Genomic DNA, 72089 nt, shown 5'->3' with positions numbered 1-72089 from the left:
CACTGAACATGTTTAGACTGATCAACTAAATTTAGGTTCAGAAAAAATAAATACTGTTCTTTATTTATTATATATTTTTATTATAATAAGTCCACTTTAAATAGTAGCTCTTATTGTATTAGATGATTACCATAGATTATCATACCATCATCATAATATTTTCATGATTCCACCTTGCTAATGATTTAAGTACATGTGGCTGTACAAGGCTAAAGCAAGCATGGACAGAGTAACAGCTTGCAAAAATAGATCAGGACTGAACACTGCAAGAACTGTAGAGGGGGAACTTACATCACAGGACTGAACATGTGGTCTTTATGAACAGCAAAATGCCTTAGGTTAACTCTTACAGCACTGAATTAAAAAAAAAAAATTGTTCACAAACACAGTGAGCACCAACTGTTTGGACTTGAATGAAATCAAATCCAGCATGCAGGATTCAGTGATAATAAGCTTTTCATTTCTTTTCTTTTTAATACAACATTTGGATTCAAAGTGTTGGAATTTTCAAACTCATACATCAAGCATACATTCCAGCTCAGATTTATCATAACAACTAAGAGAATATTCACTTATTCAACCTCTAAAAGTCACACTGATGCATATACTGATCTTTTTGTTGTCATAAAAATTTTTTTAAGAGTACCATTAAGGACAGAATCCCAAACCACTTAGAAAGTAATATCTGAGAACTATTACTATTTGTTTTCTATGTAGTGTACAGACTGCTGTTTGGAACAGAGCCCCAAATCCTTTAGAAAACATGTATAATTTATTAACTTCACTTGAATTATTAAAGCCTTCACTTCAGTCTTTGCAGTGGAGAAGGACATATCATAACCCATCTTGTGAAATGTTTTGTGGGTGGAATTTCATAATCCTGCACTTTTTATAGTAGCGTCATATTTACTAGTTTCTTTATATTGCTATTACAATGTACACATGATGAACTAAATGCAACATGCTCATAAGCAAATTTTTTGACAATGTTATCAGCCCTGTGTAAACCATTTGGTTTGTGGACAAAGTATGTCCTCAAAGCAGTCAAAAAACAGTGAAATGCATTTATGCTTTATTGAATGCATTAGGAGAATTTAATCTTGGTTGCAAAATATGCCTTGGAAAGATGAATGAAGGTTTAAAGCTCAGGTGCAGTTTTAAATGGGGAGCATTTACACGTGCATTTGCCTATATGGATAAAACACCATACATGCAACATGCATGAAATATTCAAGTGTAAAACATTCCTCCTGATACTCATTTCAAATTCAGTTGCTCTGCTTTTCAGCAACACTCAATCTATGATAATGTTACAGCTTTACCGCACACTGCAGTGACTTCCTTTCTAAAGCATACCCTTCATATCAAAACTCTTCTCACGTACAGATGTCCTTTCATTTCCCCAGACATCCAATGGTCCCTCAAGAATTGGCAGGCCCAGTGCAATCCCTCGGATATTAAGCAGCTTCTGGGATTCTCCTCGCTCCAGAGCGGCACCCTGATTCTGGACATCTTGTCCTTTCACAGTTTGACCATTTCCAACACCTGCTGTCGTTCATTCATGCCAATACAGCTGTTTTCTCAGGCTTTTTTTACTATTCTGGCTGACATTCTGTAAAACACTATGTTGCCTACTCAAATTTTTTGTCCTATTATTGTTACAATCACAGTTAAGACCTTTAAAACGGGAATTAAATAGTTATAACAATAATAGAGATACGAAATACCCCAACCTATTAGTATATGTTCCTTACATAAATGCCTTGTTTTGATCCTTCAATTTGTCCTTTTAATGAACAAATAGTGCGTAGTAATTTATATGCTCTGTGCACTTAATGTCTTTAGTTAGTGTCCTGGCACTCATGAGTCTTTCGTGGTCATCTAGTCTTGCATAAGATTTCAGTAATCAGTTGTCGCGTCGTTACTTCATGCTGTTTACACCTTCAGCTTACCTCAATAGAAAAGTGCAGCCACTTTGCGTCAGTTGCGTAAACCAGCGTCCGGAAGCCGCCACGTGCCAACCGACTCTTATCCTTCACTGATCCATTAGGACAGACTGGAGAAAGTTGACCATCTGACCATCCGAGCACCCGACTGATTCCCTAGAATCCAGATCCGAACGCTGGACTTGTTCGCACACACATATACACAGAGACACACGCACGCACGCACGCACACACACACACACACACACAGCGTCTTAACGCATGAGCTCTCACATAGAACTTCCAGGAACAGGACGCAAACGTTTCTTTAAAAAAAAAGAAAAAACAAACAAAATATATAATGAAATAGGAAAAGCTTTACATTCACTTGGCAGATGATTTTCTATTTGCCACCCAGACCTGAAGAATTATTTCGTCGAAATGTGATTTTCATGGTGGAAAATGTATTTGTTTATTGAATGATTGGTTGATTGAAATAAATTTCTGCATACATGGCCATCATAATGTCCTGTGTGGAATCTATTAATTATTTACCTTTCATTAGAGAAAAAATTTCTGACTTTGTCACCAACCAAACAATGACACACCTCTTCATGTCAGTGACTCACGATGCAAGGCCAGATTATTCTGTCAGAAATCACGGGTGACTAGGTGAGGACCCAAATGCAGGATGCGACAGGGTTAAGGAAAAAACAGGCTTTAATAATTAAGACATAAACTGAGCAATGGGACAAGGCAAAAACACAGTCCAAAAACAGTCCAGGCAAACAGGGAGATGCAGGGAAGACAAAACCAAAGCCAGGGCAGGGCAAACACAAAAAGGCCAAAACCAAACAAGTCCAAACCAGGTACCAGGGAGGCAGAGCAGAGCAGGGGTCAGGAACAGGGTCAGGTACATGAGCTGGAACCAGAACTGGAACCAGAGCAGGCAGGGTGGCAAAAATATTCCCAGGGACTTTGGAAGCCGGTGAGATAATCTGGCCCTGAGTCTTGGGTGTCCTTAAATACCGGGAAGCATGGGAAAAAGGGCATAGGCTCTCGGCACATTTTCACGTTTTACATTTGTCTCAAACAAAACCACCAAAACAAAATGTGCTACTTACAAAAAGAAAAAGAACATTTATCATTAATTCTAATTATTTTGACTTCACTTTGGGATATGTATCAAGCATGCATATCACTGACAACAACAGTTTTTTGGAAGCCTTAGCAATTCAAAAGTAGTTTAACCTCAAGCAAAAATGCTGAACATGTTCTAACATAACCTGAAGGACAACAACTGGTTATATAACTTTTTTTTCCACATGAACACTTGCAAATCCTTACAAAGACAAAGACCATGGAACTAATCACTACTGAAAATATCTAGGAGAAAATAAAAATTATAACAATTATTTCTCCCAGAAGAAGAATTCTAGCTTCACAACAATAAGAATATAAGATGTTATTATTATTATTATTATTATTATTATTATTATTATTATTATTATTATTATTATTTGTATTATTATTATTATTTCTGTTGTCAATAACAGTACAAATGTGTAACTCTCTATGTTAACTGTCTGCACATGGTCTTGTCATTCTTGAATAGGGAAATGTATGGGACAAAAATAATCTTCGGCACATTTATTTGAATATCTGTTTGAATTATTATTATAATATATATATATATATATATATATATATATTACAGTACAGACCAAAAGTTTGGACACACCTTCTCATTCAAAGAGTTTTCTTTATTTTCATGACTATGACAATTGTAGAGTCATCAAAACTCTGAATTAACACATGTGGAATTATATACATAACAAAAAAGAGTGAAACAACTGAAAATATGTCATATTGTAGGTTCTTCAAAGTAGCCACCTTTTGCTTAGATTACTGCTTTGCACACTCTTGGCATTCTCTTGATGCCTACTTTGAAGAACCTACAATATGACATATTTTCAGTTCACTTTTTGTTATGTATATAATTCCACATGTGTTAATTCATAGTTTTGATGCCTTCAGTGTGACTCTACAATTTTCATAGTCTTGAAAATAAAATAAAACTCTTTGAATGAGAAGGTGTGTCCAAACTTTTGGTCTGTACTGTATATATATATATATAAACTTTTGGTCTGTACTGTATATATATATATATATATATATATATATATATATATATATATATATATATATATATATATATATATACAGACCAAAAGTTTGGACACACCTTCTCATTCAAAGAGTTTTCTTTATTTTCATGACTATGACAATTGTAGAGTCATCAAAACTCTGAATTAACACATGTGGAATTATATACATAACAAAAAGAGTGAAACAACTGAAAATATGTCATATTGTAGGTTCTTCAAAGTAGCCACCTTTGCTTAGATTACTGCTTTGCACACTCTTGGCATTCTCTTGATGCCTACTTTGAAGAACCTACAATATGACATATTTTCAGTTCACTTTTTGTTATGTATATAATTCCACATGTGTTAATTCATAGTTTTGATGCCTTCAGTGACTCTACAATTTTCATAGTCTTGAAAATAAAATAAAACTCTTTGAATGAGAAGGTGTGTCCAAACTTTTGGTCTGTACTGTATATATAACATATATAAACTTTTGGTCTGTACTGTATATATATATATATATATATATATATATATATATATATATATATATATATATATATATATATATAGTACAGACCAAAAGTTTGACACAAGGTGTGTCCAAACTTTTGGTCTGTATTGTATATACAGTGAGGAAAATAAGTATTTGAACACCCTGCTATTTTGCAAGTTCTCCCAATTAGAAATCATGGAGGGGTCTGAAATTGTCATCGTAGGTGCATGTCCACTGTGAGAGACATAATCTTAAAAAAAAAATCCAGAAATCAGAATATATGATTTTTTAACTATTTATTTGTATGATACAGCTGCAAATAAGTATTTGAACACCTGTCTATCAGCTCGAATTCTGACCCTCAAAGACCTGTTAGTCTGCCTTTAAAATGTCCACCTCCACTACATTTATTATCCTAAATTAGATGCACCTGTTAGAGGTCGTTAGCTGCATAAAGACACCTGTCCACCCCATACAATCAGAAAGAATCCAACTACTAACATGGCCAAGACCAAAGAGCTGTCAAAAGACACTAGAGACAAAATTGTACACCTCCACAAGGCTGGAAAGGGCTACGGGGAAATTGCCAAGCAGCTTGGTGAAAAAAGGTCCACTGTTGGAGCAATCATTAGAAAATGGAAGAAGCTAAACATGACTGTCAATTTGAAGTCATGACTGAAATCAGCCCAGAACTACACAGGAGGAGCTGGTCAATGACCTGAAAAGAGCTGGGACCACCATTTCCAAGGTTACTGTTGGTAATACACTAAGACGTCATGGTTTGAAATCATGCATGGCACGGAAGGTTCCCCTGCTTAAACCAGCACATGTCCAGGCACGTCTTAAGTTTGCCAATGACCATTTGCATGATCCAGAGGAGTCATGGGAGAAAGTCATGTGGTCAGATGAGACGAAAATAGAACTTTTAGGTCATAATTCCACTAAACGTGTTTGGAGGAAGAAGAATGATGAGCACCATCACAAGAACACCATCCCTACTGTGAAGCATGGGGGTGGTAGCATCATGCTTTGGGGGTGTTTTTCTGCACATGGGACAGGGCGACTGCACTGTATTAAGGAGAGGATGACCGGGGCCATGTATTGCGAGATTTTGGGGAACAACCTCCTTCCCTCAGTTAGAGCATTGTAGATGGGTCGAGGCTGGGTCTTCCAACATGACAATGACCCGAAGCACACAGCCAGGATAACCAAGGAGTGGCTCTGTAAGAAGCATATCAAGGTTCTGGCATGGCCTAGCCAGTCTCCAGACCCAAACCCAATAGAGAATCTTTGGAGGGAGCTCAAACTCCGTGTTTCTCAGCGACAGGCCAGAAACCTGACTGATATAGAGAAGATCTGTGTGGAGGAGTGGGCCAAAATCTCTCCTGCAGTGTGTGCAAACCTGGTGAAAAACTACAGGAAACGTTTGACCTCTGTAATTGCAAACAAAGGCTACTGTACCAAATATTAACATTGACTTTCTCATGTGTTCAAAAACTTATTTGCAGCTGTATCATACAAATAAATAGTTAAAAAATCATACATTGTGATTTCTGGATTTTTATGTCTCTCACAGTGGACATGCACCTACGATAACAATTTCAGACTCCTCCATGATTTCTAAGTGGGAGAACTTGCAAAATAGCAGGGTGTTCAAATACTTATTTTCCTCACTGTATATATATATATATATATATATATATATATATATATATATATATATATATATATATATATATAACATAACATAACATTTTTTATCAAAATCCAAATAAATATAAAGAGGCGAACCCCGAAACTCCCCCGAAAAATTATTTTTAATCACTAAACGTTTGTTTTAAGTCTCAAATTAGGCAACAAAATCTGCCATAATGGGACACCATTGAACCAGCTGATATTAATTTGCACTGCCATAGAGGCAGGGTTGCTTTTTAATCACTGATTTACTGATTATTTCAGTTGGTGCCTTGGTGCTTTTTTTTACCTCCCATTCTTCATTTCTTCATGTGTTCATTAGTTTATATATATATATATATATATATATATATATATATATATATATATATATATATATATATATATTTATTTAACAAGTTATTTAAACAAATATTTTTATCGACAGCTTGATATCGACATATCAGAGTAATATTTCATAATTTAGATGTTTTATTGCATGTTATGACTTTTCTATTTAATCTTTTTCATGGATCCTTTCCTTTTTAGCTGACTGTCAAAAATCTGACCTTTCCCAAAGAGAAACTTGTGCATGTTTTAGCTTGCTGCTCCATTACTGACATTCAGATGCTGAGAATGTGAGCCAAGAAGCCATGATGAAGCAAATGGTACAAATGTATTCATTGGTTCCACAATTGACTGTACCAGCTTGGGTACACTAAAGGTTCTTCAGTTGTCTTTCTTACAGATTTCACTCTGCAGTGGTGGACGAAATGTACAAAGCATGGAAAAGTAGAAATACAGTAGTATCCCCAGTAAAAAAAAGTGACTCCAGTAAAAGTCAAAGTGCTCCCTTTAAACGTTCACTCAGTGAAAGTACAAACGTTTTTGCCTTCAAATGAACTTAAGTATCCAAGTATATGATTTATTATGGCCCTAATGACAATGACAATGACAATTTTTATCACAAGATTCTTGCTTAATGAACTCAGTTTATTTGAAAAGACACATGAATCTATTAATAAAATTATTTTAATAAATTAAATACTGATTGATATCCAATAAATGATCATGAGCCCAAAACCTTTTTTTCAACAACTTAATCATGCAAAAAAGGACACGAGTGTTGTGGCAAGTTTGAGTCAGGAGTTTCTTCCATTATTTATTACTCCTAATATGTTCTGCTTGCTGTTGAACTGATGCTGAACTGTATGTTCTAGCTTTCTAGCTACCACGCCATGACACAGCATCTCCCCCATTGATTAGTTTCAGCTTAAAAAAGCTCCTCTCTGCTTCAGCTTCCGTCACTGGATGAGTAAGACATTTTCTCAGAGCAGTCCACAAATTTGAAGACATTTCTAAGAGCTTCATTTCATGTATAAATATCACCCTAAATGCATTTATTGCACAGTTAAATTCACACATCATTGTTCACAATTTATCAAATTCTCAGAATCAAGAACCATAAAACTCCTTGGCAAGCTGCACTGGAAATTCACCCTCACTGAACTTAGTTTAGGACCTATTCAGTACAGTCACAGAAAACCTTTACAACATTAACTCTGTTAAAGGTAACCAAATTAGTTTAACTACAGTCCAACTAGACTAGTTAGGTTGTAATTGTTTTGTTGCAAGCTACACAAATAATTATATACCATGTACTATAAATTATAATGTTTTGCAATCTAAAAGAAATATTGTTGCTTTGCATAAAAGCATTGCAGGCAACACTGCATAACCTTAGTGATATACAGTTATTAGCCTATTTCATTAAATCCATTAGTTTTTACTATCCTTATAATGAGATGAGTGATAGAGCTGCATATACACCTTTATCTTTTGCACGTTTTCACTGTACTTCTTTTCTCTTTTTTCTGTATTGGGCTCCTGCTGGCTTTTTTTTACCATTCATAATTTTCATTTGGATTCAGATCTCCTTACTGGTGTGACGTCACTCCAGGTCTTGTCAGTTCTAATTTTTTTTTTTTTTTTTTAATGCTTTAAACAGCAAACATTAACAAATTAACCAAATAGAATCTATACAGGAAAATGATAACAATACTAATGACAATAATAACAACAATAATAGCTTACATACAAAATTAAATAATAGCTACATATACAAATACATATAAAATAATGAAATAAACAAACATGAAGTAAAATAAATCACAACCAACTACAGAGGTAAGACTTATACAGCTGTAAAGTTACAGGTATAATTATTGTAAAATTTCAGAAAGCTGACACTTTTCTTGTTTTTAATCAATCTAAGAAAATCAATAAATACGTATATTTCAATGAAGAAATGTGAAAAGGAAGGTTGCAATTTCGAGACTTTTTGTTTATGAATAAGATTTCCCAAACAAAATGGAAATGTAACAATGTAATTCACTGATATATTAGTTTGGCCTTTGTAAGAATAAATTATATCTTTTAACTGAAAGGGACTGAAACAATCAAGATGATTACCTATAAGCTATTCCAGAAGTTTAACATTGTTCTAGTCAGTTCTGCTACTTGAAACCACCAAGGCACCCAACCCCCACCTCTCCTTTCTAAGTGTATGAGTGAGGGAACTTGTGTGCACATTCCAGTCCCGATTAGGTTTACTGATCATGACATGATATAATAATTGACGCGATTGTGCAAATGAGCGGCAAAAATAAAAGATTGCCTTTTTATATTTCTTTTTTTTTGCATGGACGGCAAAGTTGCCCTTGTCGCCTAAATCCGCTACTGCCAAACGGCCATCAAAACAAGTTTAAAACAGCGTGGGCTTTTCCCTGACCAGTTACGTTTTTATCCACTCATAAATAAAAAGGAACGACTGATTTCGTGAAATGTAGTTGACTAAAAAGAAAGATATTAACTTGGAAATGTAGTGAAGTAACAAACAGGAATACTTAAATTAAAAACTGCTTAAGTACAGTAACGAATTACATTTACTTAATTAATGTCCACCAGGTCACATGACTGCACCTACAAATCTGCAGTGTGTAAAAATGTTTCCCTAACAGAAAGGGTCCCAGATAGAATATTTTCATTGTTTGCTCTATTAATTGTGGCCTCATGGATACAGGAAATAGTTATGTGTGTGTTTCACATGCAAAAGGGCACATTTTGGTTAGTAGTAGCTTTCATCATCCAGGAAGCCTGAGACCGTGAGAGAGAAGTGAAACATACTACATACTTTCCGGCATTGAGGACATGCTGAATATTGCTGCATTACTATTGCAACAAAAATGATTGGTCAATAAGCAGCTTTTTTGGAAGCATTTTTATGCATGAGTATGGCATTCTTTATAAACATTTATTGAACATTTATTGAAAAATGTAATAATTTATGCTATAGTGCTGTTGACTTCTTGAATCTAATTAGTTAGAAAGTCTTTTTATATTTTTTTAATAAATGCTGTAGAGCTGCTTGAGGTACTAAGGAAACTCTGCCGACACTGTAACCATCCTGTCATGCTACATCCTTTTATATTGGCTAATTGTCTGATTAGCAAATACTTCCACTCAAAAAAGCTGACTAAAGAAGTAAAAACCTTTGCAAATACAAAGCTATGTCTGAAAGAAGTACATTTTATAAATTACGAGGCTTACCTGTCTACCAAAGTGTATTGTAAATATTGAAACTCATTAATGGAGAAACCTAAAGTGTTGACATTTTGGCTTTTTTTTATTGCATGCAATCACAGCAGTTTCTTCAGAATTGTATGGCGTTAGAGTCAGTTGTATGTTTTTGCATCTTACAGTAACAGTGGATTACATATTCTGACAATCCTACTGAATTTACTCTCGTAAAATCGTCCCTTGATTGTTGACTCTGTTAAGAGCTCTTATCTTCTAGAGGGATTTATCAGCTTTTTGAGAATGTACAGAATGATTCATTTGGCTACACCCCTAATCCCTCTGATGGGGCTAGTCTTAATCTTTCATCCTGGACTGAGCAGTACCTAATTAAAGTTACCAATGTACACCTATCACTCCACACCTGCCCTTTATAATGCTGGTATTTTACGATTTTAAACCCTTAACAGTGTTAAGTTGCTTTGTCTAACTGATGTGCAATGTTCCATGTGTTTAGAGTCCTGTGTCTTTAATGTATTGTTTGTGCATTGTTATAATGTTTGTTACATTGTTATCTGTCGTTAACATTGTTATTGTATTGGTATCTGCACTTTATATAGCCAGTGTATTATTATATGTAGTGCCATGATCCAAAGGAAATTAACTTTTATTCTAATGTACAGTATATAGATTATATTGATGAATGAAAATAAATGCCACTTGATTCGATTTGAAATAGCAATCAAGTATTAAACCCTTGAAACAAATTCCTTAGTACCAGTACTATCAATTAGAGAAGGTCAATCAGAAGAATTAATGTGATGGTAAAGTTTGAAGTCCAAGGGCAAGTTACTGCCAGCCAATCAGACCATTAAGAGCTGAGAGGCAACAGTGTGTTGAATATTCTGACTGGATGCTTCTATACCTTTACCAGGGGTCATTTGAGATGCTGTTAATTTGCGTAAGAATCACTTGTTAATGAAAAGAACAATGGTGGTTAGACAGAGCCCAATGATCTTCTCAGCTGCCCTCACACTTGTTCTAGGGACAGGCATTTTAAAACAAACCATACTAGACATTTAACTAGAACAGCTCCCTCCTTCCTTGTCAAAAGTGGTAATGATAGAAGGGGGAATCTCACTCTCTGCAGAAAATGTGCAGTAGATGCTGCTGCTCTTTCTTTGCTAGACAGGTGGTGTAGGGATTTTAGAAAAGGACCTCTAAGAGCTGCATTTGTAGAAACTTGGATCTTTTCATTTCATCGACAATTGTTTTATTGATGTGCAGTAGCGACTGGTGTATTCGTGCCCAATGGGTCCAAGTCAAAAAACTTTTTGATCTTATCAACAAGACCAGACTGATGTCTCTATGCCTCCCTGTATGCTGACTCATAAATGTTGCTAATCTACAACTGTATTTAAGATGTGGAAAATCTGATGATTTTAGTTGAATTGTACTTTGCTGCACAGTCATGAGTCAGCAGTAGTCAATGGACTGAGCACACAGCCCTAGGGAGTGCCGTTGTTTGCTTTGGTAATGCTAGAGGAGGTGCTAATCCTTACTGAATGGGGTCTTTTGGCCAGGAGGACCAGTATCCAGCTGCAGAGGGAGGTGGTCAAGACTAGCAGGCCCAGATTTTGTTTTGATTGTTGCTGACTGAGTGTGTTAAATGCTGAACAGAAGTTAATAACCGAAATCTTTTCATAATTTTCCTTTTGGTCCTGGTAAGTCATAGACAGTTGGAAAGCAGTAGATATGGTTTCTTCTGTTTAGTGGTCAGACTAGTAGGTGCATTTGAATGGTAACAGCATTTAAAAAAATATGGTTAATAATCAACACTTCATGATGAAAAGTCTTAGTGTGATGAGCTTGTAGTCCCTGAGGGAGTTCATAGATGATTTATTAGTGAAAAGGATGATGATGATTGTCTTAAAGCAAACAGGGACAAATGTTTCACATAGGGAGATTTTAAAGATATCTGTTAGAATATCTGCAATTTGTGGCACTTTTTCCTATTTACTCAACCAGGTATAATCTCAGGACTGGCAGTTTTCCACTAGTTAATTCTGGACATAACTGAAATGCCAGCAATCTTAAAATTAAGTCACATTTATATTGCAGATGTTGGTATATATATTTTTCATTTATATTAAAGGGACTGAGGTAGAATTCATGTACTGTATTGTGGTTATGGGCCTTGCTTAAGAGCACAATAATGGGTCACTGACATTCCTGGAATTTGAATTTACAACTTTTTACTCACTGAACCTCAATGCCAGAACTTATTATTTGCTTTAAAGTAAAATAATTCAGCCAGATGGCAGCTGAGGGTGTAAAGAAGAAATTAGAAACCATAATGGAAAGAAATAAAAATCTGGCAGCACAGTTATTAGTGTCTGGACTCTGAGACTCATAAACTAAAAGAGGCTAAGTAAGAAAATCGCATTGGGAAAAAGTCGAAATGGGCGTGTTACAGCGCACAGGGGCTTGCGTGAATAACTGTGGTGTTATTGTGGTATTGAACAGAGGTGAAAATTAATGAAGTACAAAAACTTTGTTACTGTAGTTAAGCAAGTAGTGGTATCAATACTGTAGTGGTATCAATACTTTACTTCACTATTCGGTTTTTAGACAACTTTTTACTTTCACCTATTACATTTTTTAAAACTAATATTTGTACTTTCTACTTCTTACATTTTCAATATTTTTACAATATCAATATTTTTTCTTTTCACTGCGCCAATCTACCACTGGTGTATCATTTCCTGGCTCTTACACACCACAGACTAGTTTACGAAGCTAACAAAAAGGAAGACAGAAGGCAAGAAGTATGGGGTTAACATGAATGAGACAGAGTGAGTCAGTGATGCAAACATGACTGAGAACAGAGACATTCCTGATCACCAGATCATCATCATCATCATCATCATCATCATCATCATCATCATCATCTTTGCTCTGCTTGTGTTCTATATGGTGGTTGTTCAGTCTGGAAACATTCATTAGATAATAAAATGTTAAATTATTTTGTATTATTATGTAAATATGATGTGAGGTCCAGTTACCAGCATGACAGTAAAACAGGTAGTAGTTTTTTTTTTTTTTTTTTTTTTTACTTTTTACTTAAGTACATGTCAGACCCCAAACTTCTTTACTTCAACTTGAGTGAAAAACTGTAGTCAGTACTTCAACTTTTACCAGAGTCTTTTAAAATGTGAGTATCTGCACTTCTACTTGAGTGAAGGATGTATGTACTTTTGCCATTTTTGGTATTAAATTTAAAGCTGACTCAAATTACCCATGGGTGGGTGTAACTTCATTTACTGATAATAGATAAAAAAGACCCTTATTTAATAATCGAATATGTCATTATATCATAATTGTAGTGATTGTAGACTGTGGTATGACTCGGAACTGTTGAGTTCATCCATACAGTGTATATATATATATATATATATGTAATATATAATATATATATATATATATATATATATATATATATATATATATATATATATATATATATATATATGTGTAAATACAAGGTCAGAGGCTGAGCTACAGGTTTAACTCGTGTTCTTATAGCGTTATTACATTAATACTCATTATTATCATTCATTTAACAAAATACCACAGGTAAAATAAAAATTTAGAAAATGGACTTCAGTTTGGAAAAACAATAAACAACTATCCCACCAAAGTCCCTAATCTTTTTGGGGGCCAACTGAGCGCTCTCATGATCCTAATACATTTGTAAATTTGTGTTTTATTAAAAGATGTTTCACATTAAGCTTGTCGATTAAAGTTTTAGAGACTCTCTTAGTCTCAATTATATGACATATATAATATATACTGCACTCAATTTGAGTAAGTGGCAAACATTAAGTAATCAATATTTTCCCAATCACATCTAGACTATTCTTAATGAAATTAAATGTCACACACATTTATCAGTTTGAATTGAACTGTTCCCTATTTTATTTCTATTTTCAGAGGATTTGAAGCACAGTTTGACATGCAACCAAAATGTTATTGAAATACATGTACATATATCATAGTCAGACATATGGTCACAAACCTTTGTCTATATAGTGCATTCATTCAAGTTTAATTAGAAGCACATGAATTTGATTTGCTCTATCTAAGTACTTCATTTCATTTCCCTTTTAATGTATTTTGTGTCTGATTTTGTACTTTGAAATTGTTAAGTTAAATTAAACACTGTTCAGGCCAGTATGGTACATGTGTGTTACAGCTTGATATTGTAGCCTGTCCAGTGTTCTAAGAATATGTCTGTGGAACTTGCTGCATAGCTACAATAAAACATATGCCGTAATTTCCGGACTATTAGGCGCACCCAAATATAAGCCGCACCCACTGAATTTGACAAAGATTTTTATTTTGAACATAAATAAGCCGCACTTGTCTATAAGCCGCAGTCTACACTGAAACTAATGAACTTTACACAGGCTTTAACACAGTGTCTGTTACATGGGTGAAATATGTTGTGGCTCCTTTAAGAGCAGAGCGGCATTTTTCCGCTATTACTGCATGTGTGCAAGACTTAGGATTATGTCCTTAATATTTTCTGATGCTCATTTCTAAGTTTCTTTGACTAACCCGTAACGCTGTTCCCAAGAAGAATAAAAAAGCACGAGTTTTGGAAACCTGTCTGTGCTTCTATGATTTCTGTTGCAACTGGAGTTAGCGAGCTCTCCCTTCACCCAGACTCAACGCGTTACAGCGGCTTGTATCTAAACAGTAGCCTACCAAGAAAGTCATTGTTCACTGTCTTCCTCCTTCCTTTCATAACTATTTCTCTCTCGAGTTTAACTTTTGGCATTGTCTTGCGTTTAAAAAAAAACGTTTTTTCTCTCGATGCCGTGCAGCTCACAACGCAGGTGAGGTGTGTTTTTTCGTTTCCGTTCGGAAATTTTATTGGTCTAATGTTATGGGGCGCAGTTTTTTGGCTTAAAGTTTGTGAAACCTGGAAAAACCCAGGAAAAATTAATAAATAAGCCGCTTCGTTGTTTAAGCCGCAGGGTTCAAAACGTGGGAAAAAATTAGCGGCTTATAGTCTGAAAAATATCATATATGATCATAAGATTTGTACGATTTTAAAACCTCCCATTCCACATTGACTGATTACTATTCTGCCACTAAAAACTGTAGCTAAAATTCTGCTTAGCAGATAAACAAAAACAAATAATTAGGAAATTAATTAAATCATTACAGTTGGTTAGATATGTTGATGTTGCCTATGTTTTACTGTAACAAAACAAAAAAATCCATTTATAACATGTTTAAACACTACTAGGTACTGTGCTATTAGGCAGCTTTTCAACTTTCATTCCTTAAGTATGTTTCTAATACCTTTAAATATGAATGTAGTATATGTTAAACAATTTATTTAAGGTACAGGATTGGATTTTAAGGACCTCTGATGTACCTAAGAAGGTACATTTAATATGCTTGTAAGGTTAACACAGTTAACAATGAAGGTCTATAAGGCCCTGCAACAAGGAAAGGTACTTTCAGAGAGTGAAATGACTAGTTTCAGTTGACGTATGTAACTTTCTTCATTTAGGAAATTTGAGTTTATGAGAGAGAAGTGAAACATGCTGATCTATGATAATTCTGAAATGTTTTCTAATGAAGTGCAAACAGTATTTACACCCAATTACTAGTTCACATACACAACAAAAGGATGCATTTGAAATTTTTATTGTGTACTCCATTCCCACACAGTTAAAAGTAGCAATTGCAAAACTGAATCATTTACATTTATCTTTAGACCACAAATGTGAGGGGAAAAATGAATTCCAAGCACATAGATGTGTTGAGTTCCACTAGCAGTCATGGGAATTAAACCCTTTAGTCATGGATTACCTTGACCACTGATTACCAATGCTTCAAATAATTAAATTTTTTTTTTTTGGCAGTGTCCTAAAAAAATAATAAAATTAATTAATTAATTTGTTTGTGTACAGTCATGTTAATGAATATTGGAACAAAGACAATTATAATTTTTACAATTTTATTTTTTTAGATTCCTAATTTCATTACAATTAGTTTTAATGTAATGGTAGGCATAGTTTTTCATGAATGGGACTTAGAATTTAGTTTTTAGTTTGAGGCTTACCAATAGTTTACATCTTGTGGCAAACCCTAAATTTACTCTGGTAAAGTCTTCAATTGATTGACCCAGAGACGTGAAATTTGACAGCTTTTTAGAAGCATTCAGTACAGAATGGTAGATTTGGGATAAATGTGAACGCTTACTGCACCTCAGGGTTAGTCACACCCAATAAGGTGAAAGGAGAAGATGAAAAACTATATGATAAAAATTTCAGATGGACTTTGGAACATGTGCAAGAGGCTTTTAATCCATTTGTAAAGTTGCATAGTCACTGACGTATAAGTGCAGAAAAAAATCAAAAAATCCTTTTTTTTGGGAAAATTTTTAATAGTTCAACGTTCTACATCTTACAGTAAATATTATACAATTACAAACTTGGCATAATTCTGTCAATGAGATCACTAATTGATCTTTAAAAAAAATAAAATAAACAACAAAAAAAAAGTATATAAAAACCCATAAAAATAATAAAAACAGATTTACACTTCATATCACAGGCCTGAAACAGGTCTCCTCACCTCATAAGAGCATTCAGTTCAGTTTTACAAGTGTGTGTAAAACCTGCTACAAAACAGAGAAGAGTATAATGTTCTAATGATCCAAGCGTTCTTGTACTTTGTGTTTATTTGGAAGACGCTGACTTTCCTCTTCAGTATCCGATTTTAAGAGCAAGCAAAACAAAGCAGGGTGTATTCTTATATTCAGTTGGAATAAATATAAAGCATGTTGATTCATCATAGAGGCATTGAAATATAGTAGTTTTGGGGAGGTATTTGTTCTCCCAAATTTTTTTAATTTTTAGGAAAGCGGACAAATCCGTTTCCTTGGTTGGAAATAATAATAATAATAATTAAAAAACATACAGAGCATCAGTAGGTGTCTTTTCCAGTGAAGGATGCAAGCCTATGATACTTTGAGTGAAAGTAAAACATGAAACAATAATACTATAAATCAATTTAATACCCAAGCTGTAACCATAAAGTATTGAATTTGACATTTTCAGTATAGCACAGGAGCCATTAAAGAAGGATCGGATAATTCAACAGCACCACAATTTTACTTGAAGCAGGCCGTTATAAAGACAGAAAAGCGACGGAGTAAACAAGTGGAAGAGACCTGTTTAAAGACCTGTGCTCTGAAATTTCCCTCACACGGTTACGCACCACACTCCCGATCATCTACTTAAGAATAAAAGTAACATCAATCATTAATAAAAACTTAAATAACACTTAGGGTCGAAAGCGCAGTAATTACAGGTAAGTGTGGACTCATTTACTTTTAAATCTAACCAACTTTTGTTAGTGTAAAAATATCAACAAAAACACTTCTAAAATCCTACATTTTCGAGTTATGAGGTTTCGACTTCCATCTCAGAAGCAACCTCAACCAGTGAACTGATTAATAATTTTAAAATTGCATTGATTGCATTCAGTCTTGCATTACAAATCTGATTTGTCCTAGTTTAAACCAATATTTCCCTGCCTGCCATAATACTGTTATTAAGATAGATTGACATTTGGACATTTATATTGAAAAGGAGAAAGTGACAGAAAGAAAAAACAAGCTCTGTTTAAATATTTACAGTGCCCTCCAGACATACTAGCTCTCAAAAGTTTAATAATAATTAAATAATAATATAATAATTAATATTACAGAATAAATGTCTATGTGACAAATAATAGAAGAAAGTAGGTATTGTGGCTCTATCAAAATAACACCATAGAACCCTCAATGAATGTTTTTAAATAAATGCAAATGTTATTTTTAATGGGGAAAAAACCCTTGACCACTAGATCTCTTATCTCGCCAACTTTATTGGCTTTATTTAACTATATCTTATGTGTTGGGGTGCCCAAAATGTTGTCATTTTGCATCACTAATTAATGTTGTGTTAAAATGATGATTTTGTGTTGCACCACTCTGCGGCGCAAAAAATCCTGGAGGGCACTGTATACATGAAGTACCAGGACAACATATAGAATGCTAGTAATTTGTTTTGGAAAAGAATAGCATTCAAATTAACAAGAAAAAAAAGTTATTTTCCCTATACCTTACCAATACGTAAATAATATGCAAACCAAATACCTCTTGTTTATTTACCATCTCAACCTCTCAGTTAGTCATGATAGCATTAGCATCTGCCTGTAGTCTATCTCGTATCTTAGCAAGGCAAGTTCAGCACCTGTTTGTAATATCACAACAGCATGAACAAACAACTTGACCACTACAAACAGAAACCCTGCTTGCCTGATATTCAGCTGTACTTTCTACAAATTGAGAAATGGATTTTATATGCTGTAATTAGGTATCATTGTCGTTTTTCCTGTCTGTGGTGGCGAACGGGTTTAATGTCATTTAGGGATGTGATACAAAGAAATAATCAACTGTAATGAAACAAAGTTTTCATTTTTCAGACCACTCTGACATTTGTGGAAAAGAGAAAATCTCACTGGATGAAAAAACATCATCCAAAGTGGCAATGCTTGTAATATGCTCCCTTACATGAGTGTTTACTTTCAACTAGGGCCGAATGGGACAATAAACCTAAAGTCTAAAGTCAAAACTACAGTGGAATGGTTCAAAATTAGGAACCTGGATGTGTTAAACCAAAGTCAAAGAATTTGGTCGGAGACTTCACTAATGGTAACCGATCCAATCTGACCAAGCAAGGCTTCCCACCACAGCTCTGAATCTGAAGGTTTTGCAGTGGGCATTTGGTTTATTTATCAGTAGATTAGATTAATAGTTATAATTAGATATTTGTAATGAGAATTTTTTAAATGTTACGGCAGAGAGGACTGTCTATTGGTTATATAATAAACCCCAGAGTTTCATTTTCATAGCATATCAATCATTACAGCTGTGACAGATTCATATCATAAGTAAAACAGGAAATGATAATGTGGTATATGTTTTCTTTTCCTCCACAAATTGGTGGTGTAAAAGATGAAAAAAATGCAGCCTCTACAGAATTCCAGAACCAGGACCTTGGACCGTAAAGTAAGGTATAGTTTATGAACAGTGTGTTTATTTACACATCCCAGATGTTCTATATGCAACCAGAGGTGTTTTTACTAAGTATTGACCCACGGCATGAATAATCATGCAACCAACAAATACCTGCATTTTTGTTAAATTAACTTTTGTGATACATATTGTGTACATCATAAACATCTCAATTATGTCCATTTTCAATTCTAGGTTTTAATACTACAATACATGGTAAAATGCAACAGGGGTAAATACTTATGCAAGGCATTACTTCCTTCGCATATAAATGAAAGTAGAGACAGAAATGCTTATATGTGGGCGTCCACATCCTTCTATTTGTCATTTATTTATATCCGGCATTTGCTTGCTAGCACCCTCAGTCTAAAGCATTTGCCGAGTACTGACAATCGTTAACTTGCTTAGCATAGCCTCTATTATGGAATGTTTAAATGTGCTAAATACATTTTTTTTGTTTTTATTTTACATTTTTGCCAGTGAATAGACTTAACATGGCAAATGTTGGTTGTTATAGGGATAATGTCCAAAAAAAAAAAAAAAAAAAACAATATGAAACACCAACACCAATTTTGTACTCTGACAATTTCTGACTTTAGAAGTTTTTGAAATGGGGTTTTCTATGCCGTACATACATGCAATTAAGTAATTAATTGCAAAAATAAATGAATTGTAAAAGTTATTTATCCTCTCACTCTCTCCTTTTCGATAAAGGAATATTTTTCCACGGCTCTGCTAAAACCGACCTCAAGAGCTCGAACCCGCCTGTGCCATTATGTTGCATAAAATTTCTGTGAAACTTCTTATTCAGATTAATATATTTAAAGTAGTGTTTGAGTAGCCTAAACGATAAATATGTTTACTGTGAATAATATCACCTCCATGACTAGGGATGTGCCGATAATAATAATAATTATAATTATAATAAAATAATAATAGGATAAACCACAATATTCAACACAGGCTCTCGATGCGTTTCTATTAAAAGGTGGCTACTATGGTTGTGTATTCTCAACATGAAACTTGTTCCCAAATTGTCACGTCTGAGAGTGTATTTCTAGGTGCTGACTCTGCGATCAAAATTAAGAAGTTAAACTATATTATCTCAAAGCTGACCATATACTGCAAAGTTAGCTATCTATGTTAGTCAGCTAACTATAACCTAGCTTGCCCTCATAACAAGGCTGTTTGTTCGAGATTTTTCTTGGGAGAATTTTCTCCTTAAGTTCCAAGGGAAAAAAAAGACATGCTAGTCAACGAGAAAGATACAGGAAATAGTTTTTGAATATATACACTGCTATGGTAATATTTGTATAGGCTGCCCTAAAAGATTCAAGACAGAATATCGGCACATTCTTAATCAAGCCTAATGGGTACTGTAGTATATACTTGTCTTCCTTTAGTAGATCATTAAATAGTGTGTACCGTATATTTGATTATTATTTAACTATGTGACAATATGCTGATATTACTTCATAAATTAACTGATATGTACTGTAGTGCATTCGTAGATTACAAGGGAATAGGATTCATGATATTCTCTGTCTTGCAATACTGTTATACATCGAGGCAGTTTTTCTTATTGCATTTAACAAATACTTCTAAAATATGTGCAGCAAGGTCTCATGACCAAAATGTTCAACAAGGACGAAGGGATTTCTCAACTGGCCACCTTAATGCCATTCTTTTATGCCCTACTTTTCCTTAGCCTATGTTCACACTAGAAAGTGACAAAGCGATCAGTCACAACTACAATTTAGAATGGATTGCCTGTAAGATGGGAGTCCATATATGGCATGTGGTGTGTTCATGAGAAAATATGAATGACCCTGAGTGGGTGTGGCTTGAAGGCCATATGTTAAAAATGTGGGCATGACTTCGAGTGTTGCTGCTTACCTACAGTAATAATGAGGTCAATTGATCAAAGTAGAAAATAATCCTATTTTCTTTGCTCTCTTAAAAAAAGGAAAAACCTCACAAACTAACAAAAAGCTTAACATTAGTGATAGGCAAACTGTATAACTCAGTGTTCTAGAGTCATGTCTGTATGTCGATAGAGCTAAAGCAAATCCTAATTTAATTTAAAAGTAAATTTATTGTTGAGTGTCTGGAGCCATACTCTTTCATTTTGTTGGAAGTCAGAAATTGAGATGCACATAACTCAGAGGTTGTAAATTTAGTGTGACATTAAGATCATTTAAAAAGATCATTATTTTGACCATTCATTTGAGATTCTATTTAAAAAAAAAAAAAAAAAAAAAAAAGACATCTGTATTTCCCAAATTAAACCTTTTCCAATGGCCTACAGCCAATACACAGAGACTGTATTCTCTGATTCTGGCACAATGACAATTAAAAAGCATTTTTTTTCCTGCAATATTGAATAGTCACAATATTGACTTATATTAACAATTTGTTAAACGAATACTGTTTAAAGCAACAGAAATAGGCTAATATTAAAATTTATTCGAATAATAACACTGTAAAAAATGAAGAGTGCATGCAACAAACAAAATAAACTGGGGTACTATTTTTCCACCTTGTAATGTCAATGCTGGGCTACTGCTTACTATCATCATCACCACTTCATTCCAAATGCAGAAAAACGTATGATAAAAAAAACAACAACAACCCTGTGGTAAATGCAAAACATGAACAAACCAAAAACGCAACCACAAATTCAAAAACACAGACATCAGCTCAAAATGACGAGAGCAGATCATTATTGAACATCACAAGCTGGTTGCTAATTGGAACTGGTGCATGACCAGTGCAAAGGAAACAGAATTTTACTAGTTAGCCTAGAAAACACAATTTAATGGGAATATAGTGAGGAATAATAACTAGGCTTCAGTAATTTTTTTTAAATCTTATTTTAAAATGTTTTTATTTTATTTTATTTGCATACTCAATTTGTCATGATGCGAGTACACTATGCAAAATAAGTATGATGTGTGTGTGTGTGTGTGTGTATATATATATATATATATATATATATATATATATATATATACATACACACACACACACACATATACACACACATACTTGCTGAGGAGAAATAGATGGGACAAATTTACAATAACAGTAACAATTACTCACAGCTAAATGTATTACTAGTAAAATTGTGTGTATATATATATATATATATATATATATATATATATATATATATATATATATATATATATATATATATCTCACATTTGGTTTCACTATAAGAATCTTCTACACTTTCCTTTTGTTCCTGCCGACTGTCCTGCGGCAACCCTCATGTGGTGTTCAAAAAGGACCTTCCCTTAAGCTACTGCTAAAGAGATGTTTGATTTCCTGCCATGTTTGCTTTTCCTCTTTTGCTTACTTAATGTGTTTCATACATACGATCTACCAAAATACAGAAATCATGAATATTAACCCATGACCCAGTCTGGTCCCAAACGTCCTCTGTTTTGGCACGTATTTTTTGTAAGATGATATCTGACCCCAATCCCTCAGCCTAAGTGCCTTTTTAAAATGTATTTTATTACATCACTTGCCTCCACTGACACTGTGTGTTGGCAGATGTTTCAGTGTGTATGTGCAACTGCAAGCCACTGCCAAAACGCATCTCTGCACATCACATGCATCTATAGAAATATAATATGCATGTCATAGTTTAGAAACTTATTCTATTTCCAGATGATCCAATAAATAAAGAAATCTGAGTCCTTCACTAAGTTAATAAGTGAGATTAGTGTAAGCGCTCGACATCCTAAATGAAGGTTTGAATGACGTAGAGCTGCCCTACGCACTGTTAAACTTCTTACAAATGTACCTATTAAACTGCTACAAGCTGGAAGACACCCTTGTTATCAATGCTAGAAGATGAAGTGAAGGAAAGTTGTGTAAAATGAAAAACCCGAAGAAAGCAGAAACCCGTCTCAGCCCCTCTGAAAAGGGAATCTGGAAAAAGAAATTACAAATCTACACAAATGTAAGGAGAAAAAAAAACAAAAACAAAAACACCCTGCACTACTATCTAAACCTTATAATATTTGGCATGACAGACATGATGATGAGCATGGTGCAATGTACATTCCCACTCATTGGTGGAAATATGGAACAACAACAGGAAACAACAACAACAACAACATAAAAAAGCACATTGTTTCAAAGTCGTAATTGGTCAAAATCATTCTGGAGTTTCCGCAGGAGTTGACTTAATAATTATCGAATTAAACAAAACAAAACAAAACAAAAACAAAAAAAAACAAATGCAACAAAATAGGTCAGGAATACTAAAACTAAAATACAAGAGGAAATTATTACGGGGGAAAAATTTAATATAATTAAAAACAAAAAAAATTAAAAGCAGCTTTTACAAAATAAGACATAAGAATGCATAAAGTGACCCTTTTTTCTTCTGTCCCGGCAGACGCGGCTGCTGATCACAGAGAGCCCGTGTAAAACTTGAGGATTTTGCATACGACATTTAACTCCAGATCTGGTAAAGAAAAAGAAACACAGGCGTCAGAATCTGAATGCTGTGTTTTACGATTGTTTAACATCCAAGAATATCTCTCAAGTTATTAATCACCTACTACAAACAAGTCCACTTGCAGCATAAGGAAAGGTATTTGTAGTGTAGAAACAATCTTGGCAGAAATAGAACTATGGAAAATATTTAAAATATACTCTATATACTGACTGCACCTGAGGTCTCCTCACCCAACATCGGTATTTGACTTGATTAATGCCCCTATGGTTGAATGAGCACTAAATCTTCACACCCCTGCATCGAAATCTAGTAGGATATTTTCCCAAAAGAGTGGAGGTTATTGGGATACTTCTGGAGGTGTCACAAAAGATCTCCAGGTATAAAGGAAATCAACACTTAAAAAAATGGCTTCGAAAAAAACATTCATACTTAGCAATGATGGTAATCAAGTAAAGGCTGTTTTGTAGCTAAAGTGTTCATTTTAAAGTATGAAAACACCTGGCCAGGTTTTAATAATGTGCATATTAGAAAAGTCTCCATTCTCCTTTCGATTTAATTTTGGAACCACATTAATCCACAAGAGTGTTAGTAAAGTTAGGCACTGATATCAAATGAGAGATTTTGGTGTTCCAGTTTACACCAAATGTGTTCAGTGGGGTTGAGGTCACAGCTTGGGCCATTTACGTTCTTCCACTTTTATCAGGTTTCAGTACCATTTATCAGTATCACTCATTCACTCATCTACAGTAACCCCGGGTCATGGAAAATCCAGGACTTATCTTGGGACCATTGGATGAGACCACTGGATGAAACCATCATAGAATTGCATGCAGATTGCAAAGATAAAGTTGTCTGACTTGCCTACTTATAAAAAAAAAATTCATTAAAAACTACACTTCAGTCTATGTGCACAAATAAAAAGGAACATTTCAGCCACAAGGAAACCAACAGGGAAGCTTATTAAGTTAAAACAATATTTAATAACAAAGCAAATGGAGAAAAAAACTTACATGATTGACAAGTGGGCTCTACCAATGAGGTGGCACATAGCTGTAGCCAGGCGTTCCTTGCGGACGATATGTTGGCACCGTAACTGGGTGTGGACCAAGAGAAGTGTGCTGGGGTGTGGTCAAAAGTGTTCCTGTTTGAAGAATCACAGGGCATTATTTTTAGTCTCTGTACAACTCAACAGCAACATCTATCAAAGTATAAAGAAATAGGCTATCCGTAAGGATTATGATTAGAACAATAGAGGCAGAAATTAAGTTGGCAATTTTTATACTTAGCCAACATGTAGCCAATTACTTTTTCTATTGGTTAGCTACATCAAGCTATTATTTTATTATTTAATCATATGGTTTGCTCTTAAATAAAGATTTCTTATTTTTTGCAAGTTTCTCACACTTTAATGTTTCAGATCATCAAACTAATGTTTGGTCAATGAAGGTTTTTATTATTGAGGGGAAAACAAAATCCAAAACTACATAGCCCTGTGTGAAAAAGTGTTTGCCCCCTAAACCTAATAACAGGTTGGGCCACCCTTAGCAGCAACAACTGCAATCAAAAGTGTTTGGAATAACTTGCAATGAGTCTGTTACAGCGCTGTACAGAATTGTTGTAATTCAGCCACACTGGAGGGTTTTCGAGCATGAACCGCCTTTTTTAAGGTCATGCCACAGCATCTCAATAGGATTCAGGTCAGGACTTTGACTAGGCCACTCCAAAATCTTAATTTTGTTTTTCTTCAGCTATTCAGAGGTGGACTTGCTGGTATGTGTTTTGGATCATTGTCCTGCTGCAAAACCCAAGTTCGCTTCAGCTTGAGGTCACGAACAGATGGCCGAACATTCTCCTTCATGATTTTTTCATCCTTTAATTCATAGTTCCATTTATCACAGTAAGTCTTCCAGGTCCTGAAGCAGCAAAACAGCCCCAGACCATCACACTACCACCACAATAGTTTATTGTTGGTATGATGTTCTTTTTCTAATACGCGGTGTTACTTTTATGCCAGATGTAATGTGAGACACATCTTCCCAAAAGTCTTGGGATCATCAAGATGTTTTCTGGCAAAAGTGAGACGAGCCTTTATGTTCTTTTTGGTCAGCAGCGGTTTTCGGCTTGAAATTCTCCCATGTAGACCATTATTGCCAGGTCTCTTTCTTATGGTGAAATTAATGAACACTGACCTTATCTGAGGCAAGTGCAGCCTGCAGTTCTTTGGATGTTCTTTGGATGTCTTTTGTGACCTCTTGGATAAGTCGTCGCTGTGCTCTTGGGGTAATTTTGGTCATCCGGTCACTCTTGGGAAGGTTCTCCACTGTTCCATGTTTTTGCCATTTGTGAATAATTTCTCTCAATGTGGTTCACTGGAGTCCCAAAGCTTTAGAAATGGCTTTATAACCTTTTCCAGACTGATAGATCTCAATTACTTTCTTTCTCATTTGTTTCTGAATTTATTTGGATCTCAGCATGATGTCTAGCTTTTGAGGAACTTTTGGTCTGCTTCACTTTGTCAGGCAGGTCCTATTTAAGAGATTTCTTGATTGCGAACAGGTGTAGCAGTAATCAGGCCTGGGTGTGTCTAAAGAAATTTAACTCGGGTGTGATAAACCACAGTTTTTTCCCTCAAAAAAAACCCCAAAAACAAATATTTTAATCAGGAAGGTGGCAAACACTTTTTCACTCCACTGTACCTCTTTATGTCAACTCCAAATATCTACTGGTGCATTGATTTTTATTGATGTTATATATACATATATATGCAATATAAATAGAAATTGCTTCAATGCGATGCAAAAACCCTGGTGTGCATTGCTGCCCTAATGATTTGACAGCAAAAATGACTGCAATCTGAGTGTGTTTCATGATTTAAAAAGAGAACCCAGCCATTAGGTTTGCACAAAACAGTGCACTCTTAGTGCCAGTCCCAAGCCCAGATAAATGGGGGGTGGGGGTTGCGTTAGGAAGGGCATCCAGCGTAAAACATGTGCCAAATCAAATATGTGGATCACAAACCACAATTTCATACCGGATCGGTCGCGGCCCGGGTTACCAACGACCGTCGCAGGTATTATTAGCCAACAGGGTACCCATGGAAATTGGGCTACTGTTGGCCGAAGGAGGAGAAGGAGAGGAGGAAGACGTCTAAAGAGACAGCGGGAAAAGGAGAAGTGTAGGAGAGGGGAGGTTAGGGTTGGCACTTTATATGCTGGTACTATGACTGGTAAAGGGATCAGGGAAGCTGATATGATGGAGCAAAGGTAGATATGTTGTGTGTTCAGGAGACCAAGTGGAAAGAGAGTAAGACCAGGAGCACTGGAGGTGGCTTTAAACTGTGAAAAGAGAAATGGTATAGGCGTGATTTTGAGTACAGTAAGACTGTAGTGAAGGTGAAGAGATTTTCTGATAATGTGATGAACGTGAAGCTGCAAGTTTAAGAGGTAATGATAAATTCATCAGTGCTTATGCTCCACAAGTGGGTTGTGAGATGGAGGAGAAGAAAAAATTTTGGAGTAAGTTAGATGAAGTGGTGGAGAGTGTACCTAAGAAAGAACGATTGGTGATTGGGGCAGACTTTAATGGCCATGTTGGTGAAGGAAACAGAGGTGATGAGGAGGTGATGAGTAGGTATGGTCTTAGGGAAAGGAATAAGAGAGAGATTGGAGACTGTAAGGTGTTGGCAGGGGACAGTTTAGCAAGACAGCATTGGATGGTGGTCTGTAGGATGGTTTTGGAGGTGAAGAGGAAGAAGAGGAGAGTGAGGATTGAAAGAAGATTAAGATGGTCAAAACTGAAGGAGGAAGACTGTAGTGTGAGATTCAGGGAAGAGGTCAGACAAGGGCTCGGTGGTTGTGAAGAGGTGCTGCATGATTGACGCAACTACTGCAGAAGTGATAAGGGAGACAGCTAGAAAGGTAAGCAATAAAGGATGGAGATGGAAATGTGTTGACTAGTGAGGAGAGTGTGTTGAGAAGATATAGGGTATTTTGAGCAGCTGATGAATGAGGAAAATGAAAGCGAGAGAAGGATGGTGTGGGGATGGTGAAGCAGGAGATGGATAGAATTAGTGAGCGCAGCAATTAAGAGGATGAAGAGTGGAAAGTCGGTTGGCCCCGATGACATTTCAGTAGAAGCATGGAGATGTTTAGGAGAGATGGCAGTGGAGTTTTTAACAAGAATGCTTAACAAGATTTTGGAAGGTGAGATGACGCCTGAGGAATGGAGGAAGGAGTGTGCTGGTTCAAGTTTTTAATAATAAAGGAGAAGTGCAGACCTGCAGTTACTACAGGGGGAATAAAGTTGATCAGTCACACCATAAAGTTATGGAAAAAAGTAGTGGAAGCCAGGCTGAGAGAAGAGGTGACCATCTGTAATCAACAGTATGGTTTCATGCCAAGGAAGAGCACCACAGACGCATTATTTGCTTTGAAACAGGGAATGAAAGTCAGTGGAAGTAAGACAGTACATGTGTGTGAATGAGAGGGAGGGCAGTGAAGTGGTGTGGTTGCAGGGAGAAGAGGTGGTGAAGGTAGAGGAGTTCAGGTACCTGGGGTCAACAGTGCAAAGTAACAAGAGAGTGTGTTAGAGAAGTGAAGGAAAGGGTACAGGCGGAGTGAAGTGGGTGGAGTAGAGTGATAGCAGGAGTGATTTGTGATAGAAGAGTATCTGTGAGAGTGAAAGGGAAAGTTTATAGGACTGTAGTGAGACCTGCGATGTTGTATGGTTTAGAGGCAGTGGCATTGAGTAAAAGACAGGAGGTAGAGCTGAAGATGTTGGGATTTTCATTGGGAGTGACGACGATGGACAGGATTAGAAATGAGTTTATTAGATGGACAGCGCATGTAAGATGTTTTGGGGACAAAGTGAGAGAGGCCCAGTTGAGATGGTTTGGACACAGGAGGCATAGTGCAGAGGAGGGACATGGGGTATATTGATAGAAGAATGCTGAGGATGGAGCCACCAAGAAGGAGGAAAAGAGGAAGGCCAAGGAGGAGGTTTATGGATGTGGTGAAGGAAGACATGCAGGTAGTTGGATTGAAAGAGGCAGATGTAGAGGACAGGGGGAAAATGGAGACAGATGATCCACTGTGGCGACCCCTAATGGGAGCAGCCGAAAGAAGAAGAAATGTATATATATATATGCAGGGCAACATACAGAAGTCAAAAGGTTCTACCGCTGCCATAAAATGTGTGTTTGTGTGTTTGTGTTTGTGTTTGTGTGTTTGTGTGTTTGTGTGCATGTTTGTTTCTTTGTTTGACCTGCAGACATAGCCATAGTGGTTCCTGCCACCATGCCCATGGTGAGCGCGCTGGGTCGCTGGGTCACAGGGGGCACCGGGGCAGGGTATAGGGCAGAAGGGATGCTGTTGGGCTGCACCACTGTGGTGTGATGGATAACGTGGGGCTGTGCAGCGTACACAGGCTGAGTGTAATAGGCTCCCTATAGAGACAGTAGCATTTGAATGTTATTAATGAATGTCAGTTCCTAAAAATAACTTTTCAATCACATTTTCACAAATGTATTGTTGTAAATAATAATAAATAATATGAAGATTAAAAGTTCATTAACATTGGCAAACTGAGACCAGTTTTTGCATTTTCCTCAATATCAACTAAATATAACAATCCCAGGAGACCCTTAAAAAAGGGAAACCCAAAAAATATACTGTAGTATATGCACAACTGAATTAAGTACCTTCAACTGTAAAAAAAATGAAATGAATCAAAACTAAAAAATTATAGGAAATATGAATATTTTGTGATCCCATTGTATGTATGAATCCCTGACTCTCAATGCACTAGTCATCTGAGGTTGTAAATGTGCAGCCAGCATTTTATAAACTAACATTACTGCACTTGCACTAGTCATAAACTCAATTGATCTCTTTATTTTTACATAATGTGGCATAATTATATTAAACAAGATTTATAATACCTACAAATGGCAGAAATTAGCTCCCTCAGGCTTAATACCAACTATTTGTATTAATTTATGCGTGCAAGCGTTGTTCCTCAAGTAAACATCAAGCTTTATAAAGCATACTAAGGGTGAGAAATGAATGCATTTGCATATATACTGTTTTGTATTCTGCATCTTCAGGCAGAAGTGTCTTAAAGTGCACACATTAATATTGCAGCAAATACCTACAAATAATTTTACTTTGTCAATGTAAAAGACAATCTTCTACAGACCCCTTTATTAAACCAACTTGCACATAGTTTGACTAAATTTTTTATAGATATAGTATATGTGAAACTTCTTAAAACACTTCAGAAATCTTAAGAGACATTGTGACTACTATAGGACACGCCTACATGATGCTTCTTAGAGCTTTTAAAGTAGTTTTCTAGACTGGGTTGTGGAAAATGAAACAATCCACCCCCTTTTACTCAATCCTCAGTAAATAATATTAACAGTAATTTTCATAAATGCTGCTGTTAGTCATTTACACCAGCTTAATGCACCACCTCACACCCTCAAATTCCTGCCAGCAGAATGTTTTCACTCAGTGAAATCTGAATTATCATCTTTTAACACAATGTGGTTCAGTGTTACAAATACCCCTGGTCTCAGTCAGAGCTCCCTTACCTGAGTGTAGAGATTCTGTTGGGGATAGGCACTGCGAATGGGGTACATGGCTGAGGGGTATGTGTTTGGAGAGGGGGAATATGGTGGTGGGGCTCCATTCGATTGGGATGGTGGAACTTTGAACGGAGTCCCTGCAGTGTATCCTGAGGTAGAGAACAAAATATGTTTTTAGTGGACAACATACAGATATATGGGCAAAAAATTAAATGCAACTACATTCCTATTTCATTCACCCCCCCCCCCCCCCCCCAAGCAGAAAGTGACAATATTAATAGTCCTAAACAAATCGTTGATCAGCAAATTTGCAAAAATGAAATAGATGAAGAAACCAATTATGTGATAGCTTTATCTGTTAAAATATTAAAGCTTTTATGTAAACTTACATATAGTTTTTATAAATTCTTTTACAGAAAGAAGCCAGTGTTGTTCGCGTCAATAATAATGAGTTTTAAATATTTTAATAACTTTACATGTAAAATTTACATTAGTATCGTGATTTTGTACCATTTTTTTTGTCCCCCCCAAATAGTTTTCTGCAGCAAAGGTAAATGGGCAAATGGTGGCACATGAAAGTCTCAGGAGTGCAGCTGTTTTATCCTTACTCATACTCTGACAAATGGTTTGTTACAAAGACCATTAAAAGTACACACACACACACACACACACACACACACACACACACACACACACACATATGAGAACAGGGTGGTATGGAGACGGATGATCCACTGTGGCGACCCCAAATGGGAGCAGCCGAAAGAAGAACATACAGTGTGTGTGTGTGTGTGTGTAAAAGGTAAAAGGTCTTATTTCCAGGATACTGAGAAATAAGTGCAAATGAAAATATACAAATATACCTTAGGGTCACTTGGGTCTGCATTCAATCAAAGAAATGTGCAGCCAGCATTTTATAAACTAACATTACTGCACTTGCACTAGTCATAAACTCAATTGATCTCTTTATTTTTACATAATGTGGCATAATTATATTAAACAAGATTTATAATACCTACAAATGGCAGAAATTAGCTCCCTCAGGCTTAATACCAACTATTTGTATTAATTTATGCGTGCAAGCGTTGTTCCTCAAGTAAACATCAAGCTTTATAAAGCATACTAAGGGTGAGAAATGAATGCATTTGCATATATACTGTTTTGTATTCTGCATCTTCAGGCAGAAGTGTCTTAAAGTGCACACATTAATATTGCAGCAAATACCTACAAATAATTTTACTTTGTCAATGTAAAAGACAATCTTCTACAGACCCCTTTATTAAACCAACTTGCACATAGTTTGACTAAATTTTTTATAGATATAGTATATGTGAAACTTCTTAAAACACTTCAGAAATCTTAAGAGACATTGTGACTACTATAGGACACGCCTACATGATGCTTCTTAGAGCTTTTAAAGTAGTTTTCTAGACTGGGTTGTGGAAAATGAAACAATCCACCCCCTTTTACTCAATCCTCAGTAAATAATATTAACAGTAATTTTCATAAATGCTGCTGTTAGTCATTTACACCAGCTTAATGCACCACCTCACACCCTCAAATTCCTGCCAGCAGAATGTTTTCACTCAGTGAAATCTGAATTATCATCTTTTAACACAATGTGGTTCAGTGTTACAAATACCCCTGGTCTCAGTCAGAGCTCCCTTACCTGAGTGTAGAGATTCTGTTGGGGATAGGCACTGCGAATGGGGTACATGGCTGAGGGGTATGTGTTTGGAGAGGGGGAATATGGTGGTGGGGCTCCATTCGATTGGGATGGTGGAACTTTGAACGAGTCCCTGCAGTGTATCCTGAGGTAGAGAACAAAATATGTTTTAGTGGACAACATACAGATATATGGGCAAAAAATTAAATGCAACTACATTCCTATTTCATTCACCCCAAGCAGAAAGTGACAATATTAATAGTCCTAAACAAATCGTTGATCAGCAAATTTGCAAAAATGAAATAGATGAAGAAACCAATTATGTGATAGCTTTATCTGTTAAAATATTAAAGCTTTTATGTAAACTTACATATAGTTTTTATAAATTCTTTTACAGAAAGAAGCCAGTGTTGTTCGCGTCAATAATAATGAGTTTTAAATATTTTAATAACTTTACATGTAAAATTTACATTAGTATCGTGATTTTGTACCATTTTTTTTGTCCCCCCCAAATAGTTTTCTGCAGCAAAGGTAAATGGGCAAATGGTGGCACATGAAAGTCTCAGGAGTGCAGCTGTTTTATCCTTACTCATACTCTGACAAATGGTTTGTTACAAAGACCATTAAAAAGTACACACACACACACACACACACACACACACACACACACACACACACACATATGAGAACAGGGTGGTATGGAGACGGATGATCCACTGTGGCGACCCCAAATGGGAGCAGCCGAAAGAAGAACATACAGTGTGTGTGTGTGTGTGTGTAAAAGGTAAAAGGTCTTATTTCCAGGGATACTGAGAAATAAGTGCAAATGAAAATATACAAATATACCTTAGGGTCACTTGGGTCTGCATTCAATCAAAGAAATGATACACAAGAAACTATTGATATATCAATACAACTCTGATCTACTTGTGTGCTTGGCTTAAATCATAGTTATAATAAATACATACATACATACAAACACACTTATGTTTTTAGTGTCGCCAATGTTTTTACACTCTAACACACACTTGTGGTCCTCCATGGCTTTAAAGTAAAGATATAGCTATCTTTTACAGATGACAAAAATTTGAATTCATATTTTTTAACCAGGACAAAATAATAATACAATATATCTAATTAAAACAGATTTAACCATCCAATGCATGGTTCTATTTCTGAACATCACCACTGACAGGAACTGAAAGCTACACAGAGAAATGAAAGTGGTGGCGCTGAACTTTGTATGTACCACCCATTAGACTGATTTTTTTAATCAAGTTTAGAAAAGCTTTTTTAGAACTAAATTCTTTAGTGCACCAAAGTGAGTGAATAAATGTAAATAATAGATGTCTTAAAAAAAAACAAAAGAAATGAGATTTCTTTGTCTCACTCTTTGTGTTAAGAACTTTTGCACTCAACCACAAGATAATGCAAGAATATATAATAAATCATAAAACTCAGAAAAAAAAGTAATGCAAACAAACCATTCTAAATAAAAAAAATTATTTCGAGCTATGTTAGTAGACTTTGAACTGAATTGAGCTAAACTAGACATAATAGAGAGACTGAGAAGAGAAACAGTAAAAGAAAAGAAAGAACAAAATAGACATAGATCAGATGGCGGCCTCCATTATTTACATGCACAAAGAAAAAGCTTCCAAACTGTTGTGTGTCAGTCCAAACAAAGCTCCTCACAGACCAGAGATTTAATCCATACTAATCCTCTTGGTATTAAATATATGAGCCACTTATATCTATCCTGCTTATCTTCACTAATGCACTTCGTTTAGACAAGTTATGGGTTTGTTTTTCGAACTTCATGACAAAGCAAATCTTATTGAACTCGACAAACTCATGGCATGGGCCACAGCAGCAAGTCAAACCTCAGCCAATCACAGAAATCACAAGGACAGACCCAAGCACAACTTTTTTTTTCTATAGAATGATTCTGAAATATATAAATATTATGCTGGCTTTGATAATAAAGGCAACTATTTCTTATTAACAGGCAGGGAGGCCACTTTTTACTGGAACTGACAGGCACTGAGGCCACACCCCTTTCATTTGAACTGACAGACGGACAAACCATGTCTCTATCAATGGAATGCAAAGTCCACATCTCTTTTAAGGGAACTGACATAAAAAAAAGGCCAGATCTTATTTACAGGAACTGATCGGCATAGAGGCCCTTGCATTTTAACTGACATGCAGAAAAATCATGCCTTTTCTAAGTACGGTGAATTACTACAATAGAAAATCATCAGTACAAGATTTGATCAGCATACATTAAGGTTTTTTATTTCTTAAGAGCTAGCATGTGAATCCAATAACACATGCCTTATACATACAGCAACATTCAAATATCCTTGAGATAGAGACAAGACATACTGTATGTCTAATGAGGTTAAGAATGGACTGGTGTTTAACAAATTCATATATTAAAAATAAAAACTGTAGGATGCAATATGAAGTGTAATGGTGGAGATTCCTGCACATTTCATTCATTTCATAAACACCTTTGTGTTGTTTCTGAATTCTTCTGACAGGCACAAGTCAATGTTCTTCAACAGACTTCTGGGAGAATATAATATGGGAGCATAAGTGGTTCTTGCTAAAACCTTTGCAAAAAGTTAGAGGCACACAATTGTATATGATGCCTCTTGATGCAGTAGCATTACATTTTTCTATTACATGAACTAGAAGACCCAAAACTGTTCCAGCCTGACAATGCCCCTGTGTACAAAGAGAGCTCTATGAAGACAAGGTTTTTCATGGTTTTGAGTGGAAGTTCTTAAGTAGCCTGCGATAGAGCCCTGACCTTATCCCTATTGAATAGCTTTGGCATGAACTGGAATGCTGACTGCACCTCAAATCTCCTCACCAACTATACGGATGGATGGATGGATGGATCGGTCATTGCATAGTACAGTTACACAGCACAACCAAATTCTGTTTAGCATCCACCAGAAGCGCAAATATTAAGAATTGTGCAAATTTACAAGTACAGATAAATATGTAAGTGTATGCATGTAATATTATATGTAGTACATGTATAATACATGTAGTAATATACCGTATATACATACATATACACATATCTGTAAATATACATACAGCAAATGTGGAATGGGATGTCCAAAAAGCAGATTCAAATCTTAAAAAAAAAAACTTTTATTTTTTAATTAGGTGTATATTTTATAATAAAGGTAAATAGTTATTTTTATAAAACCTGTGCTATCGTGTTTTTGTAGACGTACACAGTAAAGATTCATCAGTGTATGAAAGGGATATAGCTGAATGCAAATGCATTACTCAGACTGAAGAGATTCCTTAATAATTGCAAAGCCTGTGGTTTAGTGGTCTAAAGTAAATTAGTCAATGAGTTTACTAATTTGTTGGCAGGAGAATTAACTCAATTTGTTAGATATGTGTTAGGATAAAATGTAAATATATAAACATAGTTTTACTCAGGTCTCAGGTTTATCTCTAGTTGAAGCAAAGGAGAAACTTGAATGATCGAGGGTCTGTAAGAGCCAGAATTCGCACAACATCCTCAAAGTGCTGCCATTTTTTCAAGGCCATGGGGTCAATTTTACTATGGACGCCACTTTAGGGATCACGAAGGGTCACGAAGGGTAGTTAACTGTATTTGAAAAATAATGCATACCAGAAGTGGTAATTCCTAACTGCCCATTGCCAGCATTTCCGTTTATACCACAGTTATCATACCTCAAAATACTATTCATTTGATTTCTTTCGAGACTAGTTTTACTAATTTTCAAACTATTTCTAGCCCTACATATCACGAGCCTTCTTACTAAACATAAGATATTGTTCTAGAACTAGAAAAGAGGCTTGTTATTCATCTAAAAACTTTATTTTAATTATCTCAATGTGGTTTGTCAGATTGTGTTTTTGTAAATTATTATGATGAAGTATGTCATTGTGTTTTTGTGGACAGAATTGTAATTTTCCATTATTTCAGTTAGAGTAGCAATATGGAACTGCAAATAAATACACTGCCTGTCCAAAAAAAAAAAAAAGATCACACTAATATTTCGTTCGCATTCGCCGTGGCATGGTTTCGACAATCTTCTCCAATGTCACAGCATTTATTCCTGTCCAGAGTTGCAGTAATTTTTAACCAAGATTTTGTATTGATGACGGAAGAGTCGGATCACTGCGCCAAGTCTTCTCCAGCACATCCCAAAGAGTCTCAATAGGGTTAAGGTCTGGACTCTGTGGTGGCTGATCTGTATGGGAAAATGATGTCTCATGCTCCCTGAACCACTCTTTCACAATTTTTTCTCACATTGTCATCTTGGAATATGCCTGTTCTTTGCTTGATGCATGCCAGTAATTTGTTTCTTCTAAAACAGATTGACATCTTTTCCACGACCACTGGATGTCTTCTCGAAATGGTTGTTTTAGAAATGAGAAGCTACTCACTGCATCAAGTTAAATAACTTATCAGCTGAAACATAATCATCCATACAATAATTATCCAATGGGAGGCTCTTACTTATTTGCTTAGTTAAATCCAGGTGGTGACTATTTTTTGGACAGCCAGTGTGTAAATGTGTGCATAAAAACAGAAATGCCTAGAAATACTTTATCTGTTTATTATATAATTGCACACCTTTGAATGTGTGTTAACCAAACAGAATCAAGTATCAGCAACAGTGCTGCAGTATAAACAAACAGATACAATATATGGCAGAAGTTTTGGGATCCCTGACCATTATGTAGGTCTCAAATTGGGAAGCACTTAACTGTATTGCACTATTTTGTATGCTGTAGACTTAAATTTTTCCTTCAGTGGAAATAAGATGCCTCAAACCTGTTCCAGCATGACTATTTCCCTGTCTACATGGATTATGGATAAAGTTGGAGTGAAAGAACTCGGGGTCCTGCACAGAATCCTCAAAACCTAAATGTGGCTAAATGCTTCCCTCTTTTTTTTTTAATGAGGCCTAGATTCGAATTAGATTTTGATCTAGCATAGCATAAAATAGATGCATTATACTTACTGCATTGAAAGTATGTGTGCAGGTGTGTGAGATATGTTATCAAAAAACAGTACCTATTGTTTTAATGTGGTGAAATAAGAGTATTTGCTGAATGCTTGTGTGTGACGAACTGTGATCACCCACAATTACCCAAATAAAAACCCGCATTTTCTGTCCAACCACAAGGGGGCAGTGTTAGTCTATGATACCCAATAGTGAAGGAAAACGAGACAAAACCATATGCTTTTAATTTCACTGTAATTTATAATTCTGGCATTAATAGTTTATCGATTTTGTTCACAGGAACAAGCAACGGAATAAAAAAAATATATATAAAATAAATTATATTTTTGATGTTAAAAGATGTTTTATGTTAATTGTAGACAAAAGCTCTAGAGCACCTATATCGACTGTGAACTAAAATGACTATAAATGTGGATTTTCTGGGTTGCCTCTGTCTCCCACACTTTCTCTCAACCACCAAAAATGTATTCAGGTCAAATGGCTTTCATGTTCCTCTGTTGTTCTTCACCCTTGACCCACAAAATGTGATGGTTTACGCAGGCTCAGGTGCTTTTCTTCTCATTACGAGTGAAAAAGCGATTATCCGACTTACAATATGAACTGGCAGCTCAAACTGGCCATTTTCTGTGACCTTTCAACCATAAATTTACCTTCCCCGGAACTGTCACTGATTCAGTTTCCCTTCCGATTCTGTGTGAAATCCAGATCATATGTCAGAGATCACACCGTTTCCCAATTCTAAAGTATGATGTGAACATTAACTGAAGCTCATAAAATAATCTGCATCATTTTATGCATTGTGCTGATGTGTCATGATTGAACACATACCTATAAGTAAGCAGTTATTCAGATGTACATGTGCACCTATTTCTAACAAAAGCAAGCCTTAGAGACAGAAAGATGAAAAAAAAAGAAAAGATGGATGCTACACTGTACAGTGCCGGCTCGACTCTCCACAGGTGTTAATACACACCCAGCAGTTCACACACATGCCCAGACGGGGCACGATGCCCAGTGTGTGTGTTTCTGCTCTAAACTCTGCCTACACTTTTTCACACCCATCTGTTAGGATAGAGAGAACAGGACATCTCATCTACTGGATGCTGTCCAAAACTAAAAGTTTAATCCAATGCCATTTACATCTACAGTTCATCATCTACATAGATTTACATAGAATCTACATAGAGTTTTGTAGCCTTTGCTTCATTATTTTATTATCTTGGCTGTATGTTTAGGGTCGTTGTCCAGTGGGAAGATCAACCGTCGCCCCAGTCTGAGGTCAGGAGCAGGTTTTCATTAAGGATGTCTTTGTTCATTTCTGCATTCATCCTTCCTCGAGCCTGACTAGTCTCCCAGTTCTTGCAGCTAAAAAACATCCCCACAGTATGCGGATGCCACCACCGTGCTTTACTGTAGGAATGGTTTTGGCCAGCTGATCAACCATGCCATGTTTCCTCCAAACATGGCGGTTGGCATTCAGGCTGTCATGTGCCTTTTACTGAGAAGAGGCTTCTGTCTGGCTACTCTACCATACAAGCCTGATTAGTGGATTTCTGCAAAGATGGTTGTTCTTCTAGAATACAATCCTTCTTCTCGATACAATCCTGTCTCAGAGGTCTACAGACAATTCCTAGGACTTCATGGCTTGCTCTGACATGCACTGTTAACTGTGGAACCTCATAAAGACAGGTGTGTGCCTTTCCTAATCACGTCCTAAATTTATCACAGGTGGACTCTAATCAAGTTGAAGAAACATCTCAAGTATGATCAGTGGAACCAGGAAGCACCTAAGCTTATAGGTGAGTGTCATGGCAAAGGCTAAGAATTCTTATGTGCATGTGATTTTTTTCATTTTTTATAAAGTTTGCAAAGATCTCAAACAACCTTCTTTCACCTTGTCATTATGGTGTATTGTATGTAGAATTTTGAAGAAAATAAGGAATTTCATCCATTTTGGAATAAAGCTGTAATATAACAAAATGTGGAAAAAGTGAAGCACTGTGAATATTTCCTGGATGCACTGTAGCTATTTTGCCAAGCCTTCTACTGTCTCAAGCTGAAAACCTTATTTTCACATACTTATTATAAAAATATATATTTGATGTACATTATGAGTAAGATGTTTAAAGGGGTGGAATGTTTGTCTTGAGAATGAGCTGCTTCTGGAAGTCGAAATGAACGGAATAGAATGGAAGAAAGAGCGGTTATTTGTTTGTCAGATTTATGTGAAATTTCATTGTACCCAGCAGTCAAGATTAGATTATAGAATCAGTCCAAACATATATAAGGTCACAGCCAGGTCAAATGTCTGAAACAGTTTTTTTTCTAATAGCACTTTACTGTTCGGCATACAGAAAACAGTTCAGGTTCAAGGCACATTTTCTTTAAAAGGTTAATTAATTTAGTACGCACCCTGTTTTCAAATACATAAGAGCACCATATATAAGGTGCGTGATTATGGGCTGTAGACATTTCATTATGCAACATATTTAAAGCCTCCAAAAATTCCTAATAATCATGACATCTATATTCATATGTAACCTAATATAATCTCATGTGACTTACCTCATTCTTATGCCAATTTTGTTTCTAACACACACTATGATATTCACTGTATGTTTATATACAGTGATCTTGGTAAGAGATATAAAATCTATCCCAGGTTGGAGATGCAAAATCCACTTCAACCAATGTCTACCTTCTGACCTGATTGGCATTTTTATTTTACAAAATGATAAAGGAAAATTTGTCTTGTTCTTGTCTTCAATTAAATTACAGATATATACATTCCAAAAATGCTCATGGTTTATTTTATGGGTATTTGAAGCATATAATTTGGGAACATTGAAGTGTTGTTGACAGTGGAGACTTCTATGTTGGCATCAAATTCTACTTGTTGTATAAGGAAGTATGCGACATACTGTGTGTGCATGTGTGTGTGTGCTTTCTTACCTGGAGGGTACCCTGGACTACCTGTCTGATAGAGACTTGGTGTGTAGGCAGGTGCTGCAGTAGGATAGCCTGCTGGGTAACCTAACAAACACGCACACAGCGGAAAAGATGTAAGCAACATAATGTGGGGAGAAAAAAAAGAACACAACGCTGCGAAAATGTCAGTTCGTGTCTCAAAAGGATGATGACTAAGAGTCTAATTTAGTCATCAGCTGTGATATACTAATGTAAATCTTCCATGGCAACGTCAGAACATTTGGTGAATAAGAGGGAAAGAGAGAGAGAGAGAGAGAGAGAGGGTGGAGAGAAAGAGAAGAGAAAGGTAGAGCGCAGGCTTGGTGATTGAACAGGATGGGCCCAGATGGTGTTCATTACCACTCGTCTGTCTTAATAAGATACAGTTGAGCGAGTGCGAAACACATAGCACCCACTGCCATACTGAACAGCAGAGCTGTCAGACACACACACCCACACACACACAAATCAGACACAACTCTCCAGGAACAATAAGTTGAAACTGCCATGTCTGATGTAGAGTGAGCTGGTCCCAATGTATCTGACGTAATAAATACTGATTCTCAGAAATCACCTACAATGCAGATACATGGCTATATATTATCATCATATTTATGTACCAACTGAACAACCGAAATGTGTGTGCTCAGTAAAATGTATTTACTATTAACAGTAATATTAAATAAGACAGCTAGTGTGCTGTAGAAATAACCAAGGGCTAATTTCACATAGGCTTTCACAAAAAATCTTCCTAGTATTTGCTACCATAAGGAAAAGTATTAAATATATGTATATAGTGTAGCTATTACTATTAATAGTACTGTGCATCAATCTAGAAAATTAATGTGCACTATAAAACCAAAGGTTTGTGGACACCTGACCATCACACCCATCCATGCTGGAAATAAAAACAAAACAATACGAACAATTAAAGAAATTCTAAAGATTTCCACTACAAATACCATTACAAACAATCAATTGGTAACCATTATTCCATGATTTTTATTACATAAAAAAATAGCAAAGGAACCTTTGTGGAAACATATTGGAATCTGACTGCTTAATGATGTCCTAATGATCGCTGTTGGTGTTCAATAGATACCAATATGTGATGTGCCTAATGGATGTTATAAATGATAAATAGAACACTTTGTACATCATGCTACCAATATAAATACAAGCTAAGTATCAGTAGAGACAACAGGGTTATACCAATTCAGTTTTTATTACAACCAAAACAATTCTGATTATAACCATGTATGTATATATATATATATATATATATATATATATATATATATATATATATATATATATATATATATATATATATATATATATATATATATTATTATTTTTTTTTAGCAGGGATATGCTAGTGTACTAATGCCCATGATGCTGAATGCTGGAAATCCTAACAGTCAAGCTCTAAAATCTCCCAAAACCCACTTCTCCTAAGCAAGCTATTTTTTTTTGTAGTGAGTATGTGATCATGCAAGCATTTTAGGTCCAGCAGCGTGCAGGAACACTTTCTCAAAATATTTATGACCGGGAGCACTTTGTTATGACACTGATGGCCTGTAAGTTGGTGAGGTTGTGAGTTTTTTTAGAAAAACAAAAATTCAAGAAATGCTGATCCAGTGGAACATTTTTTTTTTCATATATTAGTATACACTCAATAATCCAAACACAGCTGACCAAATTGCACATTGTTCAAACTTTGATTATTTCTGTCTCCTCAGCATTCTCCCTTTCTATTGCTCCTTGCAGCCATACGTCTTATCTTCTTCTTTTTTTTTTTTTATATCTCATGAATAAGTACTGACACATCTTTCTTCTGTCACCTCCATAAAAGACTGCAAGTATCGCATAATTGCAGTGTAACAGCTCTACACCTGTCTCTCTCTCTTTCTCTCTATAATTGACTCTTAGATGTTCACAGCAATGCGGTCGACACTACAGTGCTATCCTTTGAATACACACACATGCCAGTGGCGTTCCCCGGTGAAAAGCAGGAAATATGCTGAATTAAACATGTGCTGTACAATTATAGAAGCAATAAGTACAGTATGTCCATGCATATTGTTGCTGTACGACAGTAAGAAAAGAACAATTTTCCTAACAAGTGATCTTATACCAGAATACCACATCGTGATACTATGCGAGATTTAGTTTCATTAAACTAATAGTTTCCCATAACTTACTCTACGTGGCCACTGAGAGGGAATTTCTGAACACACTATATTTGTATTTTGATGTAATATGACAATTAAATGCACTAAATGAGTTTAGTTTTCACCAATATTCCTGAATTCATTTTTAACAAAAACATTTAAGGATTTTTCTAAAAAGAAAAACAAATTACTTGTTCATTTTAAGAGACATGTTTTATTTTTTCTTTATTATTTAGTATTGCCCTTTAATAAAGAAAAAGTACTGGAATAGTTGTCAGAATACTCGAATACTAAAATAATCGATAGCAGCAGCCCTAATTAACTGTGAGTATTAATTATGTGTTTGGAAAGCAATTATAGACAGTGAGTATAGTTGATGTGTATGGATCAAACAAAGACATTAAATATTCAGGTTTATAAATGGAGAGAATATGTGAATGATGATTATGGATGAGAGATTTAATAATAAGTATGAACAGCAAGCATTGATAAGTATGGATAGAGAGAATGAACAGTGAGTACTGATAGTATTTACAATGAATTTTGACAATGATTATGGATGGTGAGTATGGACAGTGAGTACTCATGATGAGTATGAAAAACAAGTACTGACTCTGGATAGAGAGATTGAACTTGGACAGTATGGGTAGTGGGTGTTGACAATGAGTACTGATTATGGGTATGGACAGTGAGTATTGCAAAAGAATATGGATGGCAAGTAGGAACAATAAGTGATGGCGAGTACAGACATCCAGTATTGACGATTGCGAGTGTGGTTTGTGAGTATTGGTGATTAGTATTAGGTTATTTATGAACAGAATAAATCAGTATGGATAGTGAATAAAAGCCTGAAAAAGGATTATGGAAACCAATGGATGATAATGGCAATAATAAATAAAGTATAGACATCCATTATGGTTGGCAAAATAAACATCAAGCATAGACAGTGAGGTTAAAATGCATAGAAGAAACCAAATGTTCTCGACAACAAACGAAAGCACTTTAAATTCTGTCTCTTAAAGATGTTAAAAATGACTGCAAGTCAGTACTCAGTTCCCAGTGAAACAATGGATGTTATAGTGTTTTCTCTGCAGCTTTTCTAGGCAGCTTATATCTCATTACTTGCATTACTCTCATAACAATGATTCTCACCTGTGTATGCCATGGTTTTAGGGTTTCCATAAGGAGTCCCAGGCTGCACTGGACTGTACACAGGGTTCATACTGGATACTCTGCTCTTGCTGAGAGAGAGAGAGAGAGAGAGAGAGAGAGAGAGAGAGAGAGAGAGAGAGAGAGCGAGCAATAATACAGAGGAAAGTAGGAAAATATTAATTCCATACAAATACACTCTGCAAAACCGACCCAAAACCAAAAGACAGCTAAAATCTTTTAAAAGACACAAATATGTAAAACATATGGATAGGAAAAACAGATGACATGGAATTCGGGTGTCCAAGCCAAGAGAAATCAGGCAGAGATGAAGACACACACAAACAACTGAAGGCAAATACACAAACAAGAAGTGACAGATACGCAGAGATCAAGAGAGAAACACACAAACAGAGAAAGAAAGAGAAACACAGAGAGACACACTTAGTTACACAGCTATAAAATCCCTGTAGCATTTGTACAGCATTCTTTTGTGTGCATAATCCACAGAATCTTTGTAAAATGCCAACAAGTGTTAATGGACTTCCTGTGCATAAGATCTAAGCTTTGGTCTGGCAGTTTGCAGCTCATGTCCTTTTATAATGGAGAAACAGTGGCTGCTAACTTGCAATTCTACAAAACTTTTTCCTGTGATATTCTATTCTAATATATCCAGAAATTAGAAATAAACAATGATTTAGCATTAAATAGAACAATTTTCCTCTTTGATACAAGCTCCATTGCGAGCTAGTTTAGCTAGCATGTTAGCTATTTTGGATGACAGAAAAAAACAGAAGGCCCTTCTCACTTTGTAATATACAATTTTACCTATATGGATGCTAAGTACATATTAAATATCAAACTATTTTGCACACATTTTAATGATAACTTCAGGAATTACGTGAAGATTTGTTTTAACTGTCACGTGTACATGTGCATTCCTCTATGCTGCAGCTGTCAGCCCAATATACTTATAATTTTTTAGGAGACGGGTTATCTGATTTGTAAAACCTAGTAAAACAATCCGTGTGACCCGTTTTCCATTTTTACAGGGTTTTTTTTTTCAAGCCGGACATTTTAACCTTAGCTGCTAGCCCAGTAGTCTGATAGTTAGCATCAATTTGAGCATACTTACAAAGCTAGCAAATTATAAAGGCTAGATATTGATTACAGACTTGAGCAAAAGTTTGGCCTGATTGTTTCAATTAATTTGTAAATAGATATTAGATTTTGTCCTATGACTGATCATAACACTGCTTAAAGTCATATTTACTACTTTGGTGAATATGTTGATATTTACATTTTGCATTATCTCTGCTTTTTATGTATACTGTATTATGAAAAACAGCATTTCCAGATGTAACTGGACCTTGAAAAATGTTTCTGATGATTTAAAAAAAAAAAAAAAAAAAAAAAAAACAGTTTATTGTGGTGTGGAAAAACTATATTGTCAACATTTAATGCCCTATTAATTTTTCCATTTCCTATCTGAGATGCTGGACCTGGACATTTGTGTCAGAAACATAGTATGCCCAGGACATCAGTTGTACCAATCATAAAAGATGCTTTTATGCGTAGGCATTTTAATGCTATCAAAAATTAATTTAAGCAGCTTCTACTTATTTTAAAAACACCTGCACTTACACTAGTCCTTTGTGAATAAAAATGGAGATTCTCATGCTATACTTTTTATATTTAGTGTGCAAATGTATTCTTTTTATTGTTGACCATTTTAATATTAAAGGTGGTGAAAACAGCAGGACATAGATATTTTACAATACATTTGTCATGTAAAGTCACATTTAGGTAAACACACACACCCCCTCAAGGTAGATTTGGGGTTGTTTTGGACAGTACCAGTCTCTACACTGACCTCTTCAGGCTGCTGTCTGTCGGGTAGAGAAAAGTGTATTTGTCAGAGGGGGGTCCGCCTGCCATTCTCACTGAAGCAAAGGCAAATGAAGGAGGGATGGATATGCAAATCTGAAATAGCAAATAAAAAACAAGAAAGAAAGAAGGAAAAAAGATAGAAAGAAAAACAAATAGAAAGAAAGATAGAAAGAAAGAAAAACAAAAGGAAAGCAAGGTCATGGTTAGAAAAAGCACAATTGAGCATAGCGAAGCACAGCAACAAAAACGGGTAAAGCTGAACAACAAAACAGCTGAGAGAGAGAGAGAGAGAGAGAGAGAGAGAGAGAGAGAGAGAGAGAGAGAGAGACAGTCAGTCAGTCAGTCAGTCAGAGAATGTGCAAGAGACAATTAGAGAGGTACAGAATCAATGAGAGTCATAGAAAAAATGAAAAGCAGAATGTTCTAGAATCAGAGAAAAAGGGAGTCAGTGTTAACTAGAGTCAGAGAGAAAGAGATTTAGAGCAGCTATCAGAGTTAGAAAATGTCAGAGCGTGAGTGAGAAAAAGAGAGTCGGACACAGACACTGTGAATGTGTCAGAGACACAGTCGGAGAGGGTCAGAGAGTCAGTAAGAAAGTGAGTCAGTGTCAACAAGAGTCAGAAAACATAGATTTGGAACAAGCATCAGTGAGTCAAAGAGAGCAAGAACAAAAGAGAGCGATGTTTAAAAATGTCCGAGACAGTCAGAGGAGGAGAGTCAGAAAGTGTCAGATCGACTGCAAAGACTTTTCGATAGTGTGAGAGTCATAGAAAGTATTAGAATCAGAATGGGTCAGAATGTCAGTCAATGAAAAAGAGAGTCAGACACACAGAATTGCACAAGCGCAGTTTACAAGCTGCAATGGCATGAAATGTTCAACTCATGAGAAGCACTGTGCATGTGCATGTGTGTTTATACACTATAGAATCACGAATCAAAATTATATTTTCTAACTAAAGGTATTTGAAGGTACCGTAGATTTAACACTCCAGCCAACTGTTCTGTTCCTCCACCTCCATCTTCTCTCCTTTCTACTCTTTTTTTTATTCCTTGTTTTCTCCAAATTCTTCAGTTTCTCCATGACTACCTCCCCACTCCCTTAGTTTTCCCTCTATTTCTTTCACTTCATCGACTCTCAATCTTACTGTAGATTTTAAATGTTTTCTACCACAGAGAAAACACATTTAAAGCTGCCTCTGTGGTCATGTCTCCTTCACAGATACTCTGATCCATTCAGTCACTTCAAAACTTTTTTCCTGACTATACACACAACATGGATGTGTTGTAAATATTGACTTGTGTTTCGTGTTTCGGCATCATACAAGTGTGCATATACTTATTAAAAGCATGTGATTTGATTGTCAAATAATGCTGTTGTATATCATATTAAGATTTTGAAACAGCATATATAACCCAAGAGAGAGTTGTATTTATACAGATAATTATGAATATTTGTGATAAAAAAGGATATGTCCTTATAAAGATAAGATTTGGTGCAGAAGTGTAACGACACGCACACAGACACACACATAAATCGAAATAAAAATTGTATACAATATTGGTGGCCCCAAATATATATTTTTCATACATTGAAAATATGTATTGCACGAATATGGACCTGAGATTTCTACTTTCATACGAGTGGAACATTCAACATTATAACAATACAAAAACGACAGCATAATAACAGCACAGTGTCCGTGCGATTCATAAACTCAGCAGCAAATCAATTAACAAAAGCTGAATGCAACGAAATGAAGCAAAATTCTTTAGTAACTGTATCACATCACACAAAAAACATATGAAATAATGCCTCAAATATTCAGGCACAGGAAACACAAGCACATGTTTTCCCTTATTGGTTCTTTAGTGTTCTTAGCCAGAAAGAATCTAGCTAGGATACATAAATGGGTGTGTCTGAAGCATGGCCCATTTTATTTCACATTTCGTTGTTAGCTTTATATGCTGTAAACACTAAACTGCTCTATAAAGCTTAAACATGTTGTTGAGTTTTTGGAGAGAACTGGGTTCTCCTCTATACATGAGCATGCTAGACTACTTATTAAAAAAAAAATAAAAAAACAGCATGGTTACGATTTGTCTTTTTAAAATCCCCTATAGAAAGAAAGAAATGCATTACGGCATGGTGAAATTGATTCTTCGCATATTCCAGCTTGTTAGGAAGTTGGGGTCAGAGTGCAGGGTCAGTCATGATACAGTGCCCCTGAAGCAGAGAGGGGTAGAGGCAGAAAAGTGGCAACTGGGCAGTGCTGGGGCCTGAACCCACAACCTTCCGATCAATAACCCAGAGCCTTAACCGTTGAGCTAGCACTTTGCTTCAGAGAAGGGAATATGGGCTTGATTACGCTGAATGATGTACTGTACTATGCAGTTGAATGCACACTAAAATAACTAATAACTAACTAACTAACCAACTAAAATAAACAAATAAATAAGATTGACAAGCCTAAAATGGGAATCTTCTAATGGTCTTTAATGGTCATTGGTCAGGAAATTTGCAAAAGTTTTGCTAATAGATAAAGTAACAGTATAGGATAGCCTGCTATCCTATACTGCTACTTTGAAGTCTTGTGCAGACAATTTTTACACAAAGAAGAGTCAATGTTGTTCCATTCAGTACTGATCAGTTTCAGAGTATAAATGTGAACTGAGAATTTGCATCAGAATTGTAATCAGAATTTTACCTGTACAAGTCAAAGTACATTTCCATGTTTCTAGCTTTTCTTCAAAATAGTTCACTGCAGCACAATTAAGCAAACAAACGGTTGTCTCAGGAGAGTCTCTGGAATGATTTGTTAAGACCATTGCTATATTGGGCATGGCTCATTTTCCCCTCAGGAGTGTATAGTTGAATGCAGTGACTATTCATTTTGAAAGTCTCATATCAATGCTGTATTGTTACAACTCTGATCTGGTCCTATGAGAGCATGTTTTTTTTTTTTAAAATTGCAGCTTTTACTTGAGAAACTAAAACTAAAAAAAAAAGCCCTCCCCTAATATTTACTTTTGGCTACCAAGCTTAAAATGATGAAGTCAGGCTTAGATTTAGATGGTACATAGAGGTAATTAGCCTCATTAATAATCATAATCAATGGTACATCGCCATAAGGACAGAAACCAATCTGTGTGTTAATTCTACCTACAAATCTGTAAGAGCAAAGTGCACATACACACACCTATATGTAGGACAGATATCCTAATTTCCCCAAATTCACCTTTTAAGCCTACTTATTTCACCACAAAGCAGCCAGTAAAAAGCTTTATAAGTATGCATTCATGTACTCACTTGAGTATCCAGAAAAAGCACCCTTCCTCCCTTTTTAGCTCTCTTGCTCAACCCACAGTACCATTTTCCTTTGTCTGAAGGACACTAATGAGGCCACGCTTCTTTTCCATTTCTTACTTACTCTTAATCTATTCCACCATCTCCATTTCATTAAAAAGGCATATACTTCTCACTTGATCTCTTTCACACTATTTTAAATCACTTTCCACCATTCTCGTTCTAGCCCCCTGCTTTACTTTACCCCTCAATCTCTTTTCCATTCCACCTCCCCCTCTCTTTCTTCACAACTGAGTCTTCCATTTCTTTGTCACTTTTTATTTACTCTCATTCCTCCCATCTACATATGCTCTTCTTATCCTGCTTTTATTCATCACCTTAGGGGTGTTTAAATCATAAGAAATGATCAACTAGCCGACCAGACATTGGAACATCGCAGTGTGCTGCCCAATCCCCTGGTTTAGGTAAGTGGTAGCTCAGTGGTTAAGGTGCTGGGTTACTGATCAGAAAGTCGGGGGTTCAAGCCCACGGTATCTTCAAGCTGCCACTCTTGGGCCCTTGAGCAAGGCTCTTAACCCTCTGTGCTCCAGGGGCGCCGTATCATGGCCGACCCCAGCTTCTGAGCAAGCTGGGATATGCAAAGAACAAATTTCACTGTGCTGTAATCTATATGTGACAAATAATATTCTCTCTCTAGTTGGCTGACAACCTAACTGACCAGGCTAAAAAATTGGTATCGATTGTAACATAGTAACTTGTGGCTGGCTTATTTACTCAGGGGCAATAATAATAATAACTAAATTTGTAAACACACTACAGTAGTGAGTGACAAACACTATTATAACAACTCAATTAAGGAGTGGTTAAATTACTTTCAAATATTTCCCCTCACACAATCTTAGTTCCTACTTACAATTAGTTCCCATATATTCAGTGAAGAAAATAGCTTATAATTCTGGTTTTATTGTGTGCTTTCATGTATGACCTATAAATGTATATAGAGACAAAATATAGTTTGGCACGTGTGAAAAGTAAGAAAAATCAAAAAGATTTATTACAAAAAATACAGGAGATTATTGGAGTGCTTGAAATTACTACACTTGAACAGTTCGTATTGCTATTAACTAGCATGGCGCCTGGCATCTAACATGTGAAACAAATTTTCACACTGATTAGAGTGTTATTTGCACAAGCAAGGGTAACTGTAGGCCACAAAACCACAGGGTGAGTGTCGCAGCTAATCACAGCCATGCTATGTTTAGTGTTTGCTGGACAACTGCATTATTTGTTTTACACAATTGTTCCTAAGAAAGTAACAACATTTACCTGACATTCCAGACACAACATGTTTTGTTCACTGTAACTACACAAGTGAAACTGATCCCAAAGAAGATAATTTTTTTTAGCCTTACCAACTTTATAGCCCTTTGTCAGGCTGGCTAGTTAGCTTACATCGATTTGATAGATACATAGATAGATAAAACTCATTGCATAGTACAGGTACACAGCAACAAAATGCAGTTTAGTATCTACCAGAAGTGTAAATAGTAGCAATTGTGCAAGGTAAATATGTACAGCATGTAATACATATGTACAGTAAATAAATATAAAGGCTATATGCTATATATCACAAGTAAATTGTTATATGGCAGTGAAAAAAATGGCAATAAGCTGAATAAACAAGTACACTAAATATATGTATACATATATGTGAAATATTAAGCACTAGGTACAGTATGTAGGGTATATACATGAGGGGTATATAAATTACAATGTACATATTGCATATTGTATGTTCAACTGTACTGTGTTCTGTATAAACACTATGCTATTAAAGTCTTTGTTTAAGAAGCTTTTGTTAAAATTGGCTTCCTTTTTTTAAATTCTCACAGCCAATATGTGGTTACATATTCAAATTCAAAAAGTGCCTAGTTTGACATGTCCACTGATGTCGCTAACTCTAAGAATTTCAAAAACGTACGAATCGAACGATACAAATAATACAATTTCCCAGTACGGTTACATTAAAAATATAAATTCCTGCTTGACCAAATAAATGGACGAGAACCAACCATTGAAAAAATTTGCATTTAACTAGTTATAAGATATACAGCCGTACAGTGGTGCCTCTAGTGAGTGTACCTGTGTAGAACATAGTAAAGCCACAATTAATGAGAAAATAAAAAGCATACCCACTTCCTGACTAGAATTCTTATGCCTTTTAGGGAGTCACTTGTAAGTCAACCTAAAATTGCTATTACTAGGAGATAGCCAAGTGGGTGAAGCGTTGTAGAACTTATTTGAAAGTCAACCATTGTAATGATCCAATGAACTGACCTGAATTGATCTAAGAGGGTTAATCAAGGTCAGATGTCTGATACTGTAGAAAAATATCATAGAAGAATGATGATTTTATATCAAATGGATTATTAAATAGAAAGACAAAATGTAAGTAATATTTTATAATACATTTATGTATTCAATGGATAGACTGTTATGGTTGTGATTTTTAAATCGTACACTAACGTATTTACAAAATATAAGATATTGTTATTATATCATTTTATATTATCATGATTGGGCTAATGTGAAATACATTGGATAAGTCCCAGTTATATACACTAATAATATGTATACTTTATTCATACTGTATTTAACTTAACATCCATGGCAACTGATTGCTACAATTTAATAGTTAGCTTTTGTTAGCTAGATTAGTAGTGTTCCTGTTGGTTAGTCCATGAGCCTGCTTATGTTATAGCAATTTTTCCATCAGTTAACACAATTCTGGAAAACCTGGAAGTCTGTGGGAATTTAGACTTACAGGAAATCACTTGGTCTTTTGCTCTTTAGCTGCTTGGACATAGTGATCAACTGCTTTATGCTGATTCAGACAACACAATAGATCACGAGCACAAGAAAAGTGTGGTAATCTGAATGAACAAATTAAAAACCATAACAGCATAAAAACTAATTCTGTTTATCCTAGGGCTACTGATATGTCCGGCCCTCCTTTTTTCATCTTCCTATGCCTTTGATTGTATCTGTAACACTTTAGCTCTCCCTTTTCTCTTCCACAAATCACTTTATCACAACCTTCCTTCCTTCAATAGCTTTACATTTTCCCTTGAATTCCCTCATCCTCTTCACCACCTTCTTTCTCGGTGGATATTAATAACTTGCCCTTCATCCTTTTGCGCTTTATTGAAGTGAACCTGAGCAATGCTGCAGTGCCCTTGAGTTTCTATCTTCCTCTCCCTCCCCCTCCCTGAAGGAACCTTGTTCTCATACCATATTTATATAACGCATTTCTCTTTTTATATCGTGCCAATGCTGCTCATTATCTCTGCCTCGGAGCATCAGAAAGAGAACACAGCCAAGCAAACAGAGAACACCAGCAGCGCAATTAGTTATATCACCAATGTTACAAATGCTGCTTGTTTTTCGTAAAAAGCCACATACAAGTAGACTGTGCAAAAAAGCAGATCTATATAAATCACATCGGGCTTTCCACAGGAGGTCTAATGTAGTGCATTTTCTGGGTAGCCAACACATAAATACACATATACATCAACATTTTTATATATTTGCTTCACGCGCACACACAAACATACACAGGCTATATACAATTATTGTGCAATATAGATGGGTCCTACCACAGTACCACCACCTTCAACTACCAAACATTAGCAACTATATTATTAAAGTCATGAATATTATGATGAAAAAAAATAACAGTATGTGAATGAAACTGGGAATTTGGTGAATATTTACCGATCAAATTTTGCAGGTTCACTCAGTTGCTATAGTTGACCAATATACTGAAAAAGCAAAATGTACAGTGAATTCCATTAGTATTTGGACAGCAACAATATACACCAATATAACAATCAATATATATATATATATATATATATGTGTGTGTGTGTGTGTAAAATAGTCTATATACCACCACAATGGGTTTGAAATGGAGCAATCAGGATCTAATTGAAATGTGAAGGTGTTCTAACGCCTAAAACATTTACTTATAATCTTATACTCCAGTACTCATGCTAGTTCTCACTCTCCAGTGTTCTGTATTGTTGAAAGATTTATGATCAAACTCTTGATGTCACCCAAATGAGGATGGGTTCCCCTTTTTAGTCTGGTTCCTCTCAAGGTTTCTTCCTCATTACATCTAAGGGAGTTTTTCCTTGCCACAGTCGCCATGGCTGCTTATCAGGGATAAATGCACACCATTCACCTTGACTGTTGATTTCTGTAAAGCTGCTTTGAGACAATGTCTGTTGTGAAAAGCGCTATACAAATAAACTTGACTTGACTTAAAACATTATACAAAACGTAACAAAAGCAACTGGACAAATCAATGTAATCATATGTAAGGATTATTTAATACATGGATGCAAATCCTTTGCATTCAATGAATGTCTAAAATCTGGAACCTATAGACATTATTAAATACTGTGTTTCGTCTCTCTTTCATTCCACTGTCCAAAATCATGCAGACAGGCTGACAATAGTGGCTACACCATTATTACGTCTGGGTGTGAATAAGTGTGTGAATGTGTTTGCATGTGTACATGGTGAACTGTGATGGTGGTATCGAGGGTATATTCCTGGCTTATACCCAGCAACAAACTATGACACTGGGCATTTAATCTGAATCGTATACACTTTTCTGCTTTATATTTATAGTACTTTATAACACAAATTTTTGTTTTATTTTATCCTTATATGATGTAAGATTGTATTACTTGGCTGTCTTATTTATTTAGAAATAAGGATACAATTGTATTCTTAGCTTTTAAAACCTTTATACATCCATTAAAGTATGATAAAGTATGTTTGCGTTGTGTTTAAAGATCATCTTGTACCAGATGGTCACTGTATTCTGCAAATAAAACAGCCATGTGTCTCTTGGGTTCCATGTGACTAACACACACACACACACACACACACACACACACACACACACACACACACACACACACATTTTTTCACTTACAGATATTGACTTGCATTTATTCTTTGTTTTAGTTTTACTAGCAAATTATTTGTATATTCATTTAAATTATTGTATTTTGATTCTATTTCCTCTTTCACCACATTTACATAATCGATTATACAGCTTGTACCATTTTTTTTGTTTCTTTTTACTGTTTGCACTACAAAATTATTTTCTGGCAAGTGGAATATGGGCAAACATATCTAATATCTAATATTTTAGTTGTTGGACACTGGCGTTTGAATGCAAACCTAAATTGTATATTTATTATACAAGCTTAAGCTAATCGTATGATGTGTGAGACAGATGCACAGTGTGCAGCTGCAGAGTCATCAGTTTACTTCTAAAGCTGAGAAGGAAGGCACACATTTATATACAATCATATCCCACAGTCCCACAGTACATATTTAAAATAAAAAAAATTGAGAGAGCAATATTTTGAAGGGGAAAAAAATCTTTAGGCTTCATCTAATTAATCATGCATACATTTGACTATCTTATAAACAAACAAAAAAATTGTCTTTAGTTTAAATTAAAACAAAAAGAATTTAGTTTTTGGAATATTAGATATTTATAATTGAATCACTATTACAGAAACTCTTTTCATGCTTTTAGTATAAAGGCTAGCAGTTACAAACAATTTGGTCATTTGAACATTTCTCTGTAATATTTATTTAAACAGGGATATGAAAGCATACAAAGATTTTTGATATTGAAAAATATACTGATTTTGAGCTATGTAAATAGGATTAAGTATTTTAACCCTAGGTAGTATGACAATGTTTTTTAAATGAATATATCATATACAGTATAACATAGTGACATAAATTGACATATACTGTTTATACATGCTCTTTAGGCATATGATAGTGTGAATTGGCCAAGTAGGTGGAGTTAAAAACCTTCAGCATATGCTCAATAATACAATATAAGTAAATCAAAAACACAACAACTTTTTTTTGTTAATATTATAATGAAAAAATTTAGCAAAGGAATCCTAAAATGTGAAAAATAACTGACCAAAAGTCATACTTTCGAACCTGTAATGTCTTGACTTATGGAATAAATCACTTATCGTCACTTATAGATGTGACCTTGCCTGTAAGTGTGTTTTGTCTCTCTCCCACTCAGTGTGTATGCAATGTCTGTCACTTTCTCTATTCATAATGCTCTCAAAGACAACAGTACCTCCTATTCTGACAGAAGATTTCACCTGCTGTGTCAATCTGATCTACAGTAAGAGGTTCACCCTACACACACACACACACACACACACACACACACACACACACACACACACACACACACACATATGTATATATAAAAACACAAATTCACAAAAGAGCGAGGGAGGGGCAGCTCTGAATTATTTATCATAAAGAGACGAGCTTAAAGAGGCGCTCTGTGTGAGAGACTGGGCACACACTAGCGCTCTGTGTGTGTATGTGTGCGAACTGTGAGGTCCAACTGCGAGAACAACACAAACAGTGGGGGGGAAACAAGCGAGAGAGAGACAGGGAGAAATATTCTGTTCAAATATTAATACAACACACTACAGCAAAAGAGAACTCAGTGAAAGTCTGCACAGTAAAATCTCTATATCAGCTCTTTCATTTGCTGTGGTTTGACTCAACCGTAGTCTGAGTAACATGTACTATCACACTAGCTTGTATTACTTATGACTAGGGTTTTGATTCAATGGGAGCTTTAAAACACGAAAGTTCGTCAGATGAAAATGGAAATAGAGACGGGACGCAATTTTACCAAAAGCACCTATAACGGGAATATACAAATCAATCTGAGCTAGCTAGCTGACATGCAATAAAGTGAGTAAAGCATCTCTGGGATCAGTTCTATGTGGCCATATTGCATGTGCAATAGTTCTTACTTCATATAAATTTATTTGAATAGAACTGCTTTGGCATATTGCACTTAACAACTGTGTGGTTGTTTTGTAACATATTGCTTAGTTGTCGTTGCTTAAATATGAATACCTGAGTGCCTTGATGCCTCTAGCATTTCAATTATTTTTTTGCATTATCACCTAACCCCTACTTTAGGCATTCTGAACGCCATCCAACTTTTACACAGAACTACAGCAAAGGACAAACTTGTTTAAATACAATGTGCAGAGATAAATTCAGAAAGCAAACAGACCTCCATTTAGCAGCATATACACATAACCACCCTTTCACATAACAAAAGCACAACTTCAACAGACTTAAGTAAGACTCTGAAAATGACATAATACACTCTTTCTCTTTCTGAACACCCTCACAGGACCTAAAAATGAAAGAGATGAAAGGGAGAGTTATTGTTTTGCAGTATTTCGTTCTCCTGGCTTCCATAAAAGCCCACTCTGGCTGGCTTTCAGCGCTCCAGCACCTCTGCCCTCTGTGAGCCATTATACTCCGAACAATTGTGTAAGAACTAGCACATAGTTTTGACCTTACTTACTCATTTTCTTTAATGTTTACTGCCAGTGTGTTCAAGTAAAACTTTACTACTAAAGTCTACTCACATACAAAAATCTGAATAAGAAACTAATTTGGTGTAACTGTAACAAAAATTACATTTAAATGTAATTATATAATAGCTTTAATAATACATACAAGTTTTAATAATGATCTAAGTTTCTAAGTATGACAATCTGAAATGGTTATGTTTTGTTGCATATACACTTTTGGCTAACACAGATAATACACCTTGGTATTAGGGTAGACTCAGCACCTAATCACCTCAGACACTATCACCTGGTAGATTCTTAATTGCATTTCATTGTTGAGTACTTGTTCTGTGCAATTCCATCCATCCATCCATCCATCCATCCATCCATCCATCCATCCATCCATCCATCCATCCATCGCTTTAACCCTGTACATATCCTCTGCCTTCTAATCTAAGGCAATGGCCGCAACCCTCATTAACTTTATCTTCTAATAACCAGGTCTCTTTCATGATCATACTCTGTCTTCTACGCTCACTCCAGCAAAACAGTTTGTGCATCAGGACCATTTCTTCACCCTAATCACAATTACTCTATAATGACACGTTCATTGTCACAATAAATTGCTTGGTTTTGTGGTTGGTGTATTGTTTGTTATTTAAAGCATTGCACATCAGATTAAAATTTCATGAGTTCAAACCCCAGCGCCTCTAAGCTGCCAAAACTGGATTCTTGAGGGTCTCAAGTGCTTCAAATGAAAGTCTATGTAGCTCAAGAAAAGGAAATCTGCCTTGTAAATGCAAATCATTCCACCCTCATTCCACTCCCTCCATCGTCACTAGCACATCATTCATCAGTCATCGTCAATCACTAGAACTTCCTTCACCCCCATTCTATCATTACTATGCCATCACTCACACCATAACTGTCATCACCACTGTCATCTATCATTCCACTATTAGTGTCCCCATTTTGGCTTGAGACTGTACAGAGTGATGCTAACCATATTTGGCTAGCCATATTTGACAGTCCCACACACCATTTGGTGATGAAGTAATCTGACTAAATTCTAGCATATTTAGCATATGCTGATTAAAAAACATATATTAAAGACAATTTTTAATGGTTAATAGTATTTAAAAATAGCAACAGTTTTATCTGTGATAGTAAAGAAAATTAGCTTAGAAAATTAGATACTAGAAATGGCATCAATATTTACACAGTTATGCTAAATGAACTTCTGAATTTAGCAGGGGTCATAATGCCACTTTAAGCATCTGCAAAGCCTGCACTTGATACAGTGCGGTCATGTTAGAAGTTCAATAGAAATCCAAACACAGAAGTTTCATTCCATCCGACCTTTTATGTTAACACCAGAACCCTCTGCCTCTCATTAGTGCCTCTGGAAAGCACTCGCATTCACAATCGCAGATGAACAGGCAGCTGGTGGACATGCTAATTCTGTCTCATGCACAGCCCACGTACCAGCAGGAGCCATCAAGAACGTGTAGTAAGTGCGTGTGTATGTGTATTGCCTCCAGGCCTGAGTGGTGCAGTGAAATCACTCATACTCCAGAGAGGGGATGCACAATAGAGACCCACACCTCCCCCCACAAGCCTTTCACACCATGCTGCTGAAGATCAACCTAAATCTCAGACATGAAAGGGAAATTATTTTTAAAAACATGAAAACTGCCTAAGCTGTATTTGTTTGAGACAGAATTTTGATATTCAATTAACCTTGGCTGATGTGTTAAAATGATCTACAGCTTCAAAAAACAAGTCATTAATTCATATAAGGAAATTTTGTGGTCCTTAAATCCATATGTGTGTCTGGAAGCCATATATGGAAACAGGAACGTGTCTTGGATCTCAAGTAGGAGGAATGAAGCCACTGAGTCATTCATGAATACTTTAATAATTTATCCGGAATCTCCCAATCTCTCACTGAGGCCACTTCCATCCATGTATATTCTTGAAAACATAGTTTGTTTTATGTGTTTGGGGTTTTCATTATATTTTTGCATGTGTTATTAATTTTGCCACTATGGTTGCTTGCCAGGCAGCTGGATTGTGTGCTGTAATTTCTTAATGTGCTTGCAATTTATGTCAATTTGTTTTTTAATTTGACCCCTATGCTGAGGCCAAAATACAAAACAATTTGCACTGCTCAGAAATCCACCACTTTATTGGTACAAACCATACTGTGAATAGAGATTTTGGATAACACACGTGTAATATTAGGCAAATGTTCCACTTCATCCCCTTCCTGCTCATATGAATCCACAGACAATGCAGCTATATTTTTGCACAATTTTCTTTTTCTTTAATGCTCACTATGATGCTCCTATTACATTATCATTGGACAATACTCAGACCATACAATTTACAACATACTATCTCTAGACTGCTGTGCTTGCAACATTTTTTTGTTCTGTTTCATCAGGACACTTAGAGACAGGATAAAAGAAACAGGTTTTCAGAAAATATCTGTGTACAAGGCCTGAGCAAACCATGGGATGCCAGTCCTTTGCAGAGGACCATGCACATAGATATTCACACCTAGGGGCAATTTCTATTAGCCAATTCATCAAAACAGAACATTTTAAGAAACCAAAGAGCCTGGAGGAGACACAGTCAGATACTCCATAGAGAGAGAGTAACGTTAGTTTAGGATCAAGAGTGTTGAGTGTTAATAAAAAAATAAAAAATAAAAATTAGTTTATGAGCCTTTGATTACATCAGTAAAGCTGATGTGGCTCAGGCAGAATTTTAGGTGAGCATTCACAACATTCACAATTTGATCCACACTTCTTGAATGCAAACCCACTTCTGAATCTTATAGATATTTTAAACAAATAGGATGTCTCACATATTAGTATCTTCCTGCTCTTTTCATTGCAGCACCATTTCCTTGTTAAAAATAATGACGATCGCGCTGACCCGTTTGCGATCATAAAATCTTTCTATTCGAGGTAATGTCGATAAGCACACGGATACATTTATTTTTCATCAGAAAGAAAAGCAGCGATTCGTAGTGTCTGCCCACACACGGCCCAAAAATACCCGCAGTTGCAGACTGGCACAGTCCCTGCCCAGCTGAGGCCATGTTCAACCGAACGACATTCTCTAAAATAACTCCTCGCACCGGCTCCCTAGAGTGTAGGAGTACAGAAAAAAAAGGATAGGAAAGAGCTATGACTTGGTATGAGGGAAAGGTGAGGAAGATTAGTGCACAAGTTTTGGCATAACAGTCCAGTGACAAGGTGGTAATGCCAAGCCAAATGTCTGACAATTAGCAATCCCAAAATGCTGCTACTGACACATCACTTCTAAAATAAGCAACAATTAAAGCTGACTTTAGCAAGTGGATCACTTGAGAAAAGTGCCACATATTTGATTTAGGCCCCTTGCATATTCACTGAGGTCTAGGATGCATGCGACATGCATTTGATATGATGTTACATTTGTAATGCGAATGGCAATGCGGCAATCACACAGCCTTGCTGCAGCTACGCAACGAAAGTAGTTAACGGATCACATTCACATTATTCTATAAACTGCCCCAACTTCAGTTGGACGGCAAGTCATTTAAAATAAATATTAATACAATTGTTTTTATTGCATTTCATGCTTTTCTCTTTCCACTAACTACTGAAAAAGTATGCATTAAAAACACTAAGCTAACAGGGTACAACAGAGCTAAAGTAACTGCCATCTGCTAGCATTACTGCAATTAGAGTGCAAGCTATTAGAAGTTTATGCTTCGCAAATCGCCACCTGCCCTCATTAAAACTCAGATTTATATCACATAGAATGTTCTTGCATAAACATAAATGAGCATCGCTAATCAAAAGGAGATGAAACTCTGAAAACATAATGTCTAATAAGAGCTAAACATTGGCTATGGGCAAACTGAGGGGGGGTACATAAGGATTTATGTGCATAAGGATAAAATGGCCCTGGTTGCAAAAGGTCTAAGAACCTCCAATATAGCAGGTTATGCTGGAATTGGTGTTTTAAAATCTTGATCCAAGTGCCCCTTTCTTTTACTCTGAGGAACCGTGCTTACAAGCAACGCTTATAGATTTTTTTTTTTCATGCTAGTCTGTGAGTGTGCTTGTTTTCACAGCTATTATTTATTTAAGACAATATATGTAATAAAACATATGTGGAAACAAACGTGTCCACTATAGAATTATTTTAAATAATACTTTGGTTAAGGAGTTTAAAGAGTAGGAATTTTAGTTTGCCAATATGTTTTTAGCCATCTGACAGCACTGTCTAAGAAAACATTATTACAGGTCGAATAATATTTGTTATAGGTGAGAAAGCACACAATTAGGCATGAATGTCTATACACATTTGATGACATAAAAGGTGATGGATGCTAATACTAAGTGTGAACTGGATACAAAAATTACTTGTAAAAACAATTCATTGTCTGCATTGTACCTTTCAGAACATCCCTTATGGTTAATAGCATTAAGAGCCATTTGATTATATAATTATATAACCAACCTAAAATGTAAAGTTTTATAGTCACCTCTTATACTCACTTTAGACACCTGATCTAGTTCTAGTACTAGTTTTTACTTAACAAATGCACTGGGATGAAATATTTTCTCAGAATAAATTACAATGCCCGCTATTTTACTGTAGCTGTGACCGAGTAACCCACGTTCAACAAAAATACATTGTCATAAGAGTAAAATAACTACTTTTAACATTTCTCTAAATTTAAAAGTTTTAATGTGTAGATCTCTCGAGGCTGCAGACTCGATGTTCATCTATGCTTAAGAATTTGGCTTTTTAATAATCAGTCACTGTGGTCATATTCCAGTGTACCTCAATGTTAGAAAAGTCAAATTCCATTATTGTGACTCTTCAAGCTACTGGGGTTTTACAAGTAGCCACAAGGCAAAATCCCCCAGCATCCTATGCCCTTGGTTATCTGGGGAAACCAAAACACCCTGAGGGTATATGCATATACATGTGAGAGTGTCTGTCTTAATATGATTAAATAAAACATAATGATTTTTACCCCTCCTCGCAAACACATGCCAGTAGGGGGATTTGATAAATTGCCCCAGGTGTGAACAAGCATGTGACAAATGTGTGCGTGTGTGCGGTGCTCTGAAATGGTCTGGTGCCCCATCCATAGTGTATTCCTTTCCAAATCCAAGTGTCATCAATTGGCTACTTGATTTAAAAAATCAGCTTCACGACTGCTGTACTGATACAATTGTTGGGCTGTTTGATGACATGGGAAGCTGTAAATCTTAAAACACTTACTTGATCCAAAATTCCACAACCCTTATCTAGTATATTAAAACAGACATGGCCCAAATATGATAAGAATAAACACAAAGATCAACAGCAGTGCTCAATTCACATTAAAACAAATGGAAATAAGTCTGTTTTAATACCAATATTTCCCCAAATAGGTCTTTTTTTAATGTACTTGTGACCTTGAGGTAGAATATACAGCTTTAATTCTACGTGCCAAAAAGATTTTAGAAAGACGAGTGCTGTGCGATATTATCCCATTATTTGTATTTCTCTGCCTGTCGCCAGTATAACCAATCTCACTCTCAATCTCCCCCGAATTCCCACTAGACGCATCTCATCTGCATTTCTGTAAGTATTTTTGTAAGCATTTTATCAGGAACAGTAAGTACACACGCTCTTTTTATATTCGCGGCATTTTAACCAGGTAGGAGTATTTTTTTTTTTATTATGCCATTTCTTGTTTGGTTTATTTGAGAGAGACTGATAACTGTTTCCAGTTTAGTAATGGTCATTTTAGTATCCTATGTCGAGACCTGTCTACCTTGTTAGATTATACTTTGCCATATTTACATTCATCTTGACAATGAATTATTGAAGCCTCTTTTAACAAACAATAGAAGAGTAGGTTCAAGTTAACTGACCATTTTTCTTTGTTTTCTAATACCACAATCACGTGCATGTGATCCATGGCATCACAATGTATAATGGGTTTGGACTTGCTCATGACCTCAGCACCTTTGGCACCAAAGGATCATCTTAAGGGCAACATCGTCACCAACCAGGGAACACGGTTCTAAACGAGCATCTGTTCCATCAAGTGATAATGCTGATATTAATTAATTGCACCAGATGCAATCTATAAAGAAATTCACCAAAAATCATGACCACTGATAATGAAGTGTGTTTATTGTTTAAAAGATTTATTTTGTTTGACCATATTGGGGTAAAATGAATATCACTACTGTGCATGTAGCTATGCAACTACAGCTTTATACATATAGGACTTTTGTAGATTATGATTTTAAATAAAGTCCACAGAGATGTAAAAGCACAAATGATTTTGTGATTTCAATGCACTTTATACTAATGCAATAAACAAGGCCTGAATATGATTAGAATCAGTACCTATAGCATTACCTTAACAACAAAACAAGAAAATGTCGAGGACAGATTACAAAAACACCTCTTACATAGACAGCCGTTTATGTACAGAAGTAGACTGATTTATCATTTGCATCACTACATCCAGACGACCTACCGAGTACACTGACGTCTGAACAAATGTAAAGGAAGCACAGTTTTCATTCGATTAAATAGATTTGTTAACACAGTGCAAGCAGCATTCAATAAACATAATGTACATTTAAAAAAAGAAACGGAATGAAACTACCTGTGCAAACAAGGGAAATTAATGATATAATGAAATATTCATTCTTGCAACAACAGAATTGATCAGCGAATAAAACAAAATGAGAAATGAGAACCTCCAAATGCAACTGATCACAATGGCAATATCAAACTTTCTAAGCCAAACCTCTGTGTATGAACGTTTAAACATTGGTATGCTCGAAATACAAATCTAAATTCAACATTCAGCATCTGACATACACGAACAAAAGATGCTAAGCTTTCATCACGCCTCAATACCATCTGCAGCCAAAAGATCTCTGATGGGTTGCTCTTTCTCTCACTAACCCCCCCCCCATCAAAAAAATCTGCACCATGTGCCATAACCAACACACAATGATTTTCACAATGAACACACACACACACACACACACACACACACAGACCCAGCACCATTTTGAATCCCTTTGCCTCGTTCGCCTCTTTTCTCTGCTCTGTGGAGAAATGCATGACAGGCAGATGAAGACAAGTGGCCATGCTTTTTCTTTCTTTCTTTCTCTCTCTCTCTCTCTCTCTTTCTTTCTCTCTCCCTCTCTTTCTTCATGGCTCCTTAAATAATACCTCAATTCGTCTTTCACTACTCATCTACAAGAGAAAACACTTTAACAAATAAACATAATTGATTACAGAAATGGCTTGATGCTTGTTTATAGGGTTTCTCTCTTTATTTTCCAAACAGTACACACACACACACACACACACACACACACACACACACACACACACATCTGGACAGTTAGTGCATGCGCTTGACATTTTATAAAGATCATTATGAGGAACGCATCATAAAAGATTTGACTTACAGATATTAAGCAGATCGAGGCAGATTTCGGTGTATAAGTCCTGGTCTGAACGTCTTTCCTTTTTCTCTTCTATTTTTCCTCCGGCTCGTTTTTTTCTTCTTCTCTTTTGGGGGATTTTTTTTTACAGGCGGTTTGGAATCGGAAAAGCATTCACACACACATACACACACTCATGGTAAGAGAGTGGGAGATGGAGAGAGAGAGGTAGTGGGGGATGGGGGGATGCCGAAAGACAGAAAGAACAAAGGGGAGGGAGGAGAAGGGGGGCACAGAGGCGCACGCAAGCAGCACAGCACACATCGGGTGGGGGGACTTTGGTTCAATCCAAAATTCCCCTCTTTTGGAACCAGAGTTCACTACAGATGTGTGCAGAAGCTATTATTAATGTGTATCCTATGTAGTGCGCGCCTACATAGAAAACGGAGACATATTCAAAGCTTCGAATACGCTTATAGTCCAAATCGAGCTAGACTACAAATCCCAGAGCACCTGTATAGCAAATTGGTGTTTATTCAATTATTTATTTATTTATTTATATCCATTTAAATAAATATTCAAATTCAAAATTTGACTATCAACAAAATGCCATAAACAATCTGATTTCAACAAGACAAAAAAAAAAAGACATGCGCTTCAGAACACGCTACTGATTTTATTTTGTTTGTTTTTCTTCTAACGCCCACATCATTGCGTCATTAACATGCGCCAAACATTTTCGCAACAGTCTAAATAATGGCTATTAGCCAGTCCGTTTAAAAAAAAAAAAAACACTGACTACGGATAATCATTTCACCCAATGCACGAGATGTGTTTATTTTCACATTACAAACCAGGCGAAATCTTACACAAACCAGTAACTACAAAGATAAGAAAGATGATTTTATCTCGCTAAACACACTAGCATGTTGCTAACGAAAGCCCTGTGACGCACTGCCAGTTTAGCTAGAGCGGTGTTGCAGCTGTTTGAGCAAATAGGATACAGCGTAATGGCGCCATCTTGTGTTAAATATGTAGTACTGTTGTGTCCTTTTCGGCGCTCTTCAATGATATGCATTAATAAGCGATCTCTGTATAAATACCCGAGCTAACAAGTTACAGTGCTCATATGTATGTGTACACTGACACTCATGATTCTTTCCATTGACCCCAAAGCAGGTCTATTACTAACAGAAACTTGACTTATAGTGTCCCCTATTAAGAAGAGCGTCCATATTCTTTGCCAGCATAGGTTCAGTTCTGTTAAAATGTGTAAATTCTTGTTCTTCTTTCTGGTGCTCTCGTTAGTGGTCACTGCAGCGGATCATCAGTCTCCATATCAAACTGTCGTAACCACCTGCATGCCTTCCCTCTACACATCCATAAACCTCCTCCTTGGCCTTCCTCAATTCCTCCTAACCTGGCGGCTCCATTCTCAGCATTTTTCTACCAATTTACCCCATGTCCAAACCATCTCAATCGTGTCTCTCTTACCTTGACTCTGAAATGTCCTACCTGCACAGTCCCTCTAATAAAGTAATTTCTTATCCTGTCCATCTTTATCACTCCCAATTAAAATCGCAGCACCTTGAACCACCAAATCCAGCTCCGTCTCCTGCCTTTTGCTAAATGCTAAATGTAAATTCGGGTTCATTTTTGAACAGAGTGTAAGTGTAGCATTTTTTGTAGTAAAAAGAACTTCAAGGCAGCCCAAAGTTAATAAATTTGTTGATGGATACCACAAAAATGTCAGTGTTAACACTGCTAGTGTTATATTCCAAACTGGGACACAGGCTCGTATTCAAGTCTTAGTTGAAAACATTTAGTCAAGCATTTTGCCAGTAAGTTTTTCTGAGGTGTTGCTTGTATAATCCACTGGCTTGTGGAAAGAAACTGTTACACAGTCTGGACATTATGGTCTGAATGCTTCGGGATCTTTTTTCCAGATGGCAGGAAAGTGAAGAGGGGTGTGTGTGGACGGCCACAATGCTGGTTTCTTCACTGATGCAAAGTGTGGTGTAAATATCCATGATGGAGGAAAAAGATCTTCTTAGCCATCCTTACTATATGCTGTATGGATTTGTGATCTGAGACGGTGCAATTCCCAAACCAGGCAGTGATGAATCTGCACAGGATGCTCTTGACGGTCCCTCTGTAAAATATTGTGAGGATATGTGGTGGGAGCTGTTGAATTCAATTGAAGACCACTCTCTGCTACTGAGGATGGTTCCACATCAACAGCTTAAACAATCCATGAAGAGCAATTCAAGATCTATAAAGATGGATTTGGACTCTGTAATTGACAAACAGTCTTGTACAATGGCTTAAGATTACAGATTGCATGAACAATTCTGCATTTAAAGACCCATCACTGAACAGCACGCACTGAACACTGATAAAACTATAATTAATATACATTAGATGCCAGCTACACGAGGTTGGGTTTCTTTTGAGTCTGCTTCCTATTCTTCATACCATCTCTGGGAGTTGTTCCTTGGCAGCATCACCACTGGATATAATACTCATTAGGGAAAAACTTATAAGGGGTTGAACTTGTAGGCACCAAACTTATACCCACTAACATATAAATTCATATTTTATAGCCTATTTATCTCTGTAAAGCTGCTTTGGGACCATGCACATTTTTAAATGTGTTATACAAATAAAACTGAATTGAATTGAATAGTGCTGAAAATAAATATTCAAATGAAGGAATCAAGGGACTAACTGAAATACCACACCACTGTAAAATGTGTACACTAGCTTCATTTATTACACCAGATACAATGCACCAAACAATTAAGACTTCCTTTGGATGAATTTGAAATTGACGTCTTTCAAATTGGTAATTTACAGTAGTATCTCGCACAGCATCCCATTACTACACTCCATCCACTTGCTTCCTGTAGCTGCCCGTATTTGATTTCAAATACTCATGCTCACCTACCTAACCATAAATCAGATTAGCATCCTCTACATCCCACCATCTCAACAAACAAGCAAGACATGCTACAAGACTCTTCTATGTTCTGGCACCTACTGGGTGGAATGAACTTCCAGATGATGTCCAAACAGCTGAGTCTTTAAATGATGTCTAAAGATCTACCTCTTCCAGCAGTATTTAAATTAACACAAAAAATAAATAAATAAAGCTTGCTTTTCTGTCTATATTCTGTCCAATTTTCAGACTAATAGTATTCTTAGTCTGTGTACTAATAAGCCAGAATTAGAATGTATTTATTAATAGAGACTTCAGAACACTATAGTAAGTCACTCTGTATAAGGGTGTCTGCCAAATGCTGTAAATGCAAATATATTAAAAGATGAAAAATGTTGAGTTGTGACCCTCCAGAAGTTTTTATGTAACGTTTAAATTCTGACACCAAAAAACTAGCACTATGCTTCTAGAAAGGGGTTAATGAACCAAAACATTTTAGTCTTTCCTCTTTGTTTTATTTGTATATTCATATATACAAAAAATAAAAAATTGACAAATAGATTATTGGTTTTGAGAAAAATTGATGTGCTACAGTAGATTTACGTATATGACATTGAAAGAGAGCGAAGACATCTGGACTGTTTTATTAAATATAGTTAAATGCAGTTCGAAACTACTCCACAGTACTTATCTGACTGTAGTTCTATTTGGATTATTGCATATGATGTGTATAGTATGTATCTGCACTGCATGTGATGCTCTGCTACATAAGTGGGACCAGCATGCAGAGAATGAGAGTTCAATTTTATTATAATTAAAATACATTCTTAAATAATTTGTCAAACTTATTTGCTGAACGGGCAATACAATAATTGCCTAAACACGTAAAATACTAAAATAATGTACTAGCAATGATATGCTAATATACTCTGGTAAAAGAGACCTGCATACACCAAATGGTGTTATTCTTAAGAAGCAGATGTGGCTCTGGTCCGTTAACAAAGAAAGGTATTTATGGCTGACATATAATAATGTACCCATAAGTTATTTTTATTTACACAGAAAAAAGCAAAAGAGGCAAAGTCTTTTAGAAATTTCAATAATGAAACATTTTAGAATAATGTTCCTCAACAAAAAATTGCAAAGATTTTGAATATCTTCAATACAATATTGAATATCATCAAAATATTACAAGAATCTGGATAATCTTTGTGTGCAGAGCAAAAATCAGTATTGGATGCTCGTGATATTCGAGAAACACTCCGGCAATCATTGTCTGTGATCACAGTTTACTGTGTTGTCCACAGATGCAGTTTAAAGCTCTGTAATGCAAAGAAGAAACCACATAAAACCACATGTGAACATGATCCAGAAAACCTGCTGTCTTTTATGGACCAAAGCTCATTTAAAATGAAGCTGAGGCCAGGTGAAAAATCTGTTCAGATTAATCCAAATTTTAAATTCTTTTTCAGAAATCATCGACACCATGTCCTCTAGACTAAAGAGGATAGGGATCATCAGGGTTGTTATCAGCATTATGTACAAAATCTTGAAACTGTTGATTTGGGGTTGCATTAATGCCTGTGGACTGGGCAGGTTGAATCCATGGAAAGGGGCCATAAATGCTGAAAGGCATATACAGGTTTAATACCAACATATGCTTCCATCCAGATGATTTATTTTCAGATCTTACATATTTCAGAAAACCTTGCATATTTTAGATGCAGTATGCCACATCCTTCATAGTAGAAGAGACCGGGTGCTGAATTGACCTGCCTGAAGTCCAAACCTTTTACCAATTGAAAACATTTGTCGCATCATGAAATGGAAGATATGAAAAAAATGTCCCAGGGCTGTTGAGCAGCTAGAAACCTGCATCTGACACAAATGGACAACAAAACTCCAGCAGCTGGTTTTCTCAGTTTCCAGACATATATGTTATTAAAAGAAGAAGGGCTTGGTCCCCAATTTTCTGAGACATGTTACAGCCATAAAATTCAAAATTACCTTTTTACTTTTTAATTAAAACATTTTATGTTTTTTGTGTCCTATTATAAATACAACATGGTTTTTTATGAGATTTGCAAATCATTGCTTTTTGTTTTTATTTACATTATACACAACAGCTCTACTGTTCTGAATTCAGGGTTCACATCCATCTTTAAACCTTTGCTCTCTGTTCAGAATATTCAGAACACATCACATATTGGCTGTGCTACATCTCGATCCTCTGGCTCAGTTTGTGCCTTATGGGTGAATTTTACAAGCTTGTAATCTACAGAAAAATGCAGCCATGCAAATCAAAATGCAGGGCCATGTTCAGCTCACTTTCTGCAGCTGGGTCAATTCAGGCTACATCCAGTTTCTCGTTGGAGTCAAAGCACACAAGAGTTTTCTTAAAAGAAAACTGAGACCACTTTCGGTCAGACCCTCTCAGATGGGTTGTTTTGGTGAGCATTGAAGTGTGATTGCTGTGATCTCACCTGTTCAAAGAACTGCACAGAGGGGGGAAAACACACTTGGGTTTGATGCTGAAGTGCACCGTAAGTGCACCCGCAGGCATTTATACAGTATGTTCACACCACCCCAGCATTGACTCTATTAACAGAAATATAGAAAAGGAAGGACTTGGACATCACTCATAAATTTCCAATATTTTTAAAACATGTAGATAAAGATAATTTTGTTAAATTATGAATTTAAAGTTACTTAAATGAACACTTCTTGGTAAAAAAACAAAAAAAACAAACATCTTTGCCTTTTTTTAAAAACTAAATTCTTTCCACCTTGGTAGTCCGTCAAAATTAAATTGTCTACTTTCCACCAAAGAAAACATAACGTGATGAAACCTCAGAAAACCACTGGTTATATCTCCCTCTTGAATGTTAGCTCTCAGCTTCACTGTTCAATACATTATTTATAAACAGCTCCTGACAATGATTATAACTACTATCTGACAATAAAACATGATGATTTATTTTCCCCCCAGACCTATTTCACTGAATGCTGTTTCCACATATGACTGAGAACATATATTATACATGAGAATTCTTTCAGCTGGCTTCACAACTAAATGGTGGTCATGAATCATAATGCCACTACAAACATCTAACCAAATGTTACATCCCCGGCTTGCTGTACGTCATCACAACACACAATTTTCTCACATTTACCATCACCTGGTACAAAAACAATTTACGTTAATAGGTTTACAAAAAACACAACAGTCCTTATTTGAGTAACACATCCTTTAGAGCATCTCTTAGTTCTGCATATTTGAAAGGGTTTAACAATGAAAGGCTTTTAATGGCAGTAAAACTGCTGCTATATCACAAAAACACCACTAGAGAGAAATGTGGCACCACTTTTAGCGATGATGTACCAAGTAAGGAAAAAAGGGGAGGGTTGAGCACCTGCGCTTAATCTCTAATGATTTCCTCTTGAGTATATACTGCTCTTTATAGGGTGTATAAGCCATTATCTTCTGCCCAACGTAGTAGAGTAATATAGCAGGTTGGAAGCTAAGTCTGAAATAACTCTTGTTACATACTCTTGCATACATAGCATGAAGAACAATAAGCCTTCTACCTATAGGTCATCTGAGCTATGTGGTGTATATTTGATAGCCTGAATAATAGTGTGTTTACTGTATGTAGAGTGCAGGGAGCTGTCTTTAAAGTAAAACCCTGTTGAACTGCATAAAATATTGTGCACATAAACATGAAAAATAGATCCAACCATAACCTTTTACTATGAGGCATTTTTGTGCAGCTTTATTATGGACTTTACAACTTCATACCGACTTTATAAGTGGTTGTGGTTCTTTACTGGCCAAATAGTACACCACATAAGTAGGCTGAATTCCTACTGACTATCTGTTGGATATATAGTACCAATATTTGTCTATTTAAATCCATTTTGTGCCCAAATTGTGCATATAAACAGAGTTTAATATACAAAGAGAAAATAATCTGACTCTAAAAACTTTTGGTAATGGGCTCATTGTACAAACATTGAATGCTTAAGTAGTGCTTCTGCTTTTCCCGTTCTTTCACTTCACTGACAATTGCGGTGTTTTACCCACTGTTCCTGCAAGAGTTGCTAAAGTTGAATGTCACTGATGTTCATTGGGTATGTAGGAATACTTGCCAAGTCTCTTTTTGCAAACAGAAGAAACGGCATCTAAGGCCAGATGCTGACATTTCAAACATAATTCATTCAAATATTGCATTATACTTACCTTAGGTAATACAAGTCTATTTGGGAATATGGAGCACCATTAAAACAGGCCCCCTATTTAATAAATTACGAACATTTTGGAAGTTGATTCTTCAAATCCCTGAAGCTGAATCCCCACATAATGCACTACAAAGGGCGTTTGATTTGCAAATGGTGCCATATAAAGTGCATTGCCTAGGTTGTATAAGTCAGAATTTCTGATGATATGTAGTGCAACTATATAGGGAGTTGGAAGTTAAATCCCAAATGATTTTCGGATGATGATCTAGTGCATTTGTTGGGAAGTTCAAAACATTTACATAACTTTTTAGAGAAGCAATACAGCATCAAGATTTCTACAAAAGACTAAAAGAGAAACAGTATGGGAATTTATGGTTAGTCATGTTGAATTATTAGACTGTTATCCCATTGTGATTTTTTTCCAAATACCAATTTAAATATTTTTTTCCTTTTTTTTTTGCTTGGCTCATTTCCTCGCAGATACACTTTCATTCTATAATAACAAGCCAATGACAACGACAAAAAATATCTTCCCAAAGTGCTATTTGGATTGGACAAGTTTTATATTGGGAGGTGGGTTAATGTAATTTTTACTGCACTGCAATCTCTGGGATTTTATTTCTGTCATACTCAGTAATAGCACTACATTTTTATGGACTGTGGCTGCAAAGATCTGTAAAGATTACACTGTATTTTGACTTCCATAAAATGACCAGTAGAACTAACCAGAGATAACGTATAGTATATATACACTATTCGATTTGGCATGTTTGGATAGATTCTATCCATTATATTTGGTGGGAAGATTTTTCTTTAGTTATGGATGGTTGGACATTTTATGGTTTTCTGCAAAAATGGAAAACTGGTTCTAGTGGGTTTTAGTTAAATTCCTAACAAAGGTGCAGTTTATATGCGTGTTATGGTTGTATGACCAACTTGCTCAACTTGCATGGCCAGAAGCTCATAATAAACAGTGTGTCATGTACGGCATACATAATATGTGTGTGGTATGAATTATGGATTCTTAATAAATATTTTATTTTCTATTTATAAATTGTTAATAACATGAAATGGTGATTATTATATACAATATCATACTGTGATTATTTAAAATCTGTAAAATCAGTTTTAAACATGGTGAATTAAACATCTTACATAGTGAATATAAGCAGGGATGGGCAAAGATACATCAAAAATAAAAATGTAAATAAAATACCAAATACCTTAACTTCATCAAAATAAATACAGCAGCCACACCATGCATCAAAATTAAGTACTGTACTTTTGTATTATAAAAATACTAAATGACATGAAATTTCGTTTTTTTGGCCTATTTGAGCTATTCTTCACCATTACACTGTATTACGAGTCACGCAATAAATATGACATATGCAACCAGTTAACAGATCAAATATTCACATACATCTCCCTGTGATCTCCCAGATGAAGGTTATTTCTATAGTAACTGACAGTTTAATGTTTAACAGTTTGCAAATGACTCATAATTTATCCTAATTTAGTTACTTGGTGACGAAGGGCCTACTGCAAAAGAAGAAATTGATGGCACTTGTAATCATAGCAACTAGTTTCCAACTAATTAATCGATGAATTGTTAATTATAAATATAATAATATATGTTTCAGGCAATTATTCATGCACTGGTTTGCAAAATAATGATCATACTAAACAGCTACTTCAATCAGGATACAGTATTCAACAATCAAATATTTATTTATCAACCACTGGACAGCTATTTGAAATCTGGCAGCCT

General features: G+C 35.8%; 2 protein-coding genes across 7 annotated transcripts in view; both read right to left on the bottom strand.

Moving 5' to 3' along the window:
- LOC124396258 (P2Y purinoceptor 3) overlaps positions 1-2240 on the bottom strand; it is a 31824-nt gene extending 29584 nt beyond the window's left edge. The window contains 1 exon segment of the mRNA XM_046865364.1: positions 1953-2240. The gene's annotated coding sequence lies outside the window, so the exon portion shown is untranslated.
- A 17183-nt stretch (positions 2241-19423) lies between these two features.
- Positions 19424-63340, bottom strand: fam168a (family with sequence similarity 168 member A). Of its 6 annotated transcripts, none has more exons than XM_046864326.1 (9): positions 63166-63340; positions 51987-52033; positions 44892-45001; positions 43022-43110; positions 39681-39761; positions 30036-30178; positions 28706-28886; positions 24454-24584; positions 19424-23449 (listed from the first exon to the last, which is right to left on the bottom strand). In XM_046864326.1, exons 3-8 carry the CDS (start codon positions 44954-44956, stop codon positions 24472-24474), a joined length of 672 nt encoding a protein of 223 aa, XP_046720282.1. In that variant the 5' UTR covers positions 44957-45001; positions 51987-52033; positions 63166-63340; the 3' UTR covers positions 19424-23449; positions 24454-24471. The 6 variants fall into 6 exon arrangements, with proteins under 6 accessions (XP_046720282.1, XP_046720283.1, XP_046720286.1 ...); XM_046864327.1 differs by having other exon boundaries at positions 44892-44961; XM_046864330.1 differs by lacking the exon at positions 44892-45001.
- Between the last annotated feature and the right edge of the window lie 8749 nt (positions 63341-72089).

The sequence above is a fragment of the Silurus meridionalis genome, chromosome 13 (assembly GCF_014805685.1).
Source record: "Silurus meridionalis isolate SWU-2019-XX chromosome 13, ASM1480568v1, whole genome shotgun sequence".
Taxonomy (NCBI): domain Eukaryota; kingdom Metazoa; phylum Chordata; class Actinopteri; order Siluriformes; family Siluridae; genus Silurus; species Silurus meridionalis.
Note: the sequence above shows the minus strand (reverse complement) of the source record. Positions and strands in the feature narration are given on the sequence as shown.

Excerpts from the sequence above, each read along its gene's own strand:
- fam168a (XM_046864326.1), bottom strand. The coding sequence starts at position 44,956 with ATGGCAGGCGGACCCCCCTCTGACAAATACACTTTTCTCTACCCGACA. Across the intron at positions 43,111-44,891 it reads ACAGACAGCAGCCTGAAGAG|CAAGAGCAGAGTATCCAGTA; the intron begins GTCAGTGTAGAG and ends TCTCTCTCTCAG. Across the intron at positions 28,887-30,035 it reads AACAGAATCTCTACACTCAG|GGAGCCTATTACACTCAGCC; the intron begins GTAAGGGAGCTC and ends CTGTCTCTATAG.